The sequence below is a fragment of the Triturus cristatus genome, chromosome 8 (assembly GCF_964204655.1).
Source record: "Triturus cristatus chromosome 8, aTriCri1.1, whole genome shotgun sequence".
Lineage (NCBI taxonomy): Eukaryota > Metazoa > Chordata > Amphibia > Caudata > Salamandridae > Triturus > Triturus cristatus.
The window spans coordinates 82,246,954-82,319,042 of record NC_140591.1 but is presented as its reverse complement, the minus strand read 5'-3'; positions in this window follow the sequence as shown (position 1 = coordinate 82,319,042).

Below are 72,089 nucleotides of genomic sequence, written 5' to 3'. Positions count from 1 at the left end.
CAGGAGGAAGTCCTGAAGCTATTTCAAAAAGGTGCAATAGAGGTGGTTCCAGAGCAGGAGAGGGGTCAGGGATGCTACTCCCGGTATTTTCTGATTCCGAAAAAGGACGGCAGATTGCGTCCGATATTGGACCTCAGAATCTTGAATCTTTTTCTAAAGCAAGAGAAGTTCAAGATGCTCACCCTTGCTCAGGTTCTTCAAGCGCTGAATCAGGAGGACTGGATGTTGTCGCTCGACTTGCAGGATGCGTATTTTCACATCCCCATCCTGAAGTCGCACAGGAAGTATCTCCGGTTTACGGTAGGGTCGCAACATTATCAGTTTGCGGTCCTCCCGTTTGGTCTTACTTCGGCACCTCGAGTCTTCACGAAGGTGATGGCAGTGGTGGCAGCCCATCTCAGAAGGTAGGGGATCTCAGTTTTCCCTTATTTGGACGACTGGCTGATCAAGGCGGAGTCGCCAGAGAAGGTGCTACGTCATCTGCAGGATACAACTCAGCTGTTGTACAAATTGGGTTTTTCGATAAACGTGCCCAAATCTCACCTGGTGCCCTCTCAGCGCAACCTGTTCATAGGTGCGGTACTGGACACTACTGTTTGTCGAGCATTCCCTCCTCCTCAAAGGATTCTCGACATACAGCAAATGATTCCTTTATTTTACAACGGAGCGGTCGTTCCAGTTCTGAAGGTCCTTCGCCTGCTCGGTCTGTTTGCTTCCTGCATCCTGTTGGTCAACCATGCACGCTGGCACATGAGGGCGCTCCAGTGGTGCCTCCGCAAGCAGTGGTATCAGCACAAAGGAGATCTCAGGGAGTCTGTGAGGATCTCCAGAGAAACTGCAGCGGATCTGTCCTGGTGGAGCGTGGAGGGCAACCTGTCTCAAGGGAAGCTCTTTCATCTACCTCCATCGGTAGCCACGGTGAAAACGGATGCATCCACCTTAGGGTGGGGTGCTCATCTGGGGGATCTGGAGGTCAAGGGTCTTTGGTCTCCAGAGGAAAGGTTGCTTCACATCAACCTTTTGGAATTGAGGGCAATTCGTTTAGCACTCAAGGCCTTCCTCCCTTCCCTTCGCGGTCAGTCTGTTCAAGTCCTGACGGACAACACTACCGCGATGTGATATATATAAACAAACAGGGAGGAGTGGGGTCTCTTTGTCTCTGCAGAGGGGCCCTGCGTCTATGGTCCTGGGCTCAGGACCATCAGATTTGTCTGATGGCAAATCATCTGGCCGGGGTGCTGAACGTACGTGCGGACAGTCTCAGTCGGCAGTTCTCCGCCGACCACGAGTGGAGGCTCCATCCGGAGGTAGTTCGTCACGTCTTTCGGATGTGGGGGACTCCTCGGGTGGACCTGTTCGCCACCCGCGAGAACGCGCACTGCCCGTCATTTTGCAGTCTCCAGTATCCGAGGCAGGGAGCGCTGGGGGACGCGTTTCAGTTGAGTTGGAGCTCACGACTCCTTTACGCATTTCCTCCCATACCCTTGATTCCTCGGGTTCTTAGGAAGATTCGCCAAGACCGGGCCCAAGTCATTTTGATCGCCCCGGATTGGCCAAGAAGGGTGTGGTATACAGATCTTCTCCACCTCTCCTCGTGCCCTCCGCTCCATTTCCCTCTGAGGGCAGACCTCCTCTCGCAGTCGGAGGGGCAGGTTCTACACCCCCCACCTCCAGAGCTTACACCTTCATGCCTGGAGATTGAACGGGGCAACCTGAATTCCTTCTCTCTCCCGCCTGACGTGGTGGATGTAATTTTGTCTGCCAGACGTCATTCCACTAAATCTATATATTCTTATAGGTGGTCTAAATTTGTACTTTGGTGTGGAGAGAAGTCAATTGATCCTTTGAAGGCTCGTCTGCCTAACATTCTACAGTTTGCCCTTTCTCTTGCTCAGCAAGGCTTTGCTGTGGCCACTGTGAAGGGATTCTTATCGGCTTTGTCGGCTTTCCTTTGCTTGCCGGATCAGCCGTCATTATTCAAATCACCCATTGTTCTTAGATTTCTTAAGGGTCTCACAAACAGGTTTCCTCCTACTCCCTTTATTGTGCCTCAATGGGACTTAAACCTTGTCTTAACTTATCTGGTGGGTTCTCCCTTCGAGCCCTTACACAAGTGTCCCTTGAGACTGTTGTCTTTTAAGACGGTTTTCCTCATTGCAATTACCTCGGCAAGGAGGGTAAGTGAGCTTCAAGCTCTTAGTTCAAAACCCCCATTTTTGGCCATTCATGCTGAACGAGTGGTACTCAGGACCAGGGCTGCATTTTTGCCTAAGGTGGTAACTCCTTTCCATCTGGGGCAATCCATTACCCTCCCTACCTTCTATCCTCCCCCTCACCCTTCCAAGGAGGAGGAGAGACTTCACCGCTTGGACCCTAAGAGGGCGGTGAGCTTCTACCTTGACAGGACAAAGGACTTCAGGGTTGATGACCAGCTCTTCGTGGGCTTTGTTGGCTGCAGAAAAGGCCGAGCGGTGCACAAGCGCACCCTTTCCAGATGGATTGTCTTGTGCATCAAGATATGCTACTCTTTGGCGGGTAAGGAACCTCCAGAGGGTTTGAGAGCTCATTCCACTAGAGCAAAATCTTCCACTTCTGCTTTTTCTAGGGGTGTTCCTGTGGAGGACATTTGTAGGGCGGCAACTTGGGCCTCCCTCCACACCTTCGCAAAACATTATTGCTTGGACACCGAGGTGAGGAGGGACGGACACTTTGCTCGTTCCGTCCTTCAGGACTTTTTGGTATAGAAGGGTGGACACCCTCCTCCGGGAGTGGGGACTGCTGTGGGAATCTATTCACAAGGTGAGGAATCCACTGGCAGATGTATCCATCAGAAGAACAAGTTACTTACCTTCGGTAACACTTTTTCTGGTGGATACAGTATCTGCCTGTGGATTCCTCACTGACCCACCCGCCTCCCGTTGTCCATCCTTCTATACCTGCAATTCTATTGATGGTGTTTCAAATGGTATTTGTTACTGTCAAAGGCATTGTGTTATTCTTTTGCCTGTTTATTTATTCTTCACACTGTGTGTGTAGCTTTGCATATCATGTACTGTGTATACTGTGTATATATTGCTGTCGGTCCGTCCGTGTGCCTCGAAGGCACGGAAAAAAGGGGCGGAACTGACGTCATCACGCCAACGAGGTCCTCTTATGGAGCCGGTGACGTCAGCGGAGTCGCGAGCGGAGCCGTTCCTCTGTGACGTCGTCTTCGACCTCATCGGCGTGGACTGCTACAAAAGTTTCCGAATGTTGCTGGCGCAGGGGATATTCACAAGGTGAGGAATCCACAGGCAGATACTGTATCCACCAGAAAAAGCGTTACCGAAGGTAGGAAACTTGTTCTTCCGTGACGAGCTTAAGCACATAAAAAATATATTTCTATATCAGGCACCTTGAATCCTCCCCGTGAACATAGAAGTGTCAGTGTCTGCCAGATTATTCGGGGCTGCTTGCCCCCCATGCTAATCTGATGAGCTGCGATTTAATTGTGCTAAAAAAGGATGCCCTGGGTGATAAGGTGTGGTAATGAATAAATAAAGTAATTTTGGCAGTACCATAATTTTCATCAATGAGATCCTACCTGACAGGGACAGCAGCAGGGATATCCAGTGGGTTATTGAATTTGTGATAGAGTCCAAAGTAGTACCATAGTTTGCTTGCAGCGTCTCCTCTCTATCTCTGGCAATCTTCACACCCAAATATTTTATTTCTGAACCACATTATGCTGGTGGAAAGTCTAGAGGGATCTCAGGGGTGGATGAAGTCAAAGGAAATATCTGGGACTTAGGGGCGTGACCAAGCCACCGACCAAGATGGCCGTGCGGCATTGAAGCTCCACCAGCCGACTCGGCTCCGCTGCTGCATTCCCTGCATTAACGGCAGTCTCCTTCCCTGTTTCGACAACGCTGGGTTGCCAGAGTCTCCCTGTGCCCTGAGATCTGCCCAAATGACGAAGCGGTGCCTCTGGGGTGGTGAACGGGCGACTGGCATACACTGAGCTACGCAACATGGCGGCTGCGGCCTGATCCTTCGAGAGCACCGCAAACGGATGAGGAGCAACAGACTGTGGCTGCCACCTGAGTCCGGCGGGGACTACTGGCGGCGGTGAGTGCACCGGGTGCAGGTTTGGGCCGCTGCCTCGCTCTCCCCTTTCTGGCGCACATATTGGCCTAGGCGGGGCGCGGCCGCTCTCAGCACTGCACACGCTCCCACTCCTTCCCTGAGGCCCTGAGGGGACAGGGCCCGCGGGAGAGCCCGGGAGGCAGCCACTCAGTCGCCGCGGGGCATGGATCAGGGGAAGAAACGTGGGCCGGTCTATTGCCTCCTGCGCCCGGTTGGCTCCCGGCATGTCCCCGCTGCTGTCCGGCCCATTGCAACACGGCTGGCGGCCGCTTGCACTTTCCACCCAGCCTCCTCCAACCGCATGATCACTGCCGCAGCTTGTCCGCACACAATATCATAATGGCGCGGGCCGCCCTTGCGCTGCTGTTGAGGTCCAAACTACACCGATGGTGCCCCTCACTTTACACACTGCTGGCTCCTGCCCGCACCTGAAGGGTGCTCTGTTTTCCAGCGTCTTGCAACTGGTGTCTCTCTTTACATCACCTCGGGCGGACAGACCGCCGCATTCTCCTGCAGGGCTCGCGCATCTACACCAAGCTCTGACCCCTACCGGTCCCCTCGCGCATCGGCGGAGGCGACCTTATACCACTGCTCCTTCCTCTGGGTCCTCCTTAGCAGTATCCTGCAGGTCTGCACGGCGAGCCCGCACTCCATGTCGCCAACAACTCTCCACGCCAACTGCCATAAGAGGAAATCAAGTGCCCACCACATGATGTAGCAAGACCCTTGTTCTCAGCACTCCTGGTCCTGGGCACGGCCCTGCTCGCCTCTCCTTCCCGCACAGGGCCAGCTCCACCTCGGCCTGGCTCAAATTGCTGGGCTACGGCATGGGACACAAGTATCCATAGCTGAAGACCCTTTGATGAATACAGGCCCCAGCTAGGCCCGCAGGACACAAGGGTTCGCTCTCCTGTATGGAATCTATAAGGAAGTTGGCACGGAAACTGCAAAGTACAAAGACAGCATTTATTAACCCTTAAGGGTGGTCCTACAATCCACACAACACTCTTCAGTATTGCATAGAGTAGCACAAAGAACTTGCGTACACAGTCCCCTTTTATACACAACAGAGGGGCTCATAAGTGGGTGGATACAACATGAGGCTGAAGAACATTACCATTTATGGTCATTTTCGATACTGAATCAATATGTAGGCGGAGCTAACACACTCCTTGAGCCCGCGAAAACATGGTCAAGCAAGGCTAACTGATAACAGATGTGGTCAAGTCTGGGCATGTGCCAGATGGACAAAGGAGCTATTTATAGACTGTTACTAGGCAGATTACAAGAGAAACTAACACAGAGGTTGGACTCTTCTCGTGGGGAACACGTGGAAGCATGACAATACAAAATGGAGTCCAAACTTCGGTCAACATTACAGAGAAAACATGATCGATAAGAGGGGAATTAATGTCTTTAGTAAATGCTTAATCACATCGTTGTTTCAATTTACAACAGACGACCCTTTCAGCATTTACTGAAGACATCCGGTTTGTTAAGATAATCATCATATATGTCAATCGTCATTATTTCTTCAACTTCTTTAGCTAAACGTTTCTGGTGAGCAACATCGGCAATAGCTTTCTTATTGGGGATACAAAATGATACACATAATGAGCAGAGCAAGGGACCACACTGAACGCAGATACAGCATGAAAACAGAACCGCCACAATAATGCAGAGACCAGTTAGAATCTTCCATCCCCAGGCGGTAATTAACGCCCAAAACCATCCAGAAAAGGACCAAGTGCCGTTTTCTGTATGGATCTCAGCTGCAATTTTATGCAGTTTATTGATGGCATTATAAACTGATGGCGTATGATCAGGGATAAACACACAACAGCTACTTCCAATAATTTTACATGCTCCTCCTCTGTCAGCTAGCATAACGTCTAATACCATACGATTCTGCAATGCAACAATTCTAGTAATCTGTAATTCCTCCGTAAGATTCCCAAGAGCAGCAGCAGTCTGATTTGTCACAGCTTCTACCACTCTGGTTAACCTTCGGATCTTCCTACTGTTCAGGGCAGCTCCAACAAAGAAAAACAGTCCTAAGTTAAAATCAATATACTGTTGCAGACTGGTATCAGTCTGATCTACATCATCAATTGATAAAGTACGTTTATACCTATTTACAGTCACATTATTCAACAATTTCAGATCCTTATGATAAGATGCGGGTGCTAGGAATACAGGAGGTAATAGAAATGATACATAGCATACCCCAGACCACCCAGCCGGCAGACGGTAGTAACCTCTATTTCCACACACAAAATACGTATTATGGGAGGCCAAGAAGGTACTATTGTTCAACCCATCAATATTCAAAACAGTAATGCAATCACTAACACCAACTGGAATAAAACCCACACTCTGGACACACAGGTCCGCTTGAGCTTGTGCTACTTGAATTACAAACTTGTCCTTTCCCACAGTGTCTCTTGTGTTCGTAAAGATGTAGGGAATGGATTCATTGTCTGGTCGGTACTCTTCCCACTCCCAAATTGTCCCATTCGCTTGTGGATACCCATTTTTGTCTTGATGGCATTCTTTATTGAGTCTGAAAAGCAATCGTCCCACTGTTGGTTTCCGAGTAGCAAAAAGCAAAGTATACCATGCTCTACAAGAGCCATTATGAGAGAAAGGAAGTGGTATAAATGGCGTTCCTCCTTTCTTCTGATGAGCTGGCATCATCCCACATATCCAACAGTTCGTAGCATTCGTAGCGACGTGGGTATGATGCAGCATCTGGATGAAAGTGTTATTCAAGTAAGATTGTCGATGCTTCAACTCTTGATACGGTAATGTATAAAAGTAGTGCTCCTCAGGCACCGGAGTTGTCAATGCAAGAATCTTCCGAGCGGGAGTTACATCCTCCACGAACCATGTGGTTATCCCAACAATGGCTACTGTCAACATGAACCCTAATGCGCAAAGGATTTTCTTTTTCTCCATATCAAAACAAAAATAAAACCTAATATCTTCCTGAAACTAGAAGTCTGTCAGAACTCTTCCCCTTGGGCAGCGGTTGATTTCTTCACCAGCGGGCCAAGACGGGTGTCGCTACACTAATGCAGGGCTGATCCCCCCCCCCTTGCCTCATCGGCTCTCCGTTTCACCAACCCAAGGGCCGTTCTGACAGTATGTCCCGGTACTGGAAAACTCACTTCCTTGGTCGAAGATGATATCGCCTTCCTCCAGGAGTCGCGTGGTCCGGAAAGAGCTCCTCGGTGGCGTTTGGCTCCGCAGCACGGCCTGTCTCTGCAGCCAAGATTTCTCGTTGATCGGTCAGCACGGCAGGTTCCACCAATCCGGGCGGCACCTTCCTACAGTGCAGAGAGTGGATCCAATTCTTTCGGTTGGAGACCCGCACAGCCGTCCTCGTTGCGAGGAGGACCTGCTCAGGGCCCACCCATCTCGGCTCCAAACTGTTCGTTCTGTCGAAGACTTTCACCATGACATGGTCACCGGGCCGGAGACCATGTCCTTCGCCGGTAGACCGATCAGGGAGCGCCTCTCGGACCTGTTGATGGATAGAAACCAAGTTATCCGTTAACTGTGCCAGATAATCGCTCATCATTACACAAGGTACATCATACACAGCCTTAGGTCTGGGTGGACCCCAAATATTCATTGGGCGTCCAAAAACAATCTCATATGGCGTAAGGCCAGTTCGAGAGTGCGGTACTGATCTAATTGACAATAACGCCAGTGGCAGAGCGTCTGGCCAAGTCAAAGACGTCGAAGCTTGAATTTTAGCGATCTTAAGCTTCAGTGTACCATTATACTTCTCGACTAGGCCTGCAGACTGAGGGTGAAACACGGCGTGGAACTTCTGAGTGATGCCTAGGCCCTTCAAGACATATTTTATAACATCCGCTACAAAGTGAGGGCCATTATCACTCCACAGAAGTCTACAAACGCCATATCGAGGGAAGAACTCTTTCAGCAGCAACTTCGCAGTAGTCATTGCAGTATTGTCTTTCGTAGGGTACGCTTCAACCCATTTGCTGAAAGCGCAGACCACTACTAGGACATACTTCAGATTATTACAGCGCTCCAGTTGGATATAATCCATCTGCAGAACCTCAAAGGGTGCAGTGGGTGTCACAAATCCTCCTGCTGGAGTTCGAGTACCTTTTCCTGGGTTATACCTCAGGCAGATCATACAGGTCTGCACCACCCTCTTCGCTGTGCTAGCAATCTCTGGATGCTCCCAGACTTGGGTAAGCAATTTCACAATTGCGGAAGCTCCAACATGTGCTAGCCCATGTGCCATCTGAACCATAGGCTGTACAAAAGCCGTGGGTAATTTCCATCTATCCATCTGCTTATTTCTCCAGCAACCCTCATCATCCAATTCTCCCTCACTAGCCCATTGTTCCCGCTCTTTGTCAGAAGCGGTCCTTTGCATTTCTCGCACTTCCTCCTTCGCATCATGCCATCTCTCCACCTGTGACTTCACTACATACATGGCAGTAGTACCGGGCTGCATCGCAGTCTCCCGTGCTACTCGATCCGCTAACGCATTCCCTTCTCCTACTTTATCAACTACTTTCCTATGGGCGCTACACTTAACAATGGCAATTTTCTTTGGGTATGTCAATGCAGTTAAAAGGTTATGAACTAACTCTCCATGCATTATCTGTACTCCATGTGACGTTAAAAACCCTCTCTCCTTCCAGAGTAGGCCGAAGTCATGCGCTACTCCGAAGGCATAGCGGCTATCTGTATAAACATTCACACATAATCCTGTACTGAGCTCACATGCTCGTGTTAATGCTATCAGTTCCGCTGCTTGGGCTGATTTCTGTGGTATGCGTGCTGTCTCCACTATCGTTTGCAATGTGGTAATCGCATACGCTGCTGAAGTCGTACCATCTGGTAGCTTCAGGCATGATCCATCCACCCACAGTTCTCCATCTACATCTGGAAAGGGCGTATCCTGGAGATCAATACGACCCTTTGTTTGTTCCTCAGTCACGAGAATACAATCATGCGCTTTCCGCGCCTCAGGCTGGGTCTCGGGGTATGGCAACAATGTTGCCGGGTTTAACGTTACACACCTTTTTAACGTAATATGAGGAGCCAAAAGCGTCAACTCATATCCCGTTAAACGGGCACTAGTCAAATGCTGCGTCTTTGTTTGATTAAGCAGGGCATCAACAGCATGGGGGACTAATACCAACAGCTTATGAGATAACACAATTCCCTCGCTTTGGCGTATTGACACAGCTGTCGCCGCAACCGAGCGAAAACACCCTGGTAATGCTCGGGCGACAGGATCAAGTACAGCCGAAAAATATGCACAAGGGCGCTGCTTATCGCCGTGCATCTGCACTAAAACTGACAATGCACATCCATCTTTCTCATGCACATACAACGAAAAGGGTTTTGCATAATCAGGGGTCCCTAACACTGGTGCTGAACAAAGGGCCTGTCGTAGTTGCTGAAAAGCAGTATCACACTCATCTGACCAAGGGATTGGGATAGGCGTGTCCTTTGTCAAGAGGGCTAATAATGGCTTAGCTATGTGCGAAAACCCCAATATCCACTGTCTACAAAAAGAAACAAGACCCAGAAATGCACGCACATCCTTCTGTGTGGACGGTCTCGGTGTATCCAGAATTACTTGGATACGATCCGGTGTGAGTGCACGTCCCTCCTTAGACAAAAGGTGACCTAAATAAGTCACCTTTGGTCTACAGAATTGCAATTTCTTCCTAGATACCTTATGATTGTGGGATGCTAAAAAGGAAAGTAAGGATAACGTACTTTCCTTACATAACTCCAGGGTGTCAGCCGCCAGCAAGATGTCATCGACATATTGAATGAGGGCGACACCCTCGAGCAGAGCAAAGGAATCCAATTGTCGTTTCAAAGCCTGACTGTAAATGCTAGGGCTTTCTGTGTAGCCCTGGGGAATCCTACAGAAACGATAAGATCTATTATTCAATGTAAACCCAAAAAGATATCGGCTATCAGGGTGAATGGGAATGGAAAAGAAAGCATTCTTCAAATCAATCACTGAGAACATGGTCGCCGTAGGCGGGACCAAGGTAAGCAACGTCGTGATATCGGAAACCACTGGGTACTGAGGTATCACGATCTTGTTCACTTCTCTCAAATCAATTATAAACCGATAAACTCTGGCATCCGTATCCTTTTTCAATATGGGAAGAATCGGACTGTTACAAATGTTATAGGGGACTTCCTCCACTACCCCTACCGCTATCAAATCCTGCACTATCTGTGTGAGAGCCTCCTCACCCTCCTGGGAAATACGGTACTGTGGGAGGCGCGGTAACACCGCCCCCTCCTGGACGCTAATGTGGACCGGCGGAATCACCATTTGTCCCACATCAGTATCCGAGGTTGCCCACAAAGCATGAGGGAGGGTAGCTAACAGCGCATCCTCTGACATCGTACACATCCGTTCAGATCGGGGGTAATTGTCATTCAATATTACCCGCACACCGGCAGGGGAGCAGCGGATAGTAGCCCTAAAGTGCTTTAACATATCAAGACCCATAATATTGTCCGGTGTGTACGGGGCAAGCAGAAACGGACAGGATGCAGAAAAAGAATCAACCTTAAACATGAGGGGCTGTGAAAGAGGGCTTCGGGAGAGTGTACCATCAAACCCTACCGATGTGACCATTAAGCCGGATGGGGGAGCCCCCGGAACCAATTGCTTAGATAGCGCACTACGTGTCGCTCCAGTATCCACTAGGAACTGATCAGTAGAGCCCAAAACCTCAGCCGATACATAAGGGCCCTTCTGATCGACCGGCACCTCAACTGATTCTAACCCCCATCCAACGCAATCCTATGCATGCTGAGAGTCATGGTACCCCGACCGGTCAATTCCTGATGCTTGATACTGATGCTGGCGATCGAAAACATTTGATCTATCTCGGTGCTGTCCAGCAGAGTCAAAACGAGCCTGGTCGTTAGAATTCCCTCGGGAGTTGGAGAAACCCCCTCTACCTCGCGGGCCACCATAGGTATGCCCCTGACGCGATGCATGCAGCACCGGGCAGTCCCTAGCCCAATGACCCGACTGCTTACAATACGCACATTGATTCCTATTCAAATCAGACCGGCCCGAGGGAGGACCATAAGATCCTCCCCTACCTCTACTACTACCCCGTCGAGGCGGGCCATAGACTTGCGCCAACATCACCTTTGTTTTCAAATCTTTCGATTTCTTTTCCTCCTGGCCCTTTGCTTCTTGCTCCTGACGCTCATAATACTGGGCGATAGTCAGGAGGGCCGTCGGTGTAGCGGAGGACCAAGAACTTTCACTCGCTTTTAGACGGGCCGCAACTGCCGGTAGCAGATTAGCTACATATTTATCCGCAAAAAGGTGGCGTCCCGTATCGTCGGTAAGCGACTGTCCACTAAAATCGTGGAACGTCTCCTCAAAGCGCGTAAAGAAGTCCGCAACTGACTCGTCAACTTTCTGTTTACATGCAGCTAACATATTCCAGTCAATCTTTTTAGGGGGGATAATTGTCTTCAACTTAGCCACAATAGCAGCAGGGAGATCTAAAATATTCTGGGGCGGTTTCTGCGCAGGCTTCCTCTCCCTATCCTCATCTTCCAGTTCAGACCATCGAGCCTTAAAAGTGGCAACATCATCTACCTTTCGCACAGATCGCCACATATCTGGTGGTAGAATAAGCCCAAAGAACAAATCTATATCTGCTAAAGTCATAACGCAAGAATTCAAGGCCCCCTCGACTTCTTCATAGAAGGCCGCTGGATTCTTGCGGGGGTCGGGCAGCGCATTCTTCAATGCCATAACATCAGCCCTATGCCATGGAGTGTAAACCCAATTATACACAAAATATCCCTTAGCATCGGCGGAGGTAATGTCCGAGCTAGTCCCCGCTGCTTTAGGAGGAACATACAAAGGCGCCGCCTCTCGCATTGGTTTAACATGCACTATGTCATCCTTATCTGACTGGGAGGTGGATGAGTGGCCCGCTGTTGTGCACGAATCCGACTGCTTCTCCTTCCCTGCTCGCTGGCGCGCTTTCTCTTTATAAACCAGCACCTCGTCCCGCAAGGCGAACAGCCGCCGAACCGTATCTGGAGCCTTAGAAAAAGAGAAAACACCATTACGCAATGCTTTAGCATCCGATGACACTTCGTCGGGCTCAAAAACACCAGAACGTTTCCGGAAAGCATCAATCACTTCATCCGCGAAATGACCCAGAAAATACACTTTATCTCTCTCCTGCCACGCCTCCCAAGTATGAAATAATTCCTCTATGGATATCTTGCCGTTAAGTGCACGGAAAGAAATTTGCCGAAGCTCAGCCATTTGGTCGGCTGATAACATGGACCGCGTATCTACCTTACCCGTACCCGGGACAGAATCTTGCGGCCTCGGAGCAGATGCGCCGACATAAGGGGGCGGAGAGCGATCTAGTAAATAAAAATCATCATCAAGATTATTAAGGACAGGATAAAGTGGCTGCCGAACAACGTATTGACCCGAAACCTGTAGCCTACGCTCCTTCTCTTGCCTGTCCGTCTGCTCTCTGTCCTCCCGTCGCTTCGCTTCCTGTGCTCGCACATGATCATTCTTCCGTTGTTCTTTATCAAACAGCGCTTTCTCATGCTTCTCTCGCTCACGCACCTCCTTCACCCACAACCGTACACACTCAAACATATCCTGACGAGCACGCCGCTTACACATACACTGTTCCACATACTCAATCTTACGTATATCAAACGATCCATACAAAGGCCATCGCAACTCAGGATCTTTTTTCGTATATTTCCTCCATACTGTGCTGTACATTATGGAAGAAAGACCATGCTTCACATACATATCCCTATTAGGAGTCCCCTCTGGGGGAGCTGGAGCAGATTCCTCGAGGTTCAACCGGTTCCCAAAACAGCAGCACCACTTACGGAGTGCGCTGAAAGCAGGCATGCTCAGAAATAATGCAAAATATGCAATATTATAGAAAAAATGGCACTTAATCGTTGCGCCGTTCAAAGTTACACAGCTCCGGAGAAATCTCTCCACATTACCTGCCTATATGTGTTGCAACGCATATATTTTCACAAAGACAAATACAAAATATGACTAGTCATCACAAATCAAACTCAAATAGCCAGATCAGGCTTCAAAAACTCGGAGCAAGTACCGTACACCGGTTCTTACCAATCAAGAGTCCAGATTCCAACTGCCAAGCTCCACAATCGCCCAAACGGCTTTCACGGCAAGACCGACAGAAGAGGTCTCAGTCGAGGACCGCCGCCACCCAGACGGTCAGCTCGGAAGGGAAGGAAGAAAAACCTCGGGATGCCAGGGCTAAGACGCCGCGGGCAGTGATCACGTCCCCGGTCAAATTCCTCACCTTCGTCGCGACCAGTCCTTCGAGCATCCGAGTCGCCGATGAGCCCCACGTGACGGGCGCCAATTGATGAATACAGGCCCCAGCTAGGCCCGCAGGACACAAGGGTTCGCTCTCCTGTATGGAATCTATAAGGAAGTTGACACGGAAACTGCAAAGTACAAAGACAGCATTTATTAACCCTTAAGGGTGGTCCTACAATCCACACAACACTCTTCAGTATTGCATAGAGTAGCACAAAGAACTTGCGTACACAGTCCCCTTTTATACACAACAGAGGGGCTCATAAGTGGGTGGATACAACATGAGGCTGAAGAACATTACCATTTATGGTCATTTTCGATACTGAATCAATATGTAGGCGGAGCTAACACACTCCTTGAGCCCGCGAAAACATGGTCAAGCAAGGCTAACTGATAACAGATGTGGTCAAGTCTGGGCATGTGCCAGATGGACAAAGGAGCTATTTATAGACTGTTACTAGGCAGATTACAAGAGCAACTAACACAGAGGTTGGACTCTTCTCGTGGGGAACACGTGGAAGCATGACAATACAAAATGGAGTCCAAACTTCGGTCAACATTACAGAGAAAACATGATCTATAAGAGGGGAATTAATGTCTTTAGTAAATGCTTAATCACATCGTTGTTTCAATTTACAACACCTTCCCTTCGAGAAGCTAGCGGAAAAGGTTACCGAAGACAGCTCTAACATGGCGGATGGCAGGCAGGGACCGGACGGAACTTATGATCCTTCCGTTCCTTCGACCTCCTTGATACAGGAGATGAGAGCAGGCTTTCGTGTGCTGGATGGGAGATTTGATACCCTGGACAAGAGCCTAGCGTCCTTAGGTGCCAAAATCCAAGTACATGACAGACGTCTGGATGTTGCTGAGGCGCGTATCCCGGATATTGAAGATGGCACTGCACAATCCATTAAAAGACTGGAACGAGTGGAGCACATCCTCAAGGGAGTGGCAATTAAAAACGAAGCCGGCGCAACAATATTCGCATCCTGGGAGTGCCGGAGACTACCGCCACGGGCCGCCTTGACCTATTTGTTGAATCTCTATTCTTTGACTTGTTTGGTAAAGAGTCCTTTACCCCCGGTTGGGTTTGTGGTGGAGCGCGCACATTGTTCCCTCGGGCCCCGGCCCAACCCTGGCTGTACTCTACGCCCTATCATAGCACGCATCTAGAACTTCCGAGATCGCAACTCTGCATTACGCCTTGCTAGGGAAAGAGGAGACAACACGTGGCAGGGCTCAAAGCTTGTTTTCTTCCCAGACTTTACCATCATGGTGCAAGAGGCCCGTTGCAAATACAATGGGGTTAAGGCCACCCTCAGAAACATGGGTTTGAAATACGGCATGCTATACCCCGCCAGATTAAGAGTTGATGTGGATGGCTGGGCCCGTATCTTTGAGACTCCTTCTGATGTGCAGGACTTTTGCCACGCTTAAAAGCAAAACAACAAACAGGTGGCTTCGGGTGTGCGTAGACCCTCTTCTCCGCACAGTGGCTCCGAAGCAAGCATGGAACTCTTCTCCAGTTCCTGGAGCTGGTTGACTCTGCTACATGACTCCTTTATGTCTTTACAGACCAATAAGAGGATGACATTATACATCACGTTTGTTATGTTTCAATTAGCTGATCAGCTGTCGTGGCGTTACCACCCCTCATGGTGTATACCTTGGGTTTATTTTTGGTCCAACCGATGTACCGCTTCAGGGTTTTTTCTTTCCACTGTAAAGTCGATTGGTATATTGCGTACTGCTGTCTGTTAGGATTTTTCCTCGCCTTTTTTGTAGTGAAGTTGGGTTGGGGCAGGGGGGCGAGGACTGCCATTTCTTAGCTATTGTTGTTTACTTTTCAGCTTGTTCACTGTCACAGTTTGCATTCAACGGCTGGTGCTTGCATCTCTCATACATACCGCTTATACTAGATGACTCAGATGGGAAATGTTGATGGCCCCTCCAGCCTATCCTTGATGTGCTGGAATGTCGGCGGTCTCAACGATAACCGCAAGAAATGGCAGGTTATACACTATCTACTTTGTGATGATGTGGACATTGCGTTCCTGCAAGAAACGCATTTCCCCAAGTCTGACCCCGGCCGCTTTGCTTCAGGTTGGGGAGCTCATAGATATTTTGCTAACTTCAGTAACTACGCTAGGGGTACGGCCATTCTCAGTCACAAGAGGATCCCCTTCAGTTAGCACTCAGTCAACAATGATAACGAAGGCCGATACACAATCGTAGTGGCAACAGTAATGGGTCATAGTGTTGCATTGATAGGTGTGTATGCCCCGAATACTGACTCTCCAGAATTTTTCCATGCTCTACATGCCCAGCTTTCAAAGCAGGATCCCACTTTACTGCTGATGGGCGGGGACTTTAATCTACTTCCCAACCTCGCATTGGATAGTACCGCCAAATCCCATGACACTAAGCCATGCGTACACAGTGCTCTTCTTGACCTTTGCGACCAATTCTCCCTCCTTGATATTGGGCGCACACCTAATCCTTCTCACACTGACTTCACGCACTATGCAGGCCAACACAACACCTGGACTAGAATCGACTATTGGCTGCTCTCCCCTGGTGTCTCCTGCTGGTATCACTCTCTTATGACACTTCCAAGAACGTACTCCGATCGCTCCCCGGTTAAGCTCCATCTATGGGTTCCACAGCCCGACGGGTTTGAGAGACAATGTATTCCCTTGTCGCGCCCTTAATGACGACTTATTTAACGCTGAGGTACACGAGGCCATTGAGGATTACTTTACCATCAGTACAGGATCGGTCGACACCCGGGCAGTTCTGTGGGAGGGGTTTAAGGCCTACATCAGGGGAGTGTGCATTGCCAAACATTCTGGGGTACTCAAAGCTCTCCGTACTACACTCACGCGATTGGAACATGACCTCTCGGACCTGAACAATGCGGCGCGACGATCCCCCGACCTGGAAGTGACGGGAAAACGTTTGGTTCTCCTCACTGAAGACAGAGATACGTCTGATTGCGAGATCCTCTTCTTGGGTAAATATCAAACTGCGCCGCGCTATGGCGAAGGAGAGCGTCTGGGCCGAGGCTCAGATTCTCCGACCCCCATATAGCAAAGCCTATGTTACCGAGCTACGTTCCTCCACTGACCAGATCTTACACGTCACCGCAGAAATCCAAGATGAATTCCTTTCTTTTTTCACATCTCTATACACTTCTAAACTAGGACGAGACCCCACAGCACAGGAAGCTTATCTCTCGGAGATCGCTCTGGTATACTTAGAGAAAGATATGCAGGATTTCTTGGCTGAACCGATTTCCGAGGCTGATGTACTTGGAGCCATTGATTCCCTTAGTTGCTCCTCCACTCCTGCTCTAGACCGCTTTACTGGGGAATTCTACAAAGCTTATAAAGACATATTAGCACCGCTCCTAATCGAAGTGTACGCGGAAGTCCTCGAGAGGCAGATCCTGCCCCCTACGCTCCGTGAAGCGGTTATCATACTTCTACACACGCCTGGCTAGGATCCGACATTATGCGGGTCCTACAGGCCCTTATCCCTTCTCAATTTGGATTACAAAATTCTCGCTTAAATTTTCGCAAATCACCTATCCCAATTGAAGGAGTTTATTATCTCAACGTCTCAATCCGGCTTCGTTCCCCACCGGTCTACGTCCTTAAACCTCAGGACACTGTTCTCGGTTCTTCATAGAATTAGCCCTGAGGTCCGCAATTCTTTTGGACACCGAAAAGGCCTTTGACACCTTGGAATGGCCTTTTTTCATGCCGGTCATGCGCCGCATGGGCATGCCGGTGGGACTCATAGCTGCCACAACACTGCTATACAGCCATCCCATGGCGAGGCTCAGTCTAAATGGCACACTCTCCTGACCTTTCCCTGTATCCCGCGGCAAGGGTGCCCCTTATCACTTCTGGTTTTTATTCTTGCCATGGACCCCTTTGATTCTACACTTTCAGGAAAGGCATCCACAGAGAGGCCTGCAAATCAACACTGGCCCCCTTCTAGCTTCGCTCTTCGCGGACGACACCATCCTATACGTTCGGGATCCCCAGGTGAACTTAGAGCCGCTCATTTGAGAAATTCTCCGTTTTGGGCAACACTCTGACCTAGGCATCAACTGGTGCAAGTCAGCAGCCGCGGCTCGTGGAGGGAGTTCCGTGGGGCAGATAGGTGGGGTGGGGGAGGGGCAGGGTGGGGGGTACTAAAAACCGGAATATGGATAATTGGAGGTAAGTAAACAATTAAATAAATAAAACGAATTTCGTAGCGCGCGCTGCATCCTAAAATGCGATGCAGCGCGCGCTACGAAATTCGTTTTATTTAATTGTTTACTTACCTCCAATTATCCATATTCTGGTTTTTAGTACCCCCCACCTTGCCCCTCCCCCGCCCCGCCTCTCTGCCACACGGAACTCCCTCCACGAGCCGCAGCTGCAAGTCAGTCATTTTCCCCTTAACTTCCAGTACAATGCGATGGGAATGCGAGTTCCCCCTTGAATGGTGCTTGGACTCCGTTAAATATCTAGGTATTCACTTTCACTTAGATACAGAACAGACCCTCCGCCTCAACTATGGTCAGGCAGTTGGGATGCTTGAGGCCCAGGTGGAGCGCTGGCTATGACTGCCTTTATCCATTGCCGGCAGAGTCACCATTATCAAGATGGTCATCCTTCCAAGTTTTTGTATCTTTTCAACAATATTTCCATTCCCCTCCCTAACAGTTTCTTTTCAAAGATACAATCGCACCTCCTACGATTGGTCTAGGGCAAACAGGTGCGTGTCCGCTGGCAAGTTCTCACCCTACCTTATGAGAGGGGAGGATACGGAGTGCAGAATCTCCATCTATATTATCATGTGGCTCAATGCAGCTACGCCTTCACTTGGTATCATCCCGACGATAGGATCCCTTTCCTCTGCCCGGAAGCAGATTTCGTTCTTCCTGAGCAGCTATCCACTGTCCTGCCGAAAGGTGTACCTAGGGACCCTAATGATATACAGAAGGTCTCTTCTACCAGCTGGGCATGGGACGAACTTATACGACTCACCAGTGCCCCGACGCTGTATTCCTCATCACTTCCACTCCCCAATACCCGCTGGCTTCCCATAACTGGTGAGAGACTGGTACAACGTTCCTTAACTAAATTCGACGTTACAAAATTGGGAGACCTGTATCCCGACGGACATATTTTCTCCTCTATGGAGGGTGATCGCTTCCAGGACGCCACGTTCATGGACAGGTTTGTCCTGGAACAGCTCCGCTTGGCTCTCCGAACCACGCTTCTAGGATTCACCATTGAGCCCAACTTGTTCACTCCTCTTTCGCTGACCATTGAGAGTGTGAGTGGGTTACATCTTATCTCTAAACTCTATAGGGAGTGCTCCGGGATGTTACCGGGCAGGGACTGGCAGGCAGATCTGGGCCGCCCCATCACTGACGAATAATGGGCCAAATGCTGAGCAGTCACAAAATAAATTTCACTTAACAGCAGGCATAAACTACTACATCGACCCTACTAGGCCTCATAACTGCCGCAGATGCGGCGCCCCTCACGCTGATTTTGCACACCTCACCTGGACCTGCCGTGCTCTATTATCATACTGGGGAAAAGAACACAAAACACTAGGTGGCATGATTGCATTGTTCCTTATTCCCACACCGGAGGGGGCACTTTTGGGATATGTTGTGAACTTCCCCAAAAAGGTTAGGAAATTTGCAGCCCTAGGTTTACTGCTGGCCAAACGAGAAATAGCGATACACTGGGGTCGCAAGACAGCTCCCACTTTACAGAGTTGGTTGAATAGCCTGGCATATTGCAATATCAATGGTGAGGTTTATTCCAGTACCCTGCCTAGCTCTTCTCGTCCCAATTACATCTGGGGTCCATACAGGTCCTATGTATATTCCATTTGTCACACCTCTGACTAGAGCAGGGCATCATTCCTACCGTGGTCGGATAGACAGTTTCATACTCCTCCAACATCTGATGCCCTGTACGATTCTGGGTCCGATGATGCTTGATTCCCGTGTGCTATTGGTCTTTCTCTATGTTTGTCGGGTTTGGGTGGCAAGCTACCTTGTTGCAGATAGATGGATGATGCTCCCAGAAATGAAGGGGGGGTGGCATAAAGAATGTATATCTTATTTTAAATGCTGTTGCCCTAGCTGTAATGCTCTTGCTTGAGGATACAGGAAAAGTCTGATTTTATGTAGATGCTCTGTGATACGCAGCAGTGAGTTCGATTGTAATGTCAATACAGTGAAAAACCATAGTTCTATTGCTATGATGTGTTTTAACAAATGGTAAATGAAGTTACAAAAAAATATATATATCTTGGACTTGCTCCAATTATTATGTATCCCAGAGATGTTTCCAAATCGAATAAATTCCCGAAGAACAGGATTCAGACTTATGCTTGGCTCGCGAAGATAGAGAGTAATATCATCGCCATAAAGTGCGACTAGGATCTGCCGTGAGGGGTATGGAACAGCATATTCTCTGTGGTGTTGCCGGAGTTTAGCTGCCAACAGCTCGACAGCAAGAGCGAAGAGTAAGGGTGATGAGGGACAGCCCTGCGGGGTGCCCCTGGAGACCGGGAAAGGAGCAGAGTGTAGGCCATTTACCTGTGCTACCACCATAGGCTGATTGTACAGCAATGATATCCAAGAGAGGAACGCTGCAGGCAAACCCATTCTGCCAAGAATCGCAATCAGCTAGTCCCATTCCAGCGAGTCAAACGCCTTTGTGGCATCCAAGAAGACTGCCACCGCATTAGATTCGGAATCTATGTCCTGCAACAGTGCAAAGATGGTACGCAAATTCTGATAGGTTGCCCTCCCGGGTATAAACCCTGCTTTGTCGGGCAACACCAACCCTTCCATCAACAAAATCAGCCAGTTGGCTAAAACGTTAGCTAATATCTTGAAATCACAATTTATTAATGACAGCGGCCTATAAGCATCACATTTGGCAGCATCCTTACCTGGTTTAAGGAGAGATATGATCAGTGCTTGTCTCATGGACTGTGGGAGGACTCCAGTCTCTCTGGCCTCCTCGTACAACTCCCTAAGAATGGGACTAACTCTTCTATATAGCATTTATAAAAATCAGCCAGCAGGCTGTCAGGGCCTGGGGCTTTGCCAGAGCGTAGCTGCATAATAGCCGCTTGCACCTAGTCCTTCTCAATATCTGCAGCCAGAAACTCCCTGCGACTGTCATTTATCCAACCAAGTACAGTATCTTCAAAATATGCTGCAACTTCTATCTGGGCAGTTCTATGTGTGCTATAAAGTTGTTTGTAATGAGTAGCAAAGATATTCAGAGTTGTCTTTGGTGTAATGTGCCGTCCACGTTTTCTACACTGAATATGTTATTTGAGAACCGGGGGGCTCTTAATGTCTCGGCTAACGCTTTGCAGGGCCTTTCACCCTCTCTATATATATGGGTATGGGTATATTTAGAACGAAACAAAGCTTCTCTTTCCGCTGTGTCTGTGTATTCTGTAAGCAATTCTTTTAACTGTATGGGCTGTTGTAATATGGGTGGTTCTATTATGGAGGTCTCAGTTGCCTTGATATCTTGTTCCAGCTTTTCTAATGTGCCCCTAATGTCACGCAGGATTCCCCCGCTTTTAGCTATGCACATTCCACGAATGGAAACTTTAAAACTTTCCCACACGCTTGCCATCATCTGGACACTCCCTATATTTCGTGGGAAGAAATCCTGTATCTCCTGCCGAAGCTCCTCCAAAAAACTAGCATCTACAAGCACTGTGGGTTGGAGTCCACGAGTGATATGGGGATTCGTCGGCAGGGGGGCAGAGCTTCAGCAACACGGGCCGTGATCTCGATACATGCGGGCAAGGTGCTTGGCCTCCCTCAGCTAAGCCCAGCCGAGAGCAGCCAGTAATTTATGCGCCACCAGCTAGAATGTACAGTGCAGAAGAATGTGCCCTCCCTGAGCGCGGGATGCAGGATCTCCAACCATCTAACAGGTGGTGTTCTGCAATAGTAATATTTAAGTGCTGTTTTGCCTTAGTGTGAGGCTCGACAGAGCCACAGGAATGATCCATACTTGGCTTCAAGGTGAGGTTGAAGTCTCCCCCTACACCAAAAGCATAGATGCAATATTCAATATGAGGCTCCAGAGTTTATAAAAAAAACTGTGCATCATCAATATTCGGTGTAGAGCAATTTACTAGTGTCATGGACTGCCCAGGAAGTCTTCCCCACAAAATACAGTTTCTCCCTTGGGGCTCTTGGAGGACGTCTGCAGAACCCCAGCCTTTATTAGGATAGTAATGCCCCTGGAATAAGTCGAAAATGAGGAAAAGCATCTATGAGCAGCCCACTTCCCGGCAAACCCAGGGGGAGACCCAAGATCCAGGTGTGTCTCCTGTAACATTTCTACTTGGACGTGGTGCCTATTTAGGTAATTGAAAAACAAAAACAACAACGAATTTGCCAATACTGATATCCTTCAATCAATTTTCTAAAAGGACACACATAAATAACTCAATGTGACCCAAGCGTATTCATTCCAATTTTGACTTCATTTTACTCTTGGTTACTTCATTATCAAAAAACTTTACGTTTTATACAAACATCAAAGATAAATTGATATACACCCACAGTTTTTTTTAAACTATTTTACTCAAAACATTTAAACAGAGACCAATATGACCTAAACACATATGACATAGAACACTTAATGACAAACCCTAGACAGAGACAAAACAATGTGCACACATCAATGAGACAACAACGACAATAAGACCCCAACAATGGTTTGGTTCTGTACTTTCAATTTTTCAACCTTTCATCAGGGTGAATGACCAAACAGTGCGCTATTTACAATATCCCCAATGTGGTGTTTATAAAAAAGGAAGACATTTATCCAGATTTATATTCTTATACTTGAAAACAACAAGGGGTAATTTATTTTTTGTTACACTTGTTTGGATAAAGAATGGTCGACGCTTTTCAAACCCGACAATCAATTCTTAGGGTTTCTCTTCAGGACCAAGAGCTATTTTTTAGATCAACCGATCTCATCTGTTCAACACGAGTCAGAAGCCATCTTTCATGTTTATCACTCTCATATGTGTGGAATTCTTTTCAAATGGAGTGTTGTCTCTTAAGTCGTTCCCAGCTCCTTCATCGGGCTTTGTGTCTTCTATTTTTTCTTTCTCAGAATGGACGCCGTGATTATTGGTCTTCATATGAATCTTTCCATTCGCTTTCTCGGGTGTGGTGGTGTCTTTCCTCTATTTTCAGCTGCCGTGATGGCATCCATTTTTTACTCAATGGAGGTAAGGCTCTGTTTCATGGTAATTGAGCACGTGCCTTCTCCTGCGGGGTCCTGCAGCCCCCGCATATTCCATGTCAATAGATTAAGGGCGCAACTTATTGGGGTTTTACATACACTCATATGTTGGCCTGCGTATTCCTTAACTGCTCAAGGGCCTCCTCCATTGTCTATGGTGTATATATCTATGCTGCAGGTCCCATTATCTTAAGCTACATGCACTCTACTGCTGTATGCAAAAACAAAGAGCAATCCCTTCCTCCACCCACCTCCCACACCCGCGGCCCAATCCCGCAGGCGAATACGGCAAGATCCCAAAAACATTGCCCACCCAATGTAAGCATGTTAGGCTTATAACGGGCATTGGAGCTTTGGTACTTTACACACAAAAACTGTAACATGGTGTTAAGCCTAATGCTCCGAAATAGTATGAGTTACATTGAATATGAGAACAAGAATCATAGAGACATATAGAAAAATAACATATTACGAAACAAAGCAAAACCATGGCATCCAGCCTTTGGGCAATGCCCATAGGGAATTGTACGCAAGAGAGTCTGGCATTCCACCCCGTATATACGGGTGTGCCCAGAGTTCAACAGAGCATCGGTGTTGTCCAGTGCCTTTGTGCTTTAGACAATTACAGATGTTGCTTAACCTTACCTCCCTGTAATAATAAATGAGGCTAACCAGTGACTTTGGCCCATCGCCCCACCTGTCTGTAAGATAGAAATTATAAAATACAATGCTCACGGTGTGGGCCTAGTTGAGTATCCAGCTTCCGGGCCGGTTTTTTAATCAGTGTTGAGCAGAGAGGTTGCCCTGGATTCATCTCCATCCCTCTTTGATTGACGGCTGTGAGAGGATGACTTTTTGAGGAAGTCCTAAGCTTGCTGAGGCATGACGAACACAGGCTGCATACCCAGATGTGTTACGCGCAGTCTCACTGGGTACAGCATAGCATAAGGAATGTTGGCCTGATTGCAACTTACGCTTCACAGGGACAAACTTTTTGTGAGCCTCTTGGACCATCAATGTGAAAACTGGGAATATGGAGATGGAGTGTCTGTCATGATGGTGGTCCCTCTTTTCGCGTGCCATGCGAAGTGCAGTGTCTCTATCCTTGTAATTCAAGAGACGCGCAATGATGGGCCTGAGGGGGCGATCCTGGCGGCTGCCTAGCAGCAGCAGAGCGGTGGACAGACTCCACTATCAGCACCTTGGAAAAGGAGGAATCGCCAGACAGCTCTACAAGCATGCGTTCCATGTAGTCTTCCATCCGACCTGTATCTGTGGACTCTGGTATTCCGCACACTTCTAAGTCCTCGTTTTTCGCTGCAATGACCTTCAGGAGGCGCTCCATGCTCTGCATTTGTTCTCCCCCAGACGTTGTTGTGTCCTCTAATTGCGGTATTCTGTGCTCTGTCTCGCTGATGCGCCCATCATGCTTTTCCAGCTGCTGAGTAATGAAATCCATTCGCATATTTAAGGCATCCATTTTTTACTCAATGGAGGTAAGGCTCTGTTTCATGGTGATCAGCAATGAACGCAGGTCTGCATCTTCTGACTGAGAGCCTTCCGCTGTATTAAGACTGCATCTCCATCAGGGCCTCTAACGGACTTGAGCGGTTCAAAGGACAGCTCCGCCTGCTTGCCCACCGTTCTGCCCATGTTTGAGTCCCAGACACTGCAATTACCAACAGCTCCCGATCGTCTACCTCTGGCTCTTAACCTGTATATGTTATAGCGCCAGCACTGTTGCCTCGGCTATCGAGTCCTCCAGGACAACACACTATTTCTTCTGTATGTTTTATTTTTTCCCTTTAGGGTCTTATTACTGAAAGAATCTGGTGAAGCGTGCACGTATCACTTCTCTGTGGCAAAGTGGGCCTGAATGCCCAGCCCTGCTTGTCCTGATGGCAGCCAATAAGTTGCGCTCCCTTTCATCAATGCTGTACCCCTGAAAAGGGCAATCTCCAGTGTTTGATTAGCACCGGCGCAGCCAAAGCCGGGCCACCTCTGCAGACAGGCCTGAGGGCCTCAGGAACCACTACAGCTACCAGCAGCCCAGATGCAGGCCCCGGGACGGGTACCACAGCGTTCTGGATCCGTCTCCTGGTGCGCGGGGGCCTTTTCCCCCTCCTTTTCACTTATTCGGGGTAATAATCCAGCAGGCGTCACTAGGCGAGGTGTCCCACCGACACAATCCGCCTGAGTCCCTGCTGGGCCCTGTCTGCTGCAGCATATGCCGGCCCCCAGCCGCCCGAGCATCAAGCCTCCAGCTCCAGCCGCAGCTCCTATTCGGCGTGAGGCGACGATAGCTGCCTGTAGTGTAGGTGCTCCTCGATGGAGACAGTGTGATTTCTCTCCTACGTGTCTTGCCCTTGTCAGTAGTCGAGTTCCTCATACTCCTGTGGAATACCAGGAGTTTCATCTCAGGCAGTCATCGGCTACGTCCTGCTTCGCGTTTTCTGTGGGGTGGGAGACCGCGTATCTGGTGATCAGTCCTCCGCCCTTTTGTGCCGGCCCTGCGTCTAGCGGTCGTCCGTATGTGTCATTGGCCACGCGATTTGTGGCAGAGGCTCATCTCTGCCGTTGCGATCAGCACAGGTTGCCGCTTCGTCTGAGTTCTTTTCTTTGCGTTGCGGATGCCACCTTCATTAGGATTTTGACGGATTTAGGCCCCTGGTAGCAGGAGCATCACCAAGGTGTGGCCATCTTGCTTGCCGGCATTCTAGCGTCCCCCAAGTATAGTGCTAATTGCCTGCCGTATAAAGGGCTCCTGGTGGTCATTGGGAGCATAGATGCATGCTATTGTAAAGTTGTAGTTATATAGGGATAAGCGCAGCGCTACCATGAGGCCAGTGATTTCGGAGTGCGTTTGGAAGACTCGTCGTTGGAAGTTTGTGACTACTAGAAGGGTCACCCCTGACTTCTTCCCCGGCCCGGCTGACCAGAACTGTCGGTCAAACCATTTAGATCACATTCTACCCCAGTTTTTTTTCAAGAGGTGAGTCTCCTGTAGGAGACATATAGCAAAGCGGGCCACCCTGAGCTGGGCAAGTAGGGCTACCCTATTGGTTGGTGAGTTCAGGCTAATTATTCTCATAATACAGTGGCTTAGTTAATGGCGTCTACCTGGATCAGTATCATTTGCTGCAGCCAGCTGATTCTACTGGGTGAAGCTGAGGAATACCTCCTCCGCTGCCGGCACAGCATATTCCATTGAAGCGCCAGCCTCTCCATCTCCACAATTCTCAATGTTCTATAACGAGCATCTTCCCCATCCCAAGTCGCGACCTGACACCTGTCACTCTAGTTCTTTTTCTGGGGATTGGTGTTGTTCCGTGAGTTGGTGGGGTAATGCTGACCTTTGTCTAATGCTTTTGGTCTTTGTCGGTTTGCTTAGTTGCTGTTGTGGTTGATTCTTGGAGCACCTTCGGGGGCGTGGCTGTCGTGAGGAGATCTGGGAATTTGACTGCTGTGAGGAGACCCCCTGTTCCAGTTCTAGCCCTGGATCTCCGACGCTTCAGGTGGTGTGCGGACTATATGGGTTTCTCCATTTCAAACAAAACAAGGCGAAAGGGATGCCCCCATTTGTATCTCACCCCCTTGTTTCTCAAGAATCATGTAACAGGCCTCATAGTACTCGGTCGCTGTAAGGTAAGGATGGACAGGTCCTGGAATAAGCAGACATTGTTCCCCTTGAAGGTGATGTGGGATTGATCCCACACTGCAGTCGTTAAACACTCCTTTTGTCTGTAGTCGTGGAGGCATGTGTGAATGTCTTGTGGTGAGCCGGGCACTGATGAAGGACGTCCCACCTTGTGTGCACGGTTTACAGGGAGATCCTTCCCCTCCAGCCCCCGAACGATGTGGCGGAACGATCGCAGTACGTAATGGGATGCCCTTAACGCGGATGTTGGATCTGCGGAACCTGTTTTTCAGGTCCTGCAAGTCATAGTTGAGGTCCTCATTACGGTCCTTAAGATCTCTCTGCGGCACTCCTTCAATCCTTACTCTCTGCCGTCACTGACTGTCCCACTGAGTCTACTCTTTGCTCCAGCTGGCTCATCTCATGGCGTAAATCCTTGACCTTTTTTGACACCTCTGTGCGCAGGGTCGATATGTCATCCTGTAGCGTACTGAAGAGGGCTTCCATGAATCTGCGCGTGATGGGGGCCTTGTCATTCGCTTCTTGCCTCTTTGGAGGACCAGCGGTGGTGCGATTCGGGGAGGTCCGGTCAGGGGCCATCCCCGTCTTTATGGGAGAGCCCTTGGTGAGGAGTTCTTTGATGGTGGTGGTGTCTTTTTTGGGTCTGGTTGAAGTTATTGTGTCAGATTTCAGCATCTCTCTATGGCGTGCTCCTGGTCGCACGTTTCTGCCCTCACTTCCGGAGGCCTAACCCTGTCCCTCGCTCAGTCTCCAGAGTGGTGTTAGTAGTCAAAGTTGCGTAGGCCCCCTTCAATCATCGATCTCTGGGTGCTCTGTCTAGAGCCTTGGTTACCAGGGTCGCAAGGATGGATGGCTTCTCGATCCGTACCTGTGACCGTTGTCTTCCTTTCATTCACGCATTGGAGTGTCTAGTGACTTTTGACTTTATGCAGTGGCAGGCTGGGATATGCTCTTTGTGTTGAGTCCAGTGAGCTCGCAATTTCCTTTTGTTGAGAGTATCTGGCCCTGAGGGACTCATGGTCGGCTAGAGCTACCTTCTGGGTGTCTGGTCAGCCAAGTGCGCCCAGTGTCCCCACCAAATGTCATAATTGACTGTAGGAATGTTCTTGTCGGTGCCTGTGCCCTTCCAGGTGTGACTGCTATCCGTTCAAACCCCCATCCCCTCCCAGAGACTGTCCAAGGCTTGGATGAGCCAACGACCGCCTCTCCTACTGGATGTCTCTGGCAATTTGGTCAGCAGCTCTCAAGGAGTCCCAGCATGGTTTTGATGGGGGAAGTGTGTTATGTGGGATGGCCAACAATCTCTCTACTGGCCTCCACAGGCCTCCCGCCCCCAGCCTGGTCAACCCGCTGCACCTACCGGCGTCTGTAAAGGTCTCAGCTGTGCCTAGGTGCGCCTGCAGACATCCGGATCTTTTTGCTACTCAGATCTCATTCGGACCACCCCACCACCGCCCTGCCACCAGGTCAGCACTGGCGGCAGGGTAGTGCCGGGCTAGTTTGATTTCCTGCTGCGTGGAGCTCTCGGCTTCAAACCTGCCCAGCCGCCATCTTGTGTGTAGGCTTGCTCATGTGTTTTGCGGTGAGTTGCTGCATTACTAATGGCGGCCCGAGCTGTTACAACCCGCAAGTTTGCTTCCTCGTCACAGCACCACCGATTACATTGCGTGCCGCTAGTCTCTCGGGGCATTCATTCAGCTCCATTATGGTGGGGGTGGGTGGGGCGGATCGCAGCACAGCCAGCAGTTTGATTTCCTGCTGCGTGGAGCAATCGGCTTCAAAACTACCCAGCCGCCATCTTGTGTGTAGGCCGGCCCGTGTGTTGTGAGGGGAGTTGGTGCATTACTAACGGCAGACCCCGAGCTGTTACAAGCTGCAAGTTCGCATCCTCGTCACAGCGCTACCGATTGCATTGCGTGCCGCAAGTCTCTCGGTGCATTCATTCAGCTCCATTACGGGGGGGGGGGGAGCGGATCGCAGCACAGCCGGCAGTCTCTCATGCGAAATCGCGCCCTCACCTCAGTCAATCCCTCTTGCCTTGGCGCCTACCAGTGTTCACTGGTCCCAGTTGTGCTCCTGTATGTCTCCAAGGCCGACGTGGTCCTTCTTGGGGCTTGGTCACTGCTATTCACCCGCTATATTGCTTGGTCTTTGAGAGGTTATTCTTACAAAGTTCCTTTGTGTTCTCTAGTTGACTGATTGCTGAAAGTACTGTTTGTTCAAATAGCAGTATTTCCTTTGGAATTAAATTTGGCGGTGGGCAGAAGGTAGACTTGTTTTTTAAGCCTGGTGGTTCCTGTTTTTGTTGGTATGGTTGTTTAAAAAAATAGGCTTTTAATCGTTTCTTGCGGCAAAATTCCAAAGCTTCTGCCTTTCAACGAGCAAAATGTGTACATTTTGCCAGGACAAAAAAGAAAATTCCTTTCCCAATAGTGGTATTTCATCAAATGAAATTTGTCTGTCAGATAAGTTTACTATGCATGATTTGTGCTGGTTTTTGTAATATTGACACCTGGTTTGTATTTCCTATGTCTGGTTGTTGGATCTGTACCTTCCTAAGGTTCCTAGAGTTTTTTATTGGCCTCTGCTATAAAAGGTGGTTGTCTTTTTTTCACCGAAGCTTTGATGTGAAGGATCCCCTCAACATCTGATTCTCTTGTTGATTCCGAGGAGGAAGTTTCAGAAAAGGGATTTAATTTGTTACTTGATCTTCCTTGGTATTCTAGAAGCGCCCTTCTAGATTCTTGTTGCATGTAAAAATCTTCTTTTAAATATGGATGAACTACTTCAAGAGAAAATAAATTTTTGTCCTTTTTGAAATGTTGAATTTTTGGGATCTATGGTGTGCACTTTAAATTCATTGATATCCTTATCAATTGTATCCAATAGAACTTTTGCTTCCACAATTGTTTGGCTGTCCTTGATTGTCTGTTCCAATTCTGCTATTTTGGGTCAACTATAAAGATGACTGGTATGTTAAAAAAGAAATATATACAAACAGAATTGCGCGGACACTTCTTACTGGAAGTTTTGAAAGCTGGAACAATCCCTTGGGGCCCTTAAGTACGGAACATACTGGTCATCTTAATAGATGACCCAGATGACAAAAAAGGATTCAGTGGCATTTGAATAAAATGTAGCAGGAACTTTATGGTCCACTCAATTGAGGCAGCACAAAGATTAGGTCAAAAACAACTGACTTAAATAGCTGGATTAGAACAGATAATTCCACAATTGGAGCTAGTGCGGTGGGCAGAAAAGGTCTGCAGCACAAGCTACAATTGTAAAATGGATGTTTTTAAACATCCCTGCACCATTTTCCAGGCCCCATGCAGTACTTGCCACACAGTACAGGGATGTTTAGGGCTGCACCACAGGTTCCCCCAGGCCTCATAGTGGACGCCGGGCGGGACTGGGCCCTTCTAGGGGCCCCCAAAGTTACTTTCCGAAAGCCTTTCCATGTCGGAAAGGCTGATATGGAAAGGCTGTGGGAAAGCTGCATCATAAAGCCGACGACAGAGCTGAGACTGGCTCCGCCGTCATTATGGATTTATGATTCCTTCGGATGCTCGGAAGCGCAGCAGAATCCCCCCGTGGGTTTCCCCCTGACCCCTGGGATTGTAATACGGTAGTCGGAGGGAAACCATCGATGCCGGGCGAAAAGCCTCGACAAGCTGTCCGATGGCTTTCCACCTGACATCGAAATCGGGCCCTATATTGTCATGGTGCTTTTTGAAGGAAAGTTTGTATTCAACAACAATCCCTTTGGCAATAATATATCAAAATTGTATTGGTTTTTTTACTACATCATATGTATTTCGACAGGGACAGAAGATTCCCTAAATGCATTTTTTGATTGGCTATACAACCGGCTACCTGGTATAAAATTCTGCATGGCCCATTGCCAAAAGAAGATAACATTCTTAGATGTAGGAGTTCTTGTTGAAGACAGAAAATGATCAACAACAGTCTACAAAAAACCCACTGATAAAAAGAATGCCCTGCATTTCTCAAGCTCTTACCCACGTAACTTAAAAAAGAACCTTACGTATGGCCAATTTTTAAGATGGAATTGCGCGCAGAAAACGAAGTACCTCAAACATGCGGCCATTCTATATAAAAGTCTAAAGGAAAAAGGATATCCCCATAAAACTTTGAAGCACCCGTTAAAGTGAGCATGGTATACTCCAAGGGAGTCACTCCTCACAAAAAGGGATGAAAAAACATCAGAAAGGTTGGTATGCGTCTTCACATACTGCCCTAAAATGAATCAATTCAAGAAGATAATCCATCAGAATTGGCATTTGATTTTGAAAGTAGATACACTGTTTGCACAACCACTTTTTGCATTGAAAATAAACGCAAACTTAGGAAACCAGTTTATAAGGGAGCATGCCCACTCCACATAAAAAATTGATTTAAGATAACAATGGCAACTTCCCCCGATACAAAGCCACCATAAATGCAGTACATGCACGACTTGTGACCAAACTATTGAAGGATCGGAATTTCAATTGGAAAACATGAAATGGAAACACATTACATTTTCAAATTGGCGCACAAAATAAATAGTTTATAGCATAATTTGCCCGTGAAAAAAACTGTATATCGGAAAAACAACCAGGAAATACGTCATAGAATTGATCAACATAAATCAAGAATTCAAAAGAAAGTAACTGCACTGCCTTTAGTCAACCATTTTATGGAAAAGGACCACACCGAAAATGTTTTGAAGTGGACAGTTCTGATGGTCATTCAACAAAACCTGAGAGGAGGCGACACTGACAGAACTTTGGTACTATCTTATATTACATTTCAATTCCACAATAAAAGGACTGAATGAAATTTCAGAAATCCAAACTCTATTGAGAACAAACAATAAAGCTGATGAACATTTTCTGAAGAAGAAAAAAAATATTTGTCACACTCTTAGAGACTGCCAAGTTCATGCTTAGTATATGAAGAATAGCATAGATGAAGAACTTGTCTAGACTTGAACAGAAATGCTGCAGGAGTGCGGGGAGAAATCGTGGCAACCACACAGCCACTAAAAGATATTTACAAGTTCTGGTGGTGTTCAAAACTTGGAGTGAGCAAAGCAATATCATAACGTTCAGTGAGAGTTTCCGTCTTGAATTCACAGGCGGTTACGTTGTTTCAAGGGGATTCGAACGCTTACATGCTTCTCTCTGAGAAAGGGCAACAGCAGTAAAAGCCTAACGATTTATAGCAAAGCTTTCAGGCAAGTGACATTAATCAATTTAGAACATCAATGCAAGGGTGAAGCCTGCCCAGCGGAGGACATCCGCCCTCCATCCTAATGGACCCCTTAATGTCTAAACAGAAGTTTAAATGGGCTGTATCCCAACCCCTTCTGAGGAACCTCTCTGTAGGCAAAGAGAAGGCATGGTAGTAAGACATCTCATTGTCGCCATAGCTTTTCTAGGTAGTCTCATTAGCATACCCTTGAGGGCCTTGTTGAACCTTTCAGCAAGCCCATTGCACTGTGGTTGATGGTATCTGTAAACTTGTATCAAATCAAATCAAAAATGCTTTATTTAGACAAACAAGTCCATTGAAGTGCAAAACTGCCTACTAGAGTTAAAAGAATGATTGATACGTTATGTTATGTTATGTTACAGGAATTTATAGAGCGCACGTATACCCGGGGGTGTCTTGGCGCTGGACATAGCAATGATACAAGAATACTTTGGCCCTAATGCTGGAAGAGCCAAGTTTTCAGTTGCTTCCTGAAAATCGTCAGGGAGCTGGCATTTCTGAGGGGGAACGGAAGGGTGTTCCACAATTTAGACGCTCCGTAAAAGAAACTACGTCCACCCCAGTGAGTTTTGAAAATTCTTGGAACAGCGAGTAATCGAGCTCCAGTGGACCGCAGCTGTCTGGTGGGACAATACCAAGAAAGATGATCCTGCAAGAAACTCGGACCAATACCATGCAAGGCCTTAAAGACGATGCACAGGGCTTTGAAATCAATACGCTGAGGTATAGGAAGCCAGTGGAGATGGCGGATTCCATTGGAGACGGAGTGATATTTAGGAATATCCAGTATGAGGCGAGCCGCTGCATTCTGGATCATCTGTAGTTTATGCAGATGTTGCTTCTGTACGTTCAAGAAGAGGCCATTACAGTAGTCAAGCCTAGATGAAATAAGGCAGGAGACTACTGTTCTCTTGGTGTGATTGGGGATGTAAGGAAAGATTTTCCTGATTTTCTTGATAAGAAAATGCGAGGCAGACACTACCGCGCTTGTGTGGTGATGGAAAGTGAGCTTGGCATCCATAAGCACACCCAGGTTCTTTGCCTTAATCACCGGAGTGGGCGGGGAACCCAGCTCAACGGGCCACCACAGATCATTCCACGGGGGCTGAATGCTCCCGAAAATTAGGACTTCTGTTTTACTGGAGTTGAGCCTCAGGCAGTGTGCTGTCATCCACTTATTAATTGCGCTCATGCAATTCCTGAACTGCGGAGCCGGAGACTGTTGGGATTTGGAGGCTGCCACCACAATCTGAGTGTCATCGGCATAGGTGGTCAGACTGAAACCGAAATCCCGGATAAGGGGTGCTAGTTCAGAGACATATATGTTAAATAGTGTGGGGCTTAGAGAGCTCCCTTGTGGGACACCGCAGGGAAGTGTGTAAGAGTCTGAATTATAACCATCCATAGATACGGTGGATGTTCGATCGGCGAGAAAGGAGGCTATTAGTGCGCGTGCTGAGTCTCCTAATCCTAGCTTCTCCAAACGTCTCTGCAGAAGGCCATGATCCACCGTATCAAATGCCGCGGAGAGGTCGAGGAGCACCAGAGCTGCTGCACCTCCACCATCCATAACTGCCCTGATCTCCTCGGAGGCTTTGATCAATGCCAACTCTGTACTGTGGTCCTTGCGGAAGCCAAATTGGGTGTGATCCAATAGGCCATTGGCATTGATAAATAGGGACAATTGGTTATTCATTATTTTGTCCACTATCTTTGCTGGCAGCGGCAGTCTGGCAATGGGCCGATAGTTGGTGGGGTTAGTCACATCAAGAGTGTTTTTTTTTAATAAAGGTAAAATGGAAGTCTGCTTCCAGCTGGTCGGGAAAACACCAGAAGAGAACATCAGATTATAAATATCGGTGAGTGGGGAACTCACCGACTGTACCAGTTCTTGATAGACCCTTGGGGGACAGGGTATAAAGGTGAACCCGACTTAGCTTGAAGGACAAAGTCTCTCACTGTGTCTATCGAGATTGCAGAGAACACAAATGGTGGATGCTTGTTAGTGGTTGGGCTGTTTGGACATAAGACTGGGCTGGGGTCAGAAACCACCCTAAAAGCATTAAAAATATCGAAAACCTTAGATTTAAAAACCTCGGCCACCTCGTTGCAGAATTCCTGGTTGACCCTCCTGCCTGAGTTAGTGGGTGTCGAGAGCTTGTTGATCACTGTAAACAATTCTTTAGAGGAGTTGGCGGCGGACTCGATCTGAGAGGTAAAGTATCTTTTTTTTTCAGATATGAGAAGTTTTTATAATTAGATAGTGCAGTCTTATACGCTAATTTCTGAGGCTCATCATAGTTTGTCCGCCACCGTCTTTCTAAGCGACGACAGTGCTGTTTTTCCAGACGAAGGGAGTCGGAGAACCAGGGGGCGGAAGGTGTAGACCTATTGGTTGAGAGCGTTCTTTGAGGAATTGAAGCATTCGCTGCATCCTGTATCCAATTAGTGTAGCTGTCCACAGCCAGGTCTACCTGGTCATGTATGGGGGGATAAGAGGATTCTAGCAGAGCAATAAACGATGGTAAGTCTGCTTTATTCCATGCAAGCCCAACAGAGGCGGAATGTCTACTAACAACCTCCTTGGGTTCACTAGGCATGGGAAGCGTGAATTTAATTAGAGAGTGGTCTGACCAAGTTAAAGGAAGCGTATCCTTGATCATAAGACCCTGAACCGAGGAGAACACACCATCTAGTGTGTGCCCAGCAGTATGTGTGGGGTTTGCGCCAATTGTGAGAGTCCAAAAGAACCAAAACTATCCAATAGCTCTGCTGTATCTTTGTTCCCTGCATCCTCTAAATAAAAATTAAAATCCCCAAGAATGATAAAATCAGAGTTTAAAATAGCTGATTCCAATAGACTGCCCAAATTAGTTAAAAACGTGGTACGAGGGCCAGGTGGGCGGTAAAGAAGAATTCCCTTGAGTGTTAATTTGGAATGAAGTGTGAGTGAGAAGTGGAGGCCTTCATAGAGGGAGGAAGAGATGGAATAATGAGCTGACGGAAACTGGTCCCTAAAGATAATGGCAACTCCACCCCCACGCTTAGCAGACCTGTCTTCCCTGATCACTTTATATCCCGTGGGTGTGGCCGTAATAAAGTCGGGGTCAGATGCCGCATCGGCCCAGGTCTCTGTTATGAATAATATGTCTAAAGCCAGGTCCTCTATTATCTGAGCAATTTCGTACTTGTGCTTGCCCAAGGACCTAGCATTGATGAGTCCACTTTGGAAGACAGACTGGACCTGTGGCAAGGTCTCCTCTTGCTGCTCATAGGCGCAAAATGCCCTCACTGGTATAGGGAGGGGGAGAGCGAATCCACAGGCACAGTTAGTTAACATTTCCCCGGGATATAAGATACGGCAGGTCAGCTCCTTGGGAGATCCCAGGGCGTGTAAAGCACTGCTCGTATATTTAAATGTCGAAGGTGTATTATGCAGGGCCCTGGGCACGGACTTGGCGCAGACGGGCTTGCCTTAGGCGCGCCTTAGGCGCGCCAGCGGCGCGCCCGCTGCGCGCGTCCGCTGCGCGTCCGCCCCATCGGTGCCTATGAACCCTTCCGGTGAGCGCCAAAGCGCAAGCCACCGGAAGCGGAAAGAGGGAGGCGGAATAGCTGAGTGTTGCCGGGTCCGCCCTCCGCTCAATCGGCACAGCAGCCGTGACGGAACGGGGCGGCCCCAACACCAGCAACAGAGGCAGTACAAAGTAAGTGCAGTATTGGTTTAATAACACAATTTAAAAACGTTATAAAAATACCATCGATTACAGTAAAAAAATGCTGATTGTAGCCCAGACCAGAACAGTCCCCCAAGTTCCCCAAGCTTTTAAGAAAAGTGCAAGGTGCCTAATGATGTGCAAAATAGCGATAGAGTAGCGGCGTAGTAAGGCAGAATATAGATAGCGTTATGAGGCTCTTAGTACTTGCAGGGCATTTTTAGGTCTCGCCTGACCCAGCGCATGCGCTGGTCTGGCAAGACTTTTAGTGAGGGCTCATAAAATGCTACCATGGCCAGCCTAGAGCTACAGTGCATGTACGCCGGCGCGCGCTTAGGAGCAGTGGCACCATATGGCAAACCTCATCATGCTCATTAAGTGCCCGCGATCACTTTCACGTTTGCCCGCGATCACTTTTGCGTCGCCCTTTTGATGTTCTCGTTCAAAGAACATCAAACATCAAAGAACATGTTGTTGTGTTAATGCTTTGCTGCGCACGTTTGACTTACAATGTGCTTTCTCTTTCCACAAACTCGATGTTTGTGTTCCTTTATTTTGATATGCTTTTAGTATTACTGTCACACACACAACCACAACCACACACACAACCACATGCACAACCATACACACAACCACACACACAACCACACAAATACAACCACAACCACACATACGACCACACACACACACACACATAACCACACACATAACCACACACACACACAACCACACACATACACACAACCACACACACAACCACACACACACAACAACCACACACACACAACCACACACAACCCCACACACAACCACACACAACCACACACACAACCACACACACAACCACAACCACACATACACAAACACACACACAACCAACTCAACCACACACATAACCACACACACAACCACACACACAACCACACAAACAACCACACCCACACAACCACACCCACATACAACCACACACATCCACAACCACACACACACAACCACACACACACAACCACACACACAACCACACACAACCACACACACAACCACACACACAACCACAACCACACACACACACACAACCACATACACAACCACACATACAACCACACCCACACAACCACACCCACAACCACACACAACCACACACAACCACACCCACAACCACACACACACAACCACACACAGTGGGTTGTGGGTTTATAGGGGAATAGGGTGGGAAGTAATTTAAATATAATTAATTAGTTAATGTGTTTATTTATTGTTATTGATGATTAATTTATTGTTAATTATTAATTGGTAATTAATTTTTATTAATTGGTTAATTTAAAATTATATTAATTATAATTAATTTTTTGTTAATTTGATTTTATTGTTATTGTTAATTCATTTTTTGGAAATTAATTATTAATTGGTAATTTTAAATAATTGATTAATTGGTAACTAAATTGTGTTATTTTTAATGTGTAGTGGGTTGCGGCATTATAGGGGAATAGGGTGGGAAGTCATTTAAATGTAATTAATTAGCTAATATGAGTTTATTTATTATTATTGATTATCAATTTATTGTTAATTGATTAGCAATTGGTAATTACTTTGCAATTGGTTAATTTAAAATTATATTTTATCATTGTTTATTTATTGTTACTGATTCATTTATTTTTAATTAATTATTAATTGGTAATTTTTTATTAATTGATTAATTGATAAGTACATTAATTGTGTTATTATTTATGTGTAGCACGTTGTGTGTTTATAGGGGAATAGGGTGGGAAGTAATTTAATGTTATTTAAAGTAAATATTAATTTAATTTAATAGGTATTTATTATCAATTATTTTGGTAAATAATTATTAATATGTTTTAAGTATGTTAATTTAACCCTTACACTATCCAACACTTTCCCTACTGTTGCACTCACTGGAGTGGGAATAGTAATTTTTACCCCTCTGCTATCCAACACTTTCCCTACTGTTGCACTCACTGGAGTGGGAATAGTACTTTTTACCACTATGCTAGCCAACACTTTCCCTACTGTTGCACTCACTGGAGTGGGAATAGTAATTGTTACCCCTCCGCTATCCAACATTTTCCCTACTGTTGCACCTACTGGAGTGGGAATAGTAATGTATACCCTTCCGCTTTACAGCACTCTCCCTACGGTTGCACTCACTGGAGTGGGAATAGTAATTTTTACCCCTCCGCTATCCAACACTTTCCCTACTGTTGCACTCACTGGAGTGGGAATAGTAATTTTTACCACTACGCTATCCAACACTTTCCCTTCTGTTGCACTCACTGGAGTGGGAATAGTAATTTTAACCCCTACGCTATCCAACACTTTTCCTACTGTTGCAGTAACTGGATTTGGACTAGTAATTTTATTTCCTCTGCTATCTAATATTCTTTGTATTATTTTAGCTTATGTACTGTATAATTAATTTTAAAAAGATTTAAAATAATTTTGATTTTTTTAATTTGTTACATATATTTATTTAATTTTAATTTATATTGTTTCATGTGTATAGATGTATTTATAATTTATAAAAAGTTATTAAAATAAAGATTAAAACATTAATAAGTAAGTATATATATATTGTATGTATATGTTTAATGTATTTTTAAATTATATATATTACTTATAAGTTTTAGGCATTTTAAATTATTTTTAACTATGTTTCTTTTAATTATATGTATTTTTTACTTTATTTTACATTATTTTTTTAACTTAAATAAATAACGATATTTTTAACAACGATATTTTTGACATCGATATTTTTTCCCCGATATTTTTGTACTTACCATAATGTAGATAGGATGTCGATATTCTTGACTTAGATATTTTTGCTGCAATATTTTTGTAGGCCGATATTGTGACCTTCGAGTTTTAGTCAGTGATCCGGCAGCCAGGTCACTAAAGTACAGGTTAAAAACAATTGGTGCTAGTACGCACCTCTGCTTGACTCCTTGTTCAATGCCACAGTAGCTGACTTGTAACTTGTAGTTTAAACCGCACTCTTTCCACATGGCGGTTATGTAACTAGATATGAAGTTTGTGTCTCTGTCTGACAAGACCTCGTAAGGAAACCCCACTCTTGAAAAGACTCCCAGAAGGGCGCTAGCCACCACAGGAGCTGTAGTGTTGTGTAGTTCCTAAAAATCTATATAGGATCTGCACATTTAGATAACATAAACTAAGGGATTGGTGATCAGACTAATTCCAGACCCCCCCAAAGAAACATTACAGTACTTTTCGCTCTGTCACTCGTGCTCACTTGTTCTCAGAGAGATACACAGAATAAACGGAGGGGACGTTTTCAATAAACATTTATATAACCAGCATCAGTCTAGTACAAAATACGTGTGCTGCAACAATCATTAGACAGAAACAGATAAATATGATTGCAAGCACCAACAGAGTAAATAAAAGGAAGAATTCTACAATGGTGCTAAAACAATGAATATATGCAGGCATATAGATACATGGCAGTAATCATGAGTACTCCTTAGATGCAAACCCTAACTAAATGTACCTACCACGTATGTAGGTGTGTACCACAAATCCCCCTAGGAAAAGAGCCAACCCCATCACCTGATGAGAGAGAATGAAAGACCCCCGTCTTGGTCTCCAGTTGGACACCCCGAGGGATGTCAGACCACTGTGTGCTGGAGTGCTTGTGTGCAGGAACCTCTGCCTCTCTCCTGTCAACATGGAAGCTTCTCCTCTGGTTTGCCCAGTAAAGATGTGGTGCTTAAATACCCAAAAGGTACCCTCAGGGGTCTACCTAGAACGGTACTCTGGGATTGTCGTCAAAGGATGATGATAGTGGTGACTCTTGTACAGCGTTATTATATAGAAGATTGTAATCCTGCTGTGATACTAAGGGGCCCATTAGTATGTCGGGCGGATTGCCACCGCCCACATGGTGGTGGTGATCTGCCCGACATTTCCGCGCCCGCATGCAAATTTCCCCCCGCCACATTACCATGGCGGGGGGGACCCCGGCGGACGGAAAGACCGTCCGCCGGTTTTACGCCCGGTCGACAAGTCGACCGGGCGGAAACGGGTTGCATATGGTGGTGGTGTCTGCTAGACACCGCCATCCATATTATTATGTGGGCGGTAAGCAGCATTTGCATGCGGAGTTTGAAGTTGGGGGCCCGTTGCGGGCCTCCAGGATGTTAAGGGTGTGGTGGGGCACATGGGAGGTACCTATGGTACCCCCCTGCATTTGCATGCACAACATGGCAGGCACCGCGCGGTGCCTGCCACGTTGTCCATGCAAATGCACAACATGCATTTTTTACATAGCGGCGGGTACTGCTGAAAGCACCACCCGCCGCAATGTTAATAATGTGGGATGCGCCCGCCAGTGTGGCGGGCGCATCCTAATTTCACATGCAGGACCGCCTCATGCATTATGGGCGGTCCCATTTCCCGGGGCTATAACGGGCGGACAAAATCCGCCCGCCATACTAATGGACCCCTAAGAATCCTCATGCATATTAAATTAGGCTAGTTTTTTAAGAAAACCACACAACATTTATTCGGCACTGTTAGAAATGGGGGTCTCTAGTTGGCAATGGCTGGCCACTGTCCAAGTAGGGACCCTTCTTCCTAAGTCACAGTAAGCAGACTACACCCTTTGATAACCCATGCTCAACCCTGGGGTAACGTAGCACGAGCAGCTAAGGTTATCTCAGAAGCAGTGTGTGAAGCATTTATGACCATACACAATACACAGTGAAGAACACTACAAAGGGACACCACACAGGTAGTTATAAAAAATAAGTATCTTTATACATAGACTTAACACAAGACCTATAACAGTAAAAATCCACAATACTAGAAAATAGGGTTACTCTTAAAAGGCTGCAAAAATAGTTCAAAGTGTGCACAGAGGAGTTCAGTTCAAGGCAGTGGTATCTGCGACCCTTTTACTCACAACATACCTGGATTCTGTAGCAAAGCAACCAAAATGTCGCTAAGGAGTTGTAGCGATGATTTTCCTCACACGTGACCAGCGATGCTTTGAATCCTTGCCGCAAGGGAGGATGATGCGCTGATCTGTGTGCAGGACAAAGCGACAAACTTCTCCACGCTAAGCCGGCGATGCGTTGAAATCCTTGCCGCGAAGGGAGGATGAGGCGCCGGGCCTGTGGCGTGTGCGATCTTGTTGCGATGAAAATGGTGGACGTTCGGCATCCGCGCTGCGATGTCGTGAAGCGATGAACTCGATGCGATGATCTCTGGTTAGCAAGCCTTTGGCAGCCCGCAAACAGGTGATGCGATGATCTCCGGTAGCGAGCACTCAGCGGCAGCAGCGCGATGATTTTCCTTACGCTCTTCAGCTGCGGCAGCTCACTAACGGGCGTTAGCGACGATTTTCAGCACTCTCTTCTCCACAGTAGAACTAGAGGCCCTGGAACTCACAGGAGCCTCACCTGCAGTTAGATATCCTCGCTGGGAGGAATCAGGAGGTTGGTGGTGGAGTCTGATGTGCCTGAGACTCCAGCAGGAGGCTAGCTGTCCTCTAGCCCTTGGATGATTGCTGAAGCAAAAATAAAAGTTCATTCAAAGTCCTTTGCCTCTTCTTCAAAGGCCAGTAGTAACCACTGCAGGCCAGTCTAAGAAACAGCACACAAGCACAAGGACAGTCCTCTCCTGCGGATTCCTTCAGTTACACGGACAGAGGTTCTTCTTGTTGTCCAGGAGCAATACAAATTATAGGGGTTTCAGCACAGATATTTATACCCCAAAAGTCTTTGTTCTCAAAAGCTACAAGTCACTGAACCCAGCCAGAACCAGTTCTGCCCAGCCTTGGAGCACTTTGATTACCAGGCTGCATCCTTCCTTTCAGAAAGAGGGGGTCTGCCATCAGACGCACAGTGGGAGGTGGAGCCAGCATTCACCTTGCCAGGCACAGCCCTATTCAGGTCCAGGAGCTACCCCTCCCCATACTCCAATGCAGATCTCTCTATTCAAACCAGGTCTGACTCAGCCTGCCCTGTCCCTCCAAAACCAGACAGCCAATACACATAACAGCAGAGCACACTGGAAGGCTTAGGCAAGCAAATACCAACTTTCTAAAAGTGGTATTTTCAAACACAGAATATAAAAATAATCTTCACTAAAAGATGTATTTTAATATTCTGAGCTCAGGCATACTAAATTCGTTTTTCTACCATGTTCTGTGGGTCAGTTAGGACTATAGAATGTAATAGCCAAACCTCCCATTCTGGCCTATAGAGAACAGGTAGCCTTACAGTAGTGAAAAACGAAATTGGGTGTAATTCACTACCAGGACATGCTACACACATCAGAGCATGTCCTACCTTACATATACAATGCACCCTACCATAGGGGTGGCTTACATGATGCCAAGGGAAGGTTCAGGGGCTGGGAAGTGGGGGCACTTCACAGCCAAGATGGCAGTTCTAGACTGCACACAGACACTGCAGTGGCAGGGCTGAGACACACTTTACAAGCTGCTTCTGTGGGTGGCGCAAACCAGCGCTGCAGGCCCACCAGCAGCATTTGGTTTACCAGCCCTGGGCACACACAGGCCACGCTACTAGGGACTAACAGGCAAACCAAATAAGCCAATCATGGATATACCAATTCATATGTCATCTTTACACAGGGAGCATTCGCGCTGTGGCACTGAATGGCAGTGCACAGCGCCCAGAGCATCTATTACCACCAAAAATAGAGGAGACATCAGCGAAAAATGGAAGGGACACCCACGCCAATGGTGCCAGGTCTAACAGGCACATAACTAGGCAAAAGGTAAGCACCAGAACCATTATGTAGAGCAAGGTAGGACAAATGTAAGTAAAAGTTTGTGTATCCACCTAGACCTATATTGGGGTACATTGGGGCTCATAACAGTAGTAGTCCTAAGGGGAAAAATATTTGGATACCTAGTGGCATGATCCGTCAGCACTATGATGTGACTGTGCCCGGATTCTGTCTATCCCTACCCTCTCAAAGGTAACCCCAACCACTGGAAATGGAATTAAGGGGGCCTTTGTAGTGCCACCTGAACTACCACTGGCTTGGCAAGTGACATAGTAGTGAAAAAACTACTTGGTGTTTTCACACATGTTGGGCCAGCGAAAATGAGGGACAAGCCTGTCCCAAGTCTTGCTTTGGCCAGATGGCCTGCTACGGGAATATTACGTGCTAGGGATAGAAGAAACCCCCTGTACTTCTGAGGTATAACCCAACCTCCTGGTGGTACCAGGCTTGGGGTGTCTACTCTCAAAACATTGAAGCCCATCTTTCCAATAGATCATATGGGACCCACTGACATTCCCTGCTTTCTCAGCAGCAGCTTGCTGTCTGAGCTGTTCAATAGAGGGGCAGGATGTCTGCTCCAGACACGTCTGCCCTGGAAGAGCCCCCTCCCCCCAAGAACTCTGCTGTGTCCAGCCCAAGTTCCTGTGAGACAGTTCCTTCAAATGGGCTAGGGTAATTTCCCTCAGGAGACTGATCCCCTCTGGGATTCTGGGAGGAGAATAATTCCTTACCCTTCGCGCTCCTTCTTTTAGGTGCTAGCCGGTCCATTATTCCAGGATCCAGTGCTCCCTCAGTGCCTAACTGTTTGGCCTGAGCCCTAGTAACAGCAGATGCACTGGCAGAGATTCCCATAATCTCTGCATGCGTCCTGAACTCCACTTCAGACCAGGCTGAAGTAACTAAGTTGTTGCCCAACAGACAGTCCACAGGTAGGTCTGGGGGGGGGGGCACAACTTTTTTATGGCCAGTTACCCCTCCCCAGCTGAGATTCACAGCTGCTAAGGAATGATCAGTTTTGACACTTCTTGCATTGATCACTTGGTAAAGTTGACTAAGTATGATTTGGTCTGGAGACACACGTTTCTCTGTCATCATAGTGACACTGGCCCCTGTATGCCACAGCTGACCATTAATCAAAGGCTGTTGTCTGTACTTCCCCAAGTTAGTTAGACTTACTGGTAAAGTGGCAAGTCCCAAACCACTCTCACAGACGAGGACAGCCTGAGTGAGAGTTCTGACTAAGCTAGAACCCACTTCAGTACCCAAGGTAAACCCTACAAATCCCTTGGGGGCTATACTACTACTTGTACTGGTGCTAAGGGTGCTAGTTGCCTTAAGGGCAGTAGTAGTAGGTTCTTTGGTATTAGCATTAGAGCAATTGGCATCTCTTGCTCTGTGTCCTTATGCCTTACATAGGATACACCAAGGTTTCTTGCCAGAGGAATAGGAGTTTTGGAACCCACCACAAGAGAAAGATTTTTGGGGACATTGTGAAGACTCCTTTTCCTCTTTACCTTTCTCCCCACCCTTCTCTTGGTCTTTAGAAGAATCTTGCTTCTTCCGGTCATCTCCGCCACCATTGTCTTTCTGCTTTACCCTGCTGTGGACCCATATGTCTGCCTTCTTTCCCAATTCTTGGGGAGAGGTCAGATCAGAGTCCATCAGGTACTGGTGCAGCTGCTGATTTGGACAGTTATTAAGGATGTGCTCCCTCATCAATACATTTTACAATTCCTCATAGTCATGCGCATTACTTCCATGAAGCCTGCCTTCCAGAGCCTTAATTTTGCTCTCTACAAAGTCAACCCAGTCTTGGGTGTGTGCCTTCTGTGTGTCCCTGAATTTGACCCTATACTGTTCAGTGGTGAAACCAATCCCATCTATGAAGGCACTCTTCCACACTGTGTAGATGTCATCATCTTCCTCCTTGACAGTGAGGAGTTTGTCTCTGTCTTTGCTAGCAAATGAGAGCTACAGGATAGCTGCCCAATGCACTTGAGGGACCTTCTGTACTTTAATAATACTTTATTAATAATAATAATAATAATAAATGCACATTTGTAAAGCGCGAACAATCACCCGTGGGCTAATCTGCCACCGGCGCCAGGGATCGAACCGTGATCCCCAGATTCCGGAGTCAGTCGCCCTGGCCACGGCGCCACACCTCTTTCCTTTACAGGCCCTCTTCCCTTTACAGGCCCTCTCTAAAACAGTGATCCATTTATGGATATTTATCCCCCTCCAGGTAAGGTGGATTATCCTGCTCAGCTTCCTAGGATCAGAAGATCAGTCCCTGACTCTCGGGACTCTAGTACTGCCAATATGGAACTCTAGTCCGAAATTCTTCCTAGCCCTTTGTACTTCCAAAGTTTCCTTATCAAGGGCCAGCTGTTCTTGTTTGATTTTGAGCTTCGCTCTCTCAAGCTTAAGTGGGTGGTATTCCGTCTCTAAGCAGTCCTCCCTCTGGCTAGATATGAATGTCACTATGTGTAGGAAAGTAGGATCTGCTTTCATGGTTACCCCAGCTTTATTCTGGCGCCGTTCTATTTTCTGACTAGTCTGACTGGGGTCCTGCTTATCAGGGTCCCAGTCACTGTGCTCTCTTCCTAAATTTGACAGTGGTAAGCGTTAGACTTTTCTTGTCCAGCGTTTTTATCCCCAGACATTTTGCTTTTTGGCCTCCTGTTTTGGACCCTGTTTTTATTGGTTTTATGACTCTGGGCACTTTACCACTGCTGATCAGTGCTAAATGCATATACTCTCTCTGTAAATTGTTATGATGGATTGGTGATACCATGATTGGCATACTTGATTTACTACTCTAGTGTGTGCCCAGGGCCTGTAAATCAAATGCTGCTAGTGGGCCTGCAATACTCAACAATAGGGCAACCCACTCAACCCCAAGGAATTGGGTATAGTATATCAACACAATAATAATCCTTGAGGATTTATTCAGCTACTATTAATTATTTGAACAGTCACCGTGGTGAACTTGATTTATCAAAAAACTCAGATATAAACAACAAAATACAAAAAAGACATAGTTCATTCTTTTGAATTGTTTTTATCTGAAATTAATCTTTTCTAGAATATTTCATTGATTTCATGCACAAACGTGCGTAATATACAAAACAAATTTAAACATTGGCAACACAAACTACTGTTTCAATAAAAAACCTCAGCAGTAGTTATTTTCCTCTTAGATATGTACCATCCACAGTTGGTCATAGGACACAAACCATTGGTTTCAATAATTATAATGTATATAAACATTAAATGGCTTTTCCTTGCATCAAAACAGTGTCAGACGCTCTGACACTGTTTTGATGCAAGGAAAAGCCATTTAATGTTTATATACATTATAATTATTGAAACCAATGGTTTGTGTCATATGACCAAATGTGGATGGGACATATCTAAGAGGAAAAGTGTCAATAACTACTGCTGAGGTTTTTTATTGAAACAGTAGTTTGTGTTGCCAATGTTTAAATTTGTTTTGTATATTACGCACGTTTGTGCATGAAATCAATGAAATATTCTAGAAAAGATTAATTTCAGATAAAAACAATACAAAAGAATGAACTATGTCTTTTTTGTATTTTGTTGTTTATATCTGAGTTTTTTGATAAATCAAGTTCACCACGGTGACTGTTCAAATAATTAATAGTAGCTAGTGGGCCTGCAGCACTGATTGTGCCACCCACAAAAGCTGCCTGTAAATCTAACTTAGACCTGCCACTGCAGTGTCTGTGTGGAGTTTGGTCCTGCCATTTTGACCAGGCAAGTGCAGACATTTGCCAGGCCTCAACATTCCCTTGTCTTACATGTGAGTCGCCCCTAAGGTAGGCCCAGGGTACCCCTTTGGGCAGGGTTCAGTGTATGTGAAAGGTAGGACATGCCCAGATGTGTGTAACATGTTCTGATAGTGAAATACATTGTATTATGTTTTTCACTATTGAAAGGCTATCTGTCCCATAGGATAGAATGGGAGTTTATTTAAAACATCTTATAAATATAACTTCGCATTGGGATAAGATATAAAGATGGAGTTTAGTATGACTGAACGCGGAATATAAAAATGCATCTTTTAGTGAAGATGATTTTTATACTGTGTGTTTGAAAATACCACTTTTAGAAAGTGGGTATTTTCTTGCTTATCCATCCTGTGTGCCTATGCTGGTTTGTGTTTGACTGTCTGGCTTTGGAGTGACAGGGGCTCTGGATGTGCATTTTCTCAGACACCCACGGGGGGGTTTAATGTGTGTCCTGCTTGCCTAAATGAGTCAGGGCTGGGCTGAATAGACCTGGGCTACATTCATAGTAGTAGGAGGAGTTCTCACTAGCACCTGATAGGCCTGGACTGCAGTTAGAGTGGTGGGAGGAGATTTCCCTTGCACCTGAACAGGCCCTGTCTGCCATTACACAATGCTATCTCCACCTCCTGTCGGGCAGCTGCACCAGAGAGGACAGAACTGGTTTTGGCTGGGCAAAGAACCTCACTGCCACCAAAGAACAAAGGAATTTGTGATATAAAAAGTGGGTCCCAGGCCCATGAACTTTAGATTACTGCTGAACTAAGTGACCTGCCAGGAAAAAGAACAGGGAAAGCTGGAGGAGGAGTACTGCCCCTGTGCTGTATGCTGGGGTTGGTCTGCAGTGGTTGCTTCTGTCTTGGGCAGGGAAAGGACTAGACTGTGCTTTCATCATCCTGCTGTTAGAGTTTTCTAAAGGGCTTGAAGTAGAGTTTGCCTCCTGTTGGAAGTCTCAGGGATAGAAAAGACTTCAAAAATTACTTCTGAAATTCAAGAGGAATCTTTGCCAAGGAGAAGAACTGGAGAAACTGAAGGAGAAGTACTGCCCCTTTGCTGTGTGCTGTATGGGGTTGGCCTGCAGTGGCTGTTTCTGCTAAGGAAAGAACAAGGACTTTGCTGTGTGTGGTGTCCCCCGCGTGAGGAAGATCCCCAAGGGCTTGAAGTAAAGCTTTCCTTCTGTTTCTGAAATCTCAGAGATACAAAGACTTAACCCCTAGCTACCTAGAGCTCCCTTGCTAAGCGTTTTGACCTGCCAAGAGGTGCCTAATGTTGTTCTGTGCCTCTGGAGGTTGTTCCTGCTGTTGGGAGCTGGAAAAGTAACGCAACAAGGAGAAGCACAACGCATCCGGACCTGGTTCCTACGCATTGCAGAAGAAACTGATGCAGCGCCTGCTCGCAACTCGAGAGATCGCTGCATATCGCATTGAGTGGACTGTTCTACAAAGGTCAAGATCACTGCACCGATTTCGATGCAGGCCCTGCTGTGCGGCTGCAAGAACCAATGCATCATGGGACCGCGGCTGAAGAAATTAACGCAGCGCCATTGCCGCATCGAGAACCGACGCATCCCCAATCCTCACACATGGCATCAGGGTGGCAAGTTGTCGCAGTAAAAAACTGACGCATTAATCCCCACACTGTAAGAAATGGCGCATCACCTCCCCTTCAGTAAGGAACCCACGCATCACCTACCCTGCATGGCAGTAAGGAACCCACGCATCACCTACCCTGTGTGTAAGGAACCAATGCATCACCTTCCTTGCTGCTGCTTTTGGCTATGATTTTGATGCCTCCAAGGTATTTTGTGTTGAAAGTGTTGCAGCTATAGTTTGCTATGGACAGAACTGTTTCTACCTTGTGAAAGTCACATTTTCATTACTGTATTGTGGATTTTTGTCATTTTGGTCTTGTTTGGTTTAGATAAAGATTACGTATTTTTCTAAACTGGTGTGGTGTCCATTTGTAGTGTTTTCATTGTATTACTGTATGTGTGCACAAATGCTTTACACACTGTCTCTGGAATAAGCCTGTCTGCTCGTGCCAAGCTAGCAAGGGGTGAGCAGGGGTTATTTTATTATATCCCCCCTACACTGACTAGGAAGAAGGGTCCCTACTTGGACAAAGGTAAAAACCTCTGCCAACTAGATACCCCAATTTCTAACAGTAAGTGCTTTGGTACTTCCACAATTGGCTACTGGTGTACCATTTTAATTCCCTAGTATATGGTACTAAGGTACTCAGGGCATAGGTTCACCAGGGGTCTCCCATGGGCTGCAGCATGTATTATGCCACCCATGAGACCACTCAAACTGTTACGAATGTCCTGCCATTGCAGCCTGTGTGAGTTGGTGCTTGCACCCCTCACCACAGATATGTTTCCTTATATCTTAGATCACTACACTTTAACCCTATAAGTCACCCCTATGACAGGCTCCATGTACTGGGGGGCTCTCTTAGGGTGCCCCCCTGTATTCCCGGTTCTTGTCTTTCTGGGTCTAACAGCAAGCTAGTACTGCTGCCGACCACAGACACGTTTCTGCCCTCCTGCTGCTGAGCAGAGCTTGAGCAGGGGAAGGTAGAACAATAGGTTTCCTATCACAGGGATGTGTGACCACCTCCCAGACCGGACTTAGTGTATTGGGATAGGGTGGGGGTCCTTCAAGCGCCACCAGACTGCTTTGAAGGGCACATTTGGTGCTCTCTTTGCATACTCCAGTTTGAACCAGTTCAGGGAGCCCTTGGCTCCTACTCTGGCACGAAACTGGAAAAAGGACATGGGAGTATCCTCTCCTCTGTCCAGACCCTCCTTTGGGAGGGACCCCTGAAACATTCCAACCCTTTCCCTAGGGTCCTTAGGGGCTTACCTATGGGTGATTCTTCAGATTCGTCATGGGACAAGATTCTCTCCCGAAACCGCTTCAACTTCGACCGTCTGGGCACCTGGACTTTGTTGGACTTCACTTGGAACTGAGACTGCACCAAGAAAGACTACTGCTGCTCCTGGTCTTGCTGTTCTGCAAGTCTTCTTTGTCGTCTGTGACTGTGCTTCTTCCACATTCCTCTCCAGGCCTGTGGGCATCAAGGACACCTGAAGTAATCTCTCTTCGATTGAAGGAGTCACTCCCCTGCATCTGCAGGTACCGCAACAAAGCTGACTGGCCTGCTGCTCCCGATGTCCCACGGACTCTGAAAGGCTCAGCAACATAGGCAATGGTTCTGCAACTCCCTCAAGGCCTAACCTGCCCTCTCTCGAGGTTTGAGCCCAGTACCCCTCTGTAGAACCACTGGAACAGAACCCCTGTGCACCGCGTCAACTTGTCTTTGTTGGCTCTGAACTCCAGAGATCTTCGGGCAACAAGAAGCTCCAGCGTCTCTTCCTACCAAGGTCTTCGTCCTCACCGCATTCCCCGGCACCGTGGACCTGCATCTTTAGTGAGCTGCTTGAGGTCCTCTTGTGACTCCTGTGCCTTCGTCCTGTGGGTCCTCTTGAGAGTTTTCTTTGGCTTCAGTGGGCTCCCCTGCTTGCTCGGTGCCTGCTCTGACTCCGCTGCAATTGGTGAGTCCATTGGACCTTGCTGGTCCCACCGTTGCTCCTTTTTGGTATAAAACCTCTGCAGCTCTGCTGCTGTGCCTCTGCCGCTGCCCTGTGCACTGCCCGGTGCAGATAGGGGTTTGAGCCACTGCGTTGTGCTTTACAGTGTCTGCTCGTTTGTTTTTTTTTGCCTGTTACACTGTTGCCCTTATTTTGGTGCCTATATTCTTATTGTTCGGCCCCAGTCTCTCTGCCCGTTCCCGCTCCTTTCCCGCCACTTCTGCCCCTGCAGCCGCTCCCCCTGCAGATTTCCGCCTCCCAGCTGCGCCTCCCTCCTGCTCCCCTTCCCTATTTAATGGCGGCCGCGCAACGGACATGCCACTGGCGTGCCAGAGGCAAGCCTGACACCGTCCTTCCATGGCCCGAACAGCACCAGAGACCCTGGATCTCCGAACCTCCGCTGCTACGACCCAGTGAATCTCTTCGCACTCAACCTATGAAGGAACAACATCTGCCAGCTGTCCACACCGAGCACCACCCACGGCCAGTTCTCCTGCTGCCACTGCCACCAGACCTTCACTACTGTCCACACCAGTGCCCAAACACCGAATGGCAACACCTCTGGAGCCCTGAGATTGCATCCTCCTCAATGTGTGCTCCCTGCACAGACACGCTGTAGAGATCTGGGACCTCCTCGACACCCTCGCACCAGACATTTCCTTCTTCACAGAAATCTGGACCAACGACACCGCCAACCCGGACATTGCCACCGCCATCCCCGATGCATACAGCATCCGCCCCAACTGCCCAGGAGGGAGACTTGCCATCGCACACAAGAGCTCCCGCCGACTCACGACCTCCAGCTTGAGCAACAGCCAGCCCACCACCGAACACCTCCACTTCCAGATCCAGACCAGCCCCAGAATGACCCTGAGAGGCCCCCTCGCCTACTGTCCTCCCGGACCTTGAACTGCACACGCCACATACATCGCCGACCTCATCACACCCCACGCCATCGCCTCCATGGACTACATACTCATTGGAGACCTCACCTTCCACCTCAACAACCTCAGCGATCCCAACTCAGCCACTCTCCTGGACAACCTCGTCAACCTCGGACTCAAACAACTCATCACCACCCCCACCCACAAGGCAGGACACACCCTCAACCCTATCTTCGCAGGAGGTACCAACATCCACTTCAGCCACACCATGCAACCCCCACGGACAGACCACCACTGCGTACACTTCCATGTCGTCAAACCAATGGCACCCAAGCCTACATCTCGCCCTCCACAAAGAAACTGATCACAGAGGAGCAGCTGAACTCTGCCTTCAACCTTAAGGCCCCCACCACCTCCACAGACGCCAACCTCGCAGCCAAAGAACTCCACAGATGGATCTCAAACTGCTCGGACGAGCTTGCTCCCCTACGTAACCCAGACAGGCAGCGCCCCAGGAAGGCCGCCTGGTTCACCGCCGACCTCCAAGAATCCAGGCACGCCTGCAGACACCTCAAGAAGAACTGGAGAAACAGCAAATCCTCAGAAGTTCGCACCACCTACAAGACCACCATGACAGTATACCACCAACGCATCAGATCCACCAAAAGGAGCTTCATCCAGACCAAGATCCTCGCCAACTCTTGCAACTCCAAGGAACTTTTCAGCATCATCCAGGAATTCACCAAACCCCCCAGCGAAACCTCAGACATCACCCCCTCCCTGGACCTCTGCAAAAAGCTTGACTCGTATGTCCACCTGAAGATCAAGGGCCTCTATGACAACTTCAAGGGCCAGACACCTGACTCCAAAACCATTCCCTCCTCCAGCAAAGCCAGCCAACTCACCATCTCATCCTGGACCCCAACCACCACCAAGACACCGCAGCAACCATGAAAGGCATCGGGGCGTGGTCTGGCGCGCGGCAAGATGGTAGCACCGTAGTGCAGCTCTGCCGGCCGCCGTTACTATCCTGCGAATATCCTGCCTTGCTGTGGCCCCTTGAGTACCTGGAGCTGGGGACCTGAAGATCTGACTCTAACGCGGTCCCATACCTCGATATCTGCTGGACGACGCTGCCCCTCTGGCCCGAACAGCGACGTGTGCTGTGGTCGCATGGAAGATGGTGGCGACCTGGTGACGGGCGCGACGATGGCGGTGAGATGAGCCCTCCTGCGATTCTAAGGTGCCGTGGAACACGCCCTTGATTATCCGGTGAGCGCAGCGGGACCTCCGGAGGTGGCGGCCGTGGCCGGAGAGCCGATCCGATGCGGTGCGCGAGCGAGTGCTGGGAGGTACGGGAGCTGACTGCTGCTTTTGGATCTGGCCTATAGGCGCATCGCACGCAAGCGGCAGGCTTGCGGTGCCGCGCTGGGCCGCGCGCTGAGGGGCAAATGCTGCAGGAGAGCACTCTGGTGACTGATTTGGTGGTGCTATGCTGTCGTAAATTTAAATTACCTGTACTTAATTTATGCGGTAAAGTTCAATAAGGATAACTCAGAATAAATAAGAGGCAGAATCCGTGATATTTGAGGTTTTAAAAGGGGTTTATTCCTTAGAAAGGAATTGGTTCGAACCAGGCAATCGGGTTCCGTCACCACGAAGGTTCAGGAAGGGATCGAGCATACTTTATTGACAGGTTATCATCTATATAGTCAATGCATTACAGTAAAGGCAGACGCAGAAGGCGTAACAGTTGAGAGGAGAGATAAGAATACACATACGTAATGAAAAAGGCGTTGTAATAGGCGTGCATAAGGGCGTGTACTAGAAACGTCATTATGAGGATGTCACAGGTGGGTGGATCCATAAGAGAATCCTGCAATGTCAGCAGAAATACATGGCAGAGATGCGCGTGCAGCAGCATGACGTGTGATTGACGTGTAACTGGAGGGTGAAGGGGACTTGACATTTAGCCCTACATGAGGAGACAGAAGTCTGGGATGTCAGAACAACCTAATCCCAAATCGTATCTAATATCTTGTGTTTAAGGAACTGTATTATCTGGAAGGAAAGGTCTCTCGGGCAGAGGCTATTCTATACTGACTGCTAGTGCGTGTATAAGCGTCTACGTGTCTACATGAGATGCGAAGGGGCATGGGCCTACCATGGCAACAGGAGCTATGAATTACTTGCACTTGCACGGAGACAGTAAGGCTGGGCCCTTTACTCTACAGCTGGAAGGATGTTTACCTAAACTACTAGACAGGAATGTATTTTTCGAGGAGCGGAGCAGATAACTTGAAGGCAAAATACAGTCTTGGCAGGCAACAGGCCGAGCCAGGCACCGTTAGCCGCGCAGGGAGTAAGACAAAGGTCATGGATACAGATGCAGGTCCAGGCTGGAGCATTCAGAGGCAGAAGGCAGGAAAAGGCTCGATGGCAGAATTCAGGCCTAACTTGCCATAGCTGAAAAACGTGAAAGGTGCACCATACAAAGACGGTGGCAAGGCATACTTAGGAACGGAATATTCGACCCATTCAGGGTGGATCTGACAAAGGACATGTTAACGTTGGACGCAAATGTATTTACGTCTTCATAGCTGGAAGTGGAGGGAACATACATGTACTTGTAGCACGTACATGGAGCCGTTGGGGTCTAAGATAGGGGACACAATTGATCATAAAAATTCATATTTCCTCATTCCCTCCTTGTCCCCTACGGACCCTTCATGATATATCGATCCTCATGAATCCATCAATCTGTTCATGTAACATCATTTGCTCTTCTTTCTTCTTACAGGATTTTGAATGAGAATTTGAATGTGGAATACATGATGTAGCACACAGGCCGCAAATCGCTGGCCCACATTGTAGACACAGGCAGCAACTGAATACTATGAGAAGGGCAATACCTAGGAAGGATAGGACCTTCCATCCCCAGGCTGACAACACACTCCAGAACCAACCGGACCAAGTCCAGGTGCCTGGATTCTGGTGTATCTGACTTGCAATCTTATGAAGACGAGTTATGGCTTTATATACTGATGGTGCGTTTTCTGGAATGAAAACACAGCAGCTTGATCCGATGACTCTACAGGCTCCGCCCCTATCGGCCAGGATGACGTCAAGGACAAGACGATTTTGGAGAACAACAATCCGCATCGCAGACTGCTCCTCCGTTAAGTTGCCTAAGGCAGAAGTAGTTTCATTCACTACTGCTTCAAGGGTTCTGGTTAATTTGCGTATCAGTTTACTATTAGAGACAACACCTATGTAGGGAAAGAGACCTTTATTGAAGTCTGTGTATTGTTCCCATGCCGTTTCAGTGTAGTCGACAATCGGGAGATCTCTCTGGGGTCTATTGTGTACTAGATGGATATTTCTATGATAATCAGGAGGGGCTAGGAAAACAGGTGGCAGAAGGAATGCAATGTAACAGGTACCATCCCAATCTAGAGGTAAACGTATATATGCGGTATGACCACAAATGAAGTAGGAATGACGGGAAGCTCTAAATGTAGACTTGCCTTGATCACTGAATTCGATCACAGTAGTACATTTACTATGACCCAGGTGTACTGAACCATTCTTTCTTGCACATAATTCACCTTTGACTGGTAATACTGACATAGCAGGCAAGACTGGTGCAGCTTCGGATTCAACATTTAGAATCATGAGGTTAAGTGTAAAGTTACCTAATCCATATACTTCGTTTTCTAGATCAGTTCCTGTCCTTTTGGGAAGTCCCTCTTTGTTAGGGTAGCAGGTTTTAAGCAAAACTAAGTTCAGGTTTCCCCATACCCAGTTGCCCTGGTAAACTACGGTATTTGAATCCAAAGAATTAATCAAACTAAACCATGCACCACAGGAACCATTGTGTGTGAACGGATACGGAAAGAGGGGCAGAACTCCCTTGTATTTCTGGTAGGGAGGGAGTCGGCCACATATCCAACAATTTGTAGCGTTGTTGGTCTGATGGGAGTGATGTAACATACTAATGAATGTGTTGTTGCGCAGCGCAAGTCTGTAGGGCAACTCATGCGGAGGTAATTCGCTAAAAGAGTGTTCGGCAGTAACATTGAAAGCAGAACGTGCACGCTTGAAAATAGGGTAGTATATGTGCAACAGTATACTTGCAGCAATAATCAGAAGATTTAGAAAAAACATAATCAATAATGTCACTATACAGTGACTACGAAGTGATTTACAATATGCACGTTTCTTGAGCTGTTGCTGTCTATCTCTCTCTCTATTTCGGTCTAGAGGATACATGTCAGAAACTAATTTAACCGATTCACCTAGGAGAGGACTTAAACAATTAAACTGCCTGACTTGCTAGACCTTAGTTTCAGTTTATATTCCTGGGAAGCAGTTTTCTCGACCAGGGGGAGTTTTGAGTCAGTCTGTGGAGGAGGGCAGGGCTGAGAGTTCAAATCAGAAGGCAGTCCGTGAAATTTCTTGATGTGGCTCGAGTGCAGCCAACCCTTGCGACCCTCAATCTTCACTGCAGTCCTCGTGGTCAGAAGTACTAATTTCGGCGTTTGCCACGAGGCTCCAGCGGGCTCCTCCTGTCGAAATTTCTTATAAACACGTAATCACCGGGAACCACTTCATGGGGCTTCACCTCGGTGTTGTCGGGAAAGGCTGCAGCTACCTGTGAACGGCAAGATTGTAGTGCAGACATCAAGGAAGCAAGGTAATCTGTCAGCATATTACAATCAACATCAGTGATTTTACGAGGTATAGGCGTCCCCCACATATTTGGTGGCCTACCGAAGACCACCTCGTACGGGGATAGCCCTGTTCGAGAATGTGCTATCATTCTCATGTAAAAGAGCGCAACTGGTAAAGCTACTATCCAGTCGACGCCTTTCTCTCTGCAGATTTTAGAAAGTTGAATTTTCAGAGTCTGATTATGACGCTCCACGAGACCTGCTGCCTCGGGATGCCGGACACAGTGGAATTTCCACTGATAGCCTAACAGGAGTGTAATGTGTTTCACTAGCTCGGATGAGAACGGCTGACCGTTATCTGAGTACACGATACGGGGCAAACCATACCGTGGGAAGAATTCACGAACCAGCTGCTTGGCAGTGGTCGGAGCAGTGTAATCTGGGACTGGATATGTTTCTGTCCATCGGGAAAGTGCGCATACAACTACGAGGACATATTTGAATCCTCGACAACGTTCCATCTGGATATAATCCATCTGGAGGACTTCAAAAGGGTGATCGGGAGGTTGAAATCCACCTTGCTCTACAGGAATGCCTTTACCTGGGTTGAACTGACAACAAATCATGCAAGTACGCACTTTCTGTTTGGCTGCTGCTCGTAAGTGTTTATTGAACCAGATGTTTTGAATACTGTCTAGCATAGCTTTCTCCCCTAGATGCGCTGGACTATGTATTGTGTTAATGATAACTTGAACCATGGAGTCGGGGAGAAACCATGTAGATTTTCCCTTCGTCATCCATCCCTGATCTGTTTGGATCCCTCCTAGTTCAGTCCATTTCTTGATTTCCTCTGGTGTAGCATGTGTCTGTATGTCAATTACATCAAGGGCGGGATCCCTAACTGTCATGCAGTGTGTCGATGTCGGAACTATTGTCTTTGTCAAGTCAGTTGCATGAGTCCGATTCTGCGAAGTTTGCTTAGCTGTTCGGTCTGCCAGGTCGTTACCCTGGGAAATGATATCGGTGACTTTTGTATGGGCCTTGCACTTCATGATAGATATCGCAGTAGGCAGATGTATTGCGTCTAACAGAGCTTGAATGAGGGGACCGTGTTGAATGTTGGCACCATGAGAAGTTAAATAACCTCTCTCTCGCCAGAGGACTCCGAAGTCGTGTACAACTCCGAATGCAGAACGTGAATCTGTGTATATGTTAACTCTCTTATTTTTGGCTTGAATACAGGCTTGTGTCAGAGCGATGAGCTCTGCTGCTTGAGCTGACAAGGTGTCAATACAATACGTTTCAATAACTTCGGTGTCTGTCGTGACTGCGTAAGCGGCCACTAACTCTCCTGTACTTGTTCTCATGCATGAACCATCCACATAAAGTGTCAGGTCTGGATCTGGTAATGGAATGTCTGTCAAGTCTTGTCTGGGTTTCGTTGTAATAGTAATGACTTCAATACAATCATGTGCCAATGGGTCTGTTCCACTTAATGGCAAAAGTGTGGCAGGATTTAATGTACTGCAGCGTCTGATTTCTATGTGTGGCTGAAACAATGTCAATTCATAACCTGTCAGTCGTGCTATAGTCAAGTGCTGGGTCTGTGTTCGGTTTAAAAGAACTTCCACGGAATGTGGAACTTGCACTGTCAGTTGATGTCCTAATACTATGGAATCGCTTTGTCTGATTGCTAAAGCTGTCGCTGCGACTGATTTCAGGCACGTAGGCAGAGCCTGGGCTACTGGATCTAATGTGCTAGAAAAGTAAGCACACGGTTTGTGTGAACCTGCTTGTTCCTGAGTGAGTACTGACAAGGCAGTACCTTCGCGTTCTGTGACAAATAGTGTAAAAGGCTTACTGTAACATGGTGTCGCTAAAACAGGTGCTTGACATAAGGCTTTCTTTAAGTCTTCAAAAGCTTGTGTATGTTCCTGAGTCCAAGGGAGGACAGTCGATGTCGCTGCCTCCTGGGTTGTCAACTGAATGAGTGGCTTTACTAGAAATGCATATTGGGGAATCCATTGTCTGCAGTACGAAGTGAGGCCTATGAAGGCCCGCACCTCCTTTTGTGTCTTGGGTGGTGACATGTTTACAATTAACTGGATGCGGTCAGGTGTGAGCTGTCTCCCCCCTTTGGACAGCAAGTGCCCAAGGTACACAACTTGCTGAACACAGAATTGCAGCTTCGAAGGGGACACCTTGTGCCCCTTGTCGGCCAGAAAATGTAAAACCGTCAGTGATGCTTTTTCACATTCGGGCTCGCTTCGGGCAGTGATCAGCAGATCATCGACATACTGAAGCAGGGCAGTGTTAACAGGCATGTGGATACTGTCAAGTTGTCTTTTCAGTGCTTGGCTATAGATGCTGGGGCTTTCTGTGAATCCTTGAGGTGCGCGTGCAAATTTGAAACTTCGTCCATTTAAACAGAATCCGAACAAATATTGGCTTTCCGGATCGATTGGGACGCTAAAGAAGGCGTTCTTGAGGTCAATGACAGTAAAGAACGTTGCTTCTGAATCAATAGCTGTCAATAATGAAGAGATATCTGGAACCACGGGATACTGTGGTACAATGCATTTATTCAATTCGCGCAGGTCAATAATTAATCGATAAACTGGGGGTGCTTTTGGATCAGTACGTTTAAGAATTGGAATGATAGGAGAATTACATACATTGGAGTCGGTTTCCACAACCACTCCTTGTGCAATGAGCTCGTCAATGATTTGCAGCAAAGCCACTACAGCATCTGGAGGTAACTTGTATTGTCGAATTCGTGGTAATACCACTCCTGCTTTGAGTGTTACTCGATATGGTGTAATGTGCATACAACCTACATCAGTGGGGCCTTGTGCCCATAAATGTGCAGGGACATTCTGTAACCGGCGATCTATATCCTTCAATACGTAGTGACCTTTAAAGTCACGCAAAAATAGTCGTACCCCTTCCGGGGAACAACATATTACAGCTCCTAGAGCTTTCAGTGTCTTTATACCTAACAAGTTTTCTGGACATGATTTTGTAAGCAATAAATCTGTAGTCCGTGTCAATGGACCAACTGCAAGAGGAAGAGGTTGCGATACTTCGTTAACAATAGGCTTTCCTGAAAATCCAAGGGAAACATTCTGTGAGCCTGAGAGGGGTGCCCCTGGAACCTCGTCGTGACTTATAGTTGTTCTGCTTGCCCCTGTATCAATTAAAAACTTTCTGTCTTTCCCCAATACTTGACTATGTACATAAGGACCCTCTTGATCTACGGGAACCTCAATAAGAGGCAAGCCAACCTCCCTCTCTAGGCTGTTTCATGTGTATCGCTGATAATCGGGATAGTCATTTTGTGCATACTGGTACATCTGTTGTGTCGTGTTTTGTGTTGTGGCAATAGGCTGTGGCTGCGGTACTGCTACGGTCTGTTGTGAAGCTTGCATAGGCTGTACATTCTGAGGTACTTGTTGTTGGATCGGGTCCTGTCTAGGTGGACACGGTCTCTCCTTGGTTTTACCCGTAGAGATATTGTGTTTCAGAACTGCACAATCGTTTATATAATGACCTGGCTGTTTACAATAGTTGCATGTCCCTTTAACAGGAGCCGCTGAATTACTGGACTGTGTCGCACCCTTTTTATGACCGTCAGCTGGAACTGACTGAGCAACGAGCATTTTCATTTTCGTGTCTTTCATACGTCTTTGTTCGTGTTCTTGTTCTTCTCGAATTCTTTTCTGGTGGTACTGTAACATTTGTAACATTTGTGACGGGGTATTAGCTTGCCAAGTGCTTTCGACTTTCAATACTCTGTTCTTAACCTGGGGTAGGGAATTCTCGACTAATTTTGTTACAAAGACATGTGGATATGAATCGCTACTTGCTTTCAGGCCGCTATTAATACCAAAACATTTTTCAAATCGGGAATAAAAATCACTAGTGTCTTCATCGGGTTTCTGTTTGCAGGCTGAGATTGCACCCCAGTCTTCCTTTTTCGTAGTTAATAAACGTGGCAATACTTGTACTAACAATCCTGGTAACGCTTTAGTTTTGTCCCCAAGCCCTAGGCCTGGAGTTCGGGTATTTTCTTCGTTTTCTAATGCCGCCCAATCAATCTTTTGCTCTCCCACCTCCCATTCTTTTTCTTTGAGTTTCTCGTAAATACCGGCAGGCAATAATACTTTTAATATTTTCATAATGTCAGGATAGGTATAATCACCCATGAGTAACATGTCTTTTATTTCACGGTGAAAACCTGCTGGATCTTTGTCATGGCTGGGCACTAATTTTTTCATTTCCAATAGTTCTATTTTAGTTATGGGCGTGTACACAAACACGCGTCTAAAAGTATTATCATCATTTTTAACTGGGTGCACTTCGCGTAAGGGATTCTGTCTGTCTAGGTAATACATTTTTCTTTCCATGGAGGGAGCTGGATCAAGCTGTGGACACAGGAAGGCACTGTATCTGTGCCGATGTTCTAGAATTACTTTAATTAGATCGGTACCTAGACCTCTCCATTTCTTCATGAGTAGTTCTATCAGTATATCAGGTAGGGGACCAGGATCGGAGTGTTGACCTTTATACACTATAAGGAGGTGTTGTATCATGTACATACCAGCTAAACGCTGTTCGTCTGGTGAAAGATTCAAAAACGTGTGTGCTAGCGCGTCATCACTATATTTATCAGAACTGTCAGCCCATTGTACTGCTGACCTGGCTAAATCTTGTTCATCCATAGAATCGAGTACATGGTACCCCATTCGTTCTTGAAGTATTTTATCAGTAGCCTGAAATAAGTGTTCGGGGGTCTTTTGATTTGACACGGCTGCTTGAAAAATTCTCTTACTTTCTGGACGTATCGGACGCATTGAACTATTAAAAGATCTTCCCTTACCTACATAAGCTATCATTTCTCTAGCTGGTAATTGCAATTGTCCCGTTGTCGTTTCTGGTTGTTCCTCCTCCTCTGAGGATTCAGTCTTATCTGCATCTATTTCTCTTTCAGGCTGTTCTCTTTCATGTATTTGTTCTACTGTTTTTCGGATCCTTCGGTACATATTTTCTATACTATTCTGTTTATCATGTTTTCCGTCTGCTATATTCTGACCCCATTTGTTAAGTGCTTTCATTTCTTCCGGGTCTACACCAGGCCTATCTCTGTTTCTTACCAAGCAGTTTATGAAGAAGCGTAACAACAGTTTTTGCGTGTCCACTTTCTGGTATGCCATGGCTTCACCAATACTTTCGGGACCTTGCCCTGTTTGGACAAAGTGATATATTTTGTCTAGATGATCAACCATTCCTGGTAGTATCATTAAATAGTTCGCAACTCGTCGTAGACGTACTGATGATAGCATCATTCTGTCGTCTTTACCGGGTACTGGATCATATCTACAGTCAGTAAGAGGCTCTTTAAGTATGTCGTAATTCGCTGTTTGAGGTGTACGTTGGTGTGCTAAATCCCTATAAGTCAATCGATGTGTTGGTGGTGGCGTATGAAAACCTCCTGTCGCACCTCCTGAGGTGCCAGGTCCAAAAGGATTTGTTGGGTGTAAGGTAGGGAGAATAGGTGCGGGAAGGAGTGGAGGAACAGGCGGAAGGTTTGGAACGGAAAGAGGAGTATGTTGCTGCAGAGGTGGGGGCAGATTATCTCGGGGTCGAGCGCCGTTAGCAGGTGGTGTGCGTGGCGGCGGAACATTAACATATTCGGGGGCGGCATCGTCTAAATAGGAAGAAAGGAAAATGTCCTTTGCGGTCTTGTGGTGCAATTTAGTCGGAAACAATGAAGGTGGCGGATCTTTTGGTACTTCCAGGGTGGCCTTAGGTAAACCCTCGGCCAGAAGAGGATACATACCATTCATAAGAGTGTTTCGTTGTCTGTCTATTTGTTCTGCTTTTACTCGGATACCTTCCTCAACTAATCCGTTTTCTCGGGCTTTGTCTGAATCCTCCCTACTTTTCTCTTCTTTTCTGAGCGCTTTCTCTGTGCGTCTATGCGATTCTTTACGCCATAATTCAATGGCATCTTTCTGTGACTGTCTGGCTTTCTTTTTCCATAATGCTTCTTCTATTCTCATGATGCGATCTGCATCCCATGTCCCAGCAGCGGGCCATCTCTGATTCTCTGCTAAATCCTTGGTGTAGTCCACCCACAAATCGAGATACAATACGGCATCTAGGCCATGTTTATGGTACATAAAGTACCCTGGAGTGTCCCTAGGTGGAATGGGAACGGCTTCCTCGAGTATCCCTTTTCTAGTTTTTATCTGTCTTAATTTTGAGAAGAACGGCATCTTAGACCTTGCTACTTGATTCTGACTCGGACTTGAACACAATTTATACAATAAACACAGTAATGAAGATCGAACAATCACTCATACCACGACATTTAAAACATATTAAAACATTTTAAACGAACAACAATAATTAGAATAAAACTAGCTAACTGCATAATACTGGATGTACTGCTAAACAGTACAGATACACCGCTAGAACAGTGCAGACCGGGTCTGTGTACCCAAACCCGTCTTGACCGGCACAAATTAATGCGCACGTCTAGATGCGTCCCCGGCAACGGTACTCACCGGGAAGCACGGAACGGAAGGCCTCGGAAACTCTGGACTGGACTGGACCGGACAGGACTCGACTCGTGACGTAGATACTTCGGAACTTCGGAACCTGGTGGGCCTCTGTATACCTCGGATCTTGCTCTCTCAGCTAGGCTCTGGTCGGGATCCTCCGCACTCCTCACCGCCTCGTCTGGGTGTTGATCGCAACCTCAGTCACCTCCGTTGGCCTGAGGGAGGTACAGGAAATCCTGCGGGTACGCGTAGTTGTCCGTCCGGCTGTGGCAGGGGACCGGGTCTGCAATGCACCTCCGGCGCGTGGGGTGGGGGAGGAGCCCCTGTTCGGGCGCCAATTATGTCGTAAATTTAAATTACCTGTACTTAATTTATGCGGTAAAGTTCAATAAGGATAACTCAGAATAAATAAGAGGCAGAATCCGTGATATTTGAGGTTTTAAAAGGGGTTTATTCCTTAGAAAGGAATTGGTTCGAACCAGGCAATCGGGTTCCGTCACCACGAAGGTTCGGGAAGGGATCGAGCATACTTTATTGACAGGTTATCATATATATAGTCAATGCATTACAGTAAAGGCAGACGCAGAAGGCGTAACAGTTGAGAGGAGAGATAAGAATACACATACGTAATGAAAAAGGCGTTGTAATAGGCGTGCATAAGGGCGTGTACTAGAAACGTCATTATGAGGATGTCACAGGTGGGTGGATCCATAAGAGAATCCTGCAATGTCAGCAGAAATACATGGCAGAGATGCGCGTGCAGCAGCATGACGTGTGATTGACGTGTAACTGGAGGGTGAAGGGGACTTGACATTTAGCCCTACATGAGGAGACAGAAGTCTGGGATGTCAGAACAACCTAATCCCAAATCGTATCTAATATCTTGTGTTTAAGGAACTGTATTATCTGGAAGGAAAGGTCTCTCGGGCAGAGGCTATTCTATACTGACTGCTAGTGCGTGTATAAGCGTCTACGTGTCTACATGAGATGCGAAGGGGCATGGGCCTACCATGGCAACAGGAGCTATGAATTACTTGCACTTGCACGGAGACAGTAAGGCCGGGCCCTTTACTCTACAGCTGGAAGGATGTTTACCTAAACTACTAGACAGGAATGTATTTTTCGAGGAGCGGAGCAGATAACTTGAAGGCAAAATACAGTCTTGGCAGGCAACAGGCCGAGCCAGGCACCGTTAGCCGCGCAGGGAGTAAGACAAAGGTCATGGATACAGATGCAGGTCCAGGCTGGAGCATTCAGAGGCAGAAGGCAGGAAAAGGCTCGATGGCAGAATTCAGGCCTAACTTGCCATAGCTGAAAAACGTGAAAGGTGCACCATACAAAGACGGTGGCAAGGCATACTTAGGAACGGAATATTCGACCCATTCAGGGTGGATCTGACAAAGGACATGTTAACGTTGGACGCAAATGTATTTACGTCTTCATAGCTGGAAGTGGAGGGAACATACATGTACTTGTAGCACGTACATGGAGCCGTTGGGGTCTAAGATAGGGGACACAATTGATCATAAAAATTCATATTTCCTCAATGCGGTGGAGGAGCGGCGCGGCAATCCCCCGGGGCACTTGACTGTCTCGCTCCCTTCTCTGCTCCTGCAGTACACCTCGGTGTTGGCTAGTTGGGGTGAGGAGTACTTGAGGCCTCGTGGTGCGGCCTGGTGCAGCCGCCATTGCCTGCTGGATACTAGCTGCTGCCTGCTCCTGCTGAATGGTCCCATCGTGACTCTGCTTGCCCCGGACTTGTCGCTAAGGATACAGTGCACAGTAACAGCCCTGGATGCCACTGCTTGGTTGTGTTGGGCTCATCTGCGGCCGTGTGGAGAGAGACTGCGAGCTTTTTGACCGGCGGTGAGTGATCCTCCTTTTTGGGTACAGTCTTCCTGCAGTGGCCAGGTGGTGAGGAATTGCTGGGTCCAACGGTGTGTGCGCCATTGTCAGAAGTGACTGTGTAAGTGTGCCCTTTCAACACCGCCCCGCGCCTGCGCTTCCACGCGGACTGGCATTGGGATTTGGCGCTCTAACGCCCTGCTGCAGTGTCGTGTGCTTGGTTGCACTGTACATCAGCTGGATCTGAACTTTTGTCCTTCCCTGGGGGATCCTCTGAATTGGTGGGCCACTGCATCTATCACAATGGGGAAGCCAGATAAAAATCAGCCTCGACTACACTTTGATTCGCGTAAATCTGGGAAATCAACGCAGACTGCGGCGTCGGACTCGGAATTGGACAAGCCGGAGCAGGCCCCCTCCGCCTTAGAGAAGACCTTGACGGCGATTCAATCCAGCCTGCAGTCCATAGACGGTAAGATTAAGGCGCTTAACGGTCGCATGGACACTATCTCAGCTAAATTGGATAAACAGGGGGTCCGTCTGGGTGAAGCCGAACAAAGAATTTCGGACACCGAAGATGGCTTGCGGCAAGTGACCGCCAAGACGTTGGACTTCGAAAAGATACTGGCAATTATTAAAGACAAGAATGAGGATATTGAAGCGCGCTCGCGGGGCAATAGTGTTCGCATACTGGGGCTGCTGGAGTCCACAAATGTAGGCCGGCTAGAGGAATACGTTGAAGCTCTATTTCGGGATATGTGTGGGCCGTATACTCTGTCCAATATGCTGGTGGTGGAGCGTGCTCATAGACCTCTGGCGGCGCCTCCGCCTCTGGGCGCGCCGCCCCGGCCCATTATTGCACGTCTTCTGAACTTTCGAGATAGAGACACAGTATTGCGTGTGGCCCGCCAGAAGGGGAAAGTTCAGTTCCAAGGGAGTGAACTCTCGTTCTATCTGGATTTTACAGCCTCGGTTCAAGCTGCAAGAAAAGAGTTCCAAGGTGTAAAGAAAGTGTTGCTACAGGAACAGTTGCCTTATGCCATGCTGTACCACGCGCGCCTGCATATTGGTGTGGATAATGCGGTGAAAATCTTCAATAATCCGAAACTGGCTATGGATTATGCGAAAACCCTGAGGCGTAAGAACAAAGGACCCGACCACACTTCAGACATTGACTAGTAATACTGTATATTGGTGCTATGTTGTTGCACCTGTTTTTTGTTTGCAGATACGGGTGGTGAAATCGACTGCCTGTTTGCTAATTGTTACATTGGTTGGGCCTGAGTTGCACACACTGGATAAGTTGCTCGGGGTGGCGCTGGTGGGATGCATGTCCATATGAGGGTTGTCTAAGGTAGATTGCCACTGCTGAGGGATTTCCTTTTGATGGGCTCGCGCTGGGAAGTGCTGCTGCCGATCTCACCTCTGAATGGTATGCACTGATGGGCAGAAGAGTATACTGATAACTAGAATCAATGTTGCTGAGGGGAGAATATCTGACTGCTCTGGATGTTGGCATGGAGGTGAAGGCTATATGTCGGTTCCGGGTGCGGGGGGGAGTTCTAGCAATGGCTGTACAGCCGGGGGCGGCCCGCTCTCTCTAACAGGGGGAGTGTGATGCGCGACACTGCGTTCCCCCTCTATGGGTATACCCCGTCATGTAACAGGAGTCCGACGTTTTGTTGTTGGGTGGGGAGGTTATTGTAGGGACTGTCTTTGGCGAATTGGGATTGCCAAAGTGGGTGGGGGGTAGGAGAGGGTTGTTGTATCAGTTGGGGTGGTCGTTCTTTTGCACGTAATGGAGACAGACACAGATCATTATTGGCTTTTATGGTGTTTGCAGGTAACAGTACTTGTATGCAGACTCACGCAATGTACCTGCAGTAATGGGTGAGAGATACAACTGTATCACATGGAATATTCGAGGGCTCAATACCCCTAAGAAAGTCAGGCAAGTATTGGCGTACTTAGATAGACACAAGATTCATATTGCCCTATTACAAGAAACGCATTTGTCCAAGCAGAGAGAGAACAGTATGGCACGCATGTGGGCAGGGTACAGGGCTGCTTCTTCATTTTCAACATACGACAGGGGTGTTCTTATTTTGATAAAAAAAGGCTTACCATTTACTCCAACACGGACAAAAAATGACAGTGAAGTTCGTTGGGCACTAATGCAGGGCAGGTTGGGTAATACACTGGTTACACTCATCAATGTATATGGCCCAGTGGTGGATGAGCCATATACTTATGTGCAGTTACTGGGGGTGCTTCGAACGTGGCCAGATGCTGCGATATTATGGGGAGGAGATTTTAATACACACCTTGTTCCGTCCCTGGATAAATCCAACCCCCACGGAGCGATCACGATCAAAATTACGCAGTGTGTGCGGGATGCTATGGAAGAAATGGGCTTGGTCGATGTCTGGCGGCTACGCAATGCAACAGTTAGAACGGGTACACATGTAACGCCGGCACATCACAGCTGGTCCAGATTGGACTGTTAGTTATTGAATGAGGACGCTAATGGATGGGTAACTGAGGTGTATAATCTACCTTGTACGCTCTCTCATCATAACTCTTTACTGCTTGAAGTCCAAATACCGACCAACACGCACTTCCCTTTCACTTGGAGATTTACAACAGAGGCATTACTAGATCCCATTCATGAAGACACAATTAGACGTGCGATCAAGCAATATTTTGAGTTAAACGAGGGGACTGTGGACAGTCCAGCAATTTTGTGGGAGGCATTCAAAGTCACAATTCGTGGGGTTTGTGTTAGCACCACTTCAGGAATCTTGAAGGATCTCAGGGGTCAGCTGGCAAAGCTTGAAACACAGCTCAGTGCCCTTGAAGCGCAATATAGCGCAGACCCGGCTACTGCTCTTCTTGATAGGCTCCATACTTTACTGAAAAAATATTATGCGCTGGCGGACACAGAGATAAGATACAGATCGAAGCGACATGTGGCTAGGGCTTATGGTGAGACCGGACGCCCCGGTAAAAAGCTTGCTGAGACGCTGCGATTTCGTGATCACCATCATCATATTCATAAAATAGTAGACGGAAATGGGGAAGAGCACTATCAACCTAGGGACATTGTGGAACAATTTAGAATGTTTTACGGCGAGCTTTATGCCTCTCGTGGCACATGCGATGAAGCTGCTCTGTCTGAATATTTAGAGGAAGTTGCTTGTGTGTGGCTTGCGGAAGGCCATCGGGAATATCTTGGCCAACCTATCGGGGAGTCTGATATTAAGGAAGCCATTAAATTACTTCCCAATGGCAAGGCCCCTGGCCCGGATGGGCTCACTTCCGAATTTTATAAACAATATGTGGATATTATCTCCCCGTACTTACTGGAGGTATATGCGGAAGCTCATGACTCAGGGATACTGCCGCCATCACTCAGGCAGGCGCTTATTATCACTCTTTAAAAAAAGGATAAAGATCCGACACTATGCGAATCATATCGCCCCTTATCATTAATAAACCTTGATGCTAAAATACTGGCAAAAATACTGGCCACTAGACTGCAACCACTGCTCCCGATCATGGTGTTACCGGATCAATCTGGTTTCGTGCCGAGACGTTCCACCTCCAATGACCTCCGTACAATATTTGCCATGTATCATATTTTAAATCCCGATCTCCAAGCCGCGGCAGTCATGCTTGATGCCGCAAAGGCCTTCAACTCCATCAAATGGGGATACATGTCCTATATTCTCAAGAGAATGGGCCTTCCCAATGTCTTTTTTACGCTGGTTGCAACTCTTATATACTGACACATCGGCGAGAGTGAGAGTGGGTGTCCTCACTTCGGCTCCTCTTAGGGTAGTCAGAGGCACTAGACAGGGGTGCCCGCTGTCGCCTCTATTATTTGCTCTTATGCTCAAACCACTCGCTTGTATCCTCCGTCAGCGCCATAGACAGACAGCACTCAATTTTAATCAGAGGCCGGTTGGGATTTCTATGTACACGGACGATATGGTCCTTTTTATACGGGAACCACAGACCTACCTCTCCCCAGTGCTGCGAGAGTTCATCAGATTTGGTCTCTTTTCTGGACTAACTATTAACTGGGAAAATCAGTGATACTCCCATTAACGTTATGCACACGCCCCCCCCCCCTGAGAATTCCCACTGATTTGGACGACCGAACCTATGAAATACTTGGGTGTCTGGGTGCATCGGGATCCAGAGATAGTCATAAAAGAGAATTACGGTAGAGCTCTACATCAGTTGGAGGAACATGTGGAAAGGTGGTTACATCTCCCTCTATCTTTGGCGGATCGGGTTGCGGTGGTTAAAATGGTGGTTTTGCCTCGCTTCTTGTATTTATTCTGTAACATTCCTATCAGACTAACCAGTCATTTCTTTGCCAAAGTTAAAACACAACTTTTAAGGCTGCTATGGGGAGGGAAGCAGGCGAGAATTAGTTGGACCACATTGACGCTTCCGTATGCCAGGGGCGGATTTTGGGCACCCGATCTATTTCTTTATTACCTCTGTGCACAGGCTCAATATGCCTACTATTGGTTCAGGCCACACGAGTTCACCCCGCATGTAGCAGTGGAGGACGGGGATGCATACCCTATACCACTGTCGGGGATACTTACTCATGTCCACAGGGGCACACCGCAACAAGAGATTAATACAATTGATGTGACGGTGGGTGCGTGGCAGACAATGGGCCGGATAGCGGGAAAACTTCCTCTATACGCACCAACGTTGCCGCTGGCAGGGCATGCAGCGCTGTCAGTTATGCAGGAAACCGGTCCAATCAGGGCGTTAAAAGATGTGGGAATAACACATATGCGAGATCTGTATTCAGGGGGCTCGTGCACGTTGGACACTGGGTTAGACTTCATCACCAATCCAACGCCACTATTTACATACACTATATATCGTCTCAGGCGGGCTTTGCAATGTCACTACCCGCTGTTTCCGGCAGAGCCTTTCTCTACAGCAGCTACTAGTTGTTCCCACAAAGAAGAAATTAATCACTAAGCTTTATACATCTCTTCAGGAGGAGGTCCAGAGGGGGGAGGATCGTAGCCTAGAGCGTTGGAATGCTGCGTTGGAAACCCCACTAACGGTAAAGGACTGGGAACAAATATGTGCCTTGACTGGGAGACTTCTACCTAATGGTAACTTGCGAATTATTCATATAAAATTTCTTCATCAAGTGTACTATACTCCCCGTAAATTGTATAAGATGGGGCTCTGTGACTCCGCGCGGTGTAAAAGATGTGGACACGGAGACGCAGATTTCTGTCACCTTGCATGGAACTGTGCTGTGGTGTTTACATACTGGAAAGAGATTCTTAGTCACATACACAAGATGACAGGGGCTAAGTTGCAATGTACACCAGTCACTTGTTTGCTTTGCTATGTACCACACGTGAAAGGTGTGATGGGCAGGTTTGTGCGTATTGCCCTGTTGCTGGTCAAACGGCGTGTTGCCATGTCTTGGGAGGGGCGGTGGGTCCTCAGCTCAAAAATTGGATTGCAGACTTAATTTACTGTAAAGAAACTCTTGCACTTTATGCAGAGGAGCTGCCGGCTACATCTAGACCTAATGATATCTGGGAGCCACTTAGACAATATCTGCAGACTTCCCCCACTACTGAGGAAGATGGCCCCTAAACTGAATGATGTTTGTTTTTCTTTGTGATCACTGTATGTATGAAGCCCAAATTTCAGTTGGTTTTTGGTCTGAAAGGGAATTTACAATTCTCATTGGTCATGCTCTGTTCTCTCATGATTGCTCTGTCTTGATTGCTTCAGGTGCCTTGTGTGGTAATATCTGTGATGTCTTGTTCCTATGTCTCCGATTGAAACTCAATAAAGAGATTTAAAAAAAGAAAAACCATGAAAGGCATCCACTCAGGAGCCCCCACGGACCCCTGCCCCCGCACATCTACCACAGATCCATCGCTCCAGAACTACAACGCACCATCAACGTCACCTTCGAAACCAGCATCTTTCCTTACGACTGGAAATGCACAGAAGTCAGACCCCTGCTCAAGAAGCCTTCAGCAGACCCCACGGACCTCAAAAACTACCAACCTATCTCCCTCCTCCCTTTCGTGGCTAAAGTCATGGAGAAAACCGTCAACATCCAGCTAACGAAATTCATCGAAGAGAACTCCATCCTCGACCCCTCCCAAATCTGGATTCCGCAGCAACCACAGCACAGAAACCGCTCTACTCGCTGCCACAGACTACATCTGCACCCTCCTCGAACAAGGGCACACTGCAGCCCTGATCCTACTAGACCTCTCTGCAGCCTTCAACACCGTCTCCCACCGCACACTCACCTCAAGACTTCACGAAGCCAGCATTCAGGGAACCGCCCTCGAATAGCTCCGCTCCCTTCTCGCCGGGAGAACCCAAAGAATCAGACTTCCTCCTTTCCTCTCCAAAACCCACGGAAATCAACTCTTGAGTACCCCAAGGATCATCGTTCAGCCCCACACTCTTCAACATCTACTAGCCGCCATCGTCAGACAGCACGGACTCAGCATAGTATCCTATGCCGATGACACCCAGCTCATTCTCTCCCTCACCAAGCACCCCGTCACCACCAGACTCCACTTCCAGGAAGGAATGAAAGACGTTGCATCCTGGATGAGAAACAGCTGCCTGAAGCTCAACTCGGAGAAGACAGAGGTCCTCGTGTTCGGACCCTCCCCCTCTGCATAGGACAACCCCTGTTGGCCCACTGCACTCGGCAGCCCCCACCCCCACAGACCATGCCCGAAACCTCAGCATATTATACTCAACTCCTCACTTTCCATGACCCGACAGGTCAACGCCTTCCCCTCCACCTGCTTAAACACCCTCCGCATCCTCCAGAAGACCTTCAAATGGATCCCCCCGAATGAAGGAAGACCGTCACCCACGCACTCATAACCAGCAGACCGGACTACAGAAATGCCCTCTACACCGGGATCAACAAGTCTCTACTCCCCAAACTCCAGACCGTACAGAACACCTCAGCCAGGCTCATCTTCGGCATCCCTCGACACGAACTCATCACCCAGCACTTGCGCTACATCCACTGGCTCCCCGTTGAGAAAAGTGTAACCTTCAAGATTCTCACCCACTCCTACAAATGCCTCCACAACACCAGACCCCAATGCCTCAATGACAGAATCTGCTTCCACACACCCAGGAGGAACCTCCGAACCGCTGACCTCGCCCTCGCCAAACCCCCATGCATCCGCAGAGCAAGAACGGGCAGAACAACCTTCTCCTACACTGCAGCCAAAACCAGGAACGAGCTATCAATCAACATTAGGCGCGACCCCACCCTGCACATCTTCAGGAAGACCCTCAAGACCTGGCTCTTCAGCTGACCGGAGCTGCATCCCGCCCCCCCCAACGCCTTGAGACTCTCGTGAATGTCTCCTGGTCTTTCACAGCATTGCCTGGTCCTCACAGCTGCAGCGACAAGGTCACCATCACCACTCTTGCATCTTCCATCATCAGTGGTCATTGATCTTCCATGCCTGCTGGTCACCTCCTGGTCTTCCTCAGCTGCAACAACAAGGTCAAAGTGAGCTGTGCACGAGCTGTCTCATGTCAAAAGTCGAGAACCAGGGCGACGGTGTCTGGCAGGAGCACCATAGAGCCTTGGCAGCAGCAACAAGAGTAGACGTCGATGAAGGAGCAACATCAGGACCAGCGAGGTCCATGGGACTCACTAATTGCAGGAGAGTCAGAGCAGGACCCGAGCAGGCAGAAGAGCCCACTGAAGCTAGAAAAGACCCTCAAGAGGACCCATGGGCCAAAGGGACAGGAGTCGCAAGAGGACCTCGAGAAGCTCACCAAAGATGGAGGCCCACGATTCAGAGGATGTGGTGAGGAGGAAGATCTTGGCAGAATGGATGCTGTAGCCTGGAGCTTCTTGTGGCCCAAAGATCTCTGGAGTGCAGAGCCAACAATCCTTGGCAACAGCAAGTCGAACCGGTGCAGAAGGGTTCGGTGCCAGCAGTTCTGATGAGGGATACTGGGCTCAAAATTGCAGAAAGGACAGGTAAGGACTTGAGGGAGTTGCAGAACCCCCACCTAAGATGCTGAGCCTTTCAAAGTCTGGGGGACACCAGGAGCAGACTGGTCAGCTTCGATGCCATGCCTGCAGATGCAGAGAAGTGAGTCCTTCACTCCAAAGGACATTACTTTGGGTGTCCTTGATGCCCACAGGTCTATTGAAGATCCTGGAAGAAGCACAGACACAGATGGCGAATAAGACTTGAAGAACAGTGAGACCAGTAGCAGCAGGAGACTTCCTTGATGCAGTCTGGGTTCCAGGCGAAGTCCAGGTGTCCAGACGGTAGAAGAGTGATGTGGTTTCAGGCTTGAGTATTGTCCCACGGCAAATCTGAGGATCCACCCACAGGTAAGCC